The sequence below is a fragment of the Pseudocercospora fijiensis genome (assembly GCF_000340215.1).
Source record: "Pseudocercospora fijiensis CIRAD86 unplaced genomic scaffold MYCFIscaffold_1, whole genome shotgun sequence".
Classification (NCBI taxonomy): domain Eukaryota; kingdom Fungi; phylum Ascomycota; class Dothideomycetes; order Mycosphaerellales; family Mycosphaerellaceae; genus Pseudocercospora; species Pseudocercospora fijiensis.
In genome coordinates this window covers 7079671-7142477 of record NW_006921532.1, presented here as the reverse complement: position 1 = coordinate 7142477, position 62807 = coordinate 7079671, and the positions used below count along the sequence as shown (strand labels likewise).

General features: G+C 42.6%; 3 protein-coding genes across 3 annotated transcripts; 2 read left to right on the top strand and 1 right to left on the bottom strand.

Annotated features, from left to right (window-relative positions):
• Positions 1 to 16956: 16956 nt before the first annotated feature.
• Positions 16957 to 26302, top strand: MYCFIDRAFT_170313 (uncharacterized protein; the record flags this gene model as incomplete). The annotated part of the gene is made up of 2 exons (XM_007923452.1): positions 16957 to 16971; positions 26162 to 26302. 2 exons carry the CDS (start codon positions 16957 to 16959, stop codon positions 26300 to 26302), a joined length of 156 nt encoding a protein of 51 aa, XP_007921643.1.
• Positions 26303 to 26362: 60 nt separating this feature from the next.
• Positions 26363 to 27538, top strand: MYCFIDRAFT_35126 (uncharacterized protein; the record flags this gene model as incomplete). The annotated part of the gene is made up of 1 exon (XM_007921743.1): positions 26363 to 27538. The coding sequence occupies one exon, from the start codon at positions 26363 to 26365 to the stop codon at positions 27536 to 27538; it is 1176 nt and encodes a 391-aa protein (XP_007919934.1).
• Positions 27539 to 27600: 62 nt separating this feature from the next.
• Positions 27601 to 41005, bottom strand: MYCFIDRAFT_170311 (uncharacterized protein; the record flags this gene model as incomplete). Its single annotated transcript, XM_007923451.1, has 20 exons — positions 27601 to 29053; positions 29088 to 29107; positions 29143 to 29213; positions 29248 to 29260; positions 29289 to 29314; positions 29349 to 29583; positions 29627 to 29759; positions 29790 to 29967; positions 29993 to 30056; positions 30101 to 30114; positions 30154 to 30403; positions 30431 to 30510; positions 30541 to 30551; positions 30588 to 30617; positions 30646 to 30984; positions 31014 to 31085; positions 31116 to 31123; positions 31152 to 31206; positions 31267 to 31413; positions 40983 to 41005. The coding sequence occupies 20 exons, from the start codon at positions 41003 to 41005 to the stop codon at positions 27601 to 27603; spliced, it is 3222 nt and encodes a 1073-aa protein (XP_007921642.1).
• Positions 41006 to 62807: the final 21802 nt, after the last annotated feature.

Sequence of the window (62807 nt, the reverse complement as noted above, 5' to 3'; positions counted from 1 at the left end):
TGCCTAAGACACGTAAAAGCCGGCTCGGGCCGTCCCGCCGAGCTATAGCAAACCTTCGATATATTTAGTCGCGCCCTCTCTCGCGCTCTTCTTAGATTCTACGTCGACGTCTTAAATAATAACGTCTCTAATACTATTTACCCGTTATACTACGTCGACCTTTAAAACATTACCTAACGCGTTACGAAGACGCTAATAGTACGCTACGATAGCGCCGACAACAGACAACTAACTAGCGCATTATTGCAGGTGCCGACTAGTATACTTTATAGAAAACACCGACCTAATAGTATAGCGCAAGGCTGCCTATTACTAAGCGACTACGGCGCGTAGCAGAACTAATAGCAGGTCTAGCGACCTCGAAGAAGAAACAGAGATAAGTATCTTAGAATTTTATATATCTTAGTCTCTTAGAAGACAGAAGATATATTAGATACTATAATAGAACTCTCCGACACCTCGAGCGACGCGATAGTTTATAACCGACAATATAGCGCGTAAGTACGGCTCCCGCCCTAGTTTATCGCGATACTCGATCCTTCTAGAGCAACTGTTTAGTAACCGTCGCGAGTCGCAAACACTCGATATATAAACGAACAACTAGTACGAATAGTAAGAGTAAGAGATTGTAGGCAAGTTGCCTAACATTAATAAGAACGCTAAACTTAGCGCTCGCCTTAACCTTATAGAACTAAGTCGGGCGGAAGACATTATAGAAGTAGATAAGACCTACTAGATTAATATGCCGCTCCTAGACGAAGAGACGGATAATAGTACTATAACGGATAAGGAAGTCCGCAGAGTGTATATTAAGTATAACGACTTGCAGAATATAACAGCTAAAGACCTAAAGCAGTAGGTCTAGACAGAGACCTATATAGAGGCTTTATACGCTTTGCTCTATATCTTCGCTTATAACTTTAAGCGGTCCCTTATATAGACGCTAGCCCTAGATAAAGCAAACTTGCTTAACTAGAAGAAACTCGACGATTTGCAGATACTCTATAATACTATTCTCTTAGCTTATAAGAAGTCCCTCGAAGATAGTAAATCTAAAACTAAGACTAAGCTAGTAGATAAGATGCAGAAGAAGCTAACGAGGTATTAGAAATATAATACTAATCTAAAGGATTAGCTATAGGAAGCTAAGTAGAAGGCAGAAGGAGCCTTTAGCTAGGAGGACCTTAATAATCTTAATAAGGTTTATATAGATAAGGTTGCTAACCTTAAAGTATAGCTCGAGGAAGCCTAGCGTAGACGTTTAGACAATCGCGATACTATACCGAAGGGCCGCTTAGCATCTTTACTATCGATAGAACGCCGCCGCAACTAGCGCAACGGCGCGAACGATAAATCGGATAACAAGAAGTTAGATAGTAAGAAGCTAGATAGTAAGAAGTCGGATAATAAGAAAGAGAAGAAGGCGGAAAAGAAGAAGAAGGCTATTATACTCTTAGACGACGATCCGTCCTCCTCCGACGACTCCTCGGACGACTTAGACAGTTCTAGCGATAAGTCGGACGATAAGGCAGAGTCCTTAGATAGTAACTCCGGATCGGATGCTTATAAGAAGTATAAGAAGGCAGATAAGGGCTTAGTTTATTACGATAAGACCCTTAAGTTAAGTTCGAAGTCGTATAGTAGCGGAAAGGACATTAGCGTTAACAAGTTTGCTAATAATAGCAAGATTACCTACGAGCAATAGGAGTTGTAGGTAGAGAACAAACTCGACGCTATAACCTTTAGAGATAAGGACTCCTACTTACGCTATATATACAACTTAACTAGCGGAAAGGTCTAGATTGCCTTAAAGATACGCGTCCCTTCGAAGCTTAAGAAGGAAGCTATTAAGCTATTTTACTCTATCGCTAGTATAATAAAGTTCTTAGGCATTAACTATAGCATTACGAACGAGGATAGCAAGGTATATAACAGCTTCTTTACTCTAAAGTAGTAGGATAACGAGCGCTTCTCGACCTTCTATACTAAATACTAAATAGATCGTGCTTATATTAATATAAAGGAGAAGATAGAAATCCCTCTCTTTATCGCTAAGCTTAATAAAGCATACGCCGATAAGTTTATTACCGGAGATGTTCTAAAGAAGCTCCGTAAGATTGTTAAGAAGTGCTAGGTCTTAGAATAGCAGTTCGACTAGTATAAGGAAACCTATAAGAAGCTAGCTACTCGTATACCGAATGCAACTAACCCGAAGAACTCTACGGCCGCTACTGCTAGTACGAATGCTAGAGCCGCTACTAGAGCCGCAGCTGTTACCGATAGTAAGAAGCTATTCGATTCTCGCCCTAGAAAGTATAAGGACCTACCTAGCCTTACGAAGGACTACTATATCGCCTTGATAAAGGAAGGCAAGTGCTTAAAGTGCTAAGAGAAGGGTTATATAAAGAACAGCTCGGACTGTCTACTAAAGGATTACGCTATGCCGAAGGTGTTAGCAGCTGCTAGCACTATTACCGAAGCCGAGGCGGAAAATGCGCAGTCTACTACTTAAGCGTAATAAGTAGTAGACAAGAAGGGATAACGACATCTATACGATTGTTAGCATTATCTGCAAGTGTGTTGCCTGCACCTAATCCTATACCTAACTCTCTTAAACTCCCTAGAATAGGAGATTATATAGTAATATAGGGCAAAGCAAATAGTATAGATATAGAACTATATTTAGATAATAGATTAATAACAGAATACGTTAATACCTAATATGCGCACTCTTACAATCTCCTAAAGATTAGACTAAAGGCACTAATAGTAGTCGGACTCGCAGACGGTAGTACTTTATCGTTCCTTATTACCGATATAATAGAGTTTGAACTCGATATCGGCGGTTATAAGGAAACAATACGATGCTTTATTGCCGATATCGATTACGACATTACCTTAGGTAGAAGCTAGTATAACAAGTACTAACCGACTAAGTTGTATAAGGAAGGAAAGGTTATCCTTCGAGACCTAAGATATAATAATCATTTCGATAGTAAGAGACTACTAGTAGGACTAACTGTTCCGATAAAGTTAAAGGCTCTACTAAAGAGCCTTATCGGAGATTAGATTATACTAGCGCCTATCGAAGTAGGTATTAAGCCCGATATCGAGATTAAGGAAGTAGGACCGAGAGCGTTCGGCATATATACGCGCTAGAAGGGCGCTATTGTCGATACGATCTATATTAACCCTACCGAAACCTACGCCTCGAAGACACTAGCAGACCCGTTTACAGCCTATATACTACTAGCGCACTCTATAACCGTAAGACCTATACGAAGCAGCTAAGAGGCGTTCGTATACGCTATATATATATATACTTTAGTAGCGAGGCAGGTCGATAACGTTAGAGCTAGTAACTCGATTAAAGCGTATACGATAACCGTAGCCGACAAGGAGAAGTTTATAAAAGGCAAAGACAAGAATTAGGACCCAAAGCAGTTTATACTACTAGAATATTACCGGTAGGAACACGTCTTCTTACGCTACGCTGCCGACGAGCTACCTCCTATACGACCTAGCATTAATTATAAAATCAAAATCCGTATAGGACAGATCCCGCCGAAGAAACGACTATATAATATGTCCGCAAGCGAGAATAAAGTAGTTAAGAGATAGGTTAACGAACAACTCGAGAAAGGCAATATTTAGAAAAGCAACTCTCCTACGGTATCTCTAGTACTAATTGTCTAGAAACTAGGTAGAGGTCTACGTGTATACATCGACTATAGAGCCCTTAATAAGATTACTATCAAATCTAGGTATCCTATCCCGTTAGTATAAGAAACGATAAACAAGATCTCCGGTAAGAAGTAGTTTACGAAACTTAATATAATCGCAGCCTTTAATCGCATTTGTATCGCTTAAGGCGACGAGTAGAAGACTGCTTTTACTACGAGATATAGACAATTCGAATATGTCGTTATGCTATTTAGTCTATACAATGCTCCTAGCACTTTCTAGTCGTATATTAACGACTTATTAAGAGAATTCCTAGACGACTTCGTTTTAGTATATCTAGATAATCTACTTATCTTTAGCGACACGTACGAAGAACATATTTAACACGTACAGAGAGTGTTAGAAAAGCTAAGCACTACAGGCTTGCAGCTAGACATTAACAAGTATAAATTCTACGTTTACGAGACTAAGTACCTAGGTCTTATTATTAGAAGAGACGGTATCAAAATAGATGCCGAGAAGGTGTAAGCAGTACAAGAATAGTAGACTCCTCGTAATGTTAAAGACATCTAGTTATTCTTAGGGTTTGCAAACTTCTATCGGCGATTTATTCGTAACTTCTCGAAGATCGTAGCACTATTAGTGCGCCTAATACGCACAAAGGACCCGACAGTAGTATAGGATTAGACTGCTAATTGCTAGGAAGCTTTTAAAGGTCTAAAGAAAGCATTTATAGAGGCACTAACCCTTGTATACTTTACGCCCGGCTTAGAAACTATTCTTAAAACCGATGCTTCCGATTACGTAACAGTAGCTATACTGTCTTAAAGAGGAACGGATGGAATCCTCCGCCTAGTAGTATTCCTATCGTATAAGATGTCTCTAGCTAAATGCAATTACGATATCTACGACAAGGAGCTTATAGCTATCGTTCGTGCTTTTAAAGAATAGCGACCTAAACTAATAGCAACTAAAGTTAAAGACGAAATAGAACTTGTCGAAGACAAGCCAACGTTAGTATACTTAGACTATAAGAATCTCGAACACTTTATGTCTACGAAGGAGCTAAACAGACGCTAGGCACGTTAGGCCGAGTTCCTTTCTTAGTTTAACTTTAAGGTTATCTACCGACTAGGTATGTAAGGTACTAAGCTAGATGCTTTAACTAGACGTTCTTAAGATCTGCTAAACAACGCAGATAATCTACGCGTCCTTGCGCAACGACAAACTATTCTTAGTCCCGATAAAGTCTTGTATATAATAGCTATATTAGTATAAGAAGCAAAGGAGACTTTAGTAGACGAACAGATCCGAACCCTCTATATAGAAGACCCCGAGGTTATAGAAGCCGTTAAACAACTAGAACAGGTACAACTATATCCTTATCTTCGAAAACACAAGATTAGTCCTTAAGATATAACGACCGCCGGAGGCCTTATCTACGTTAAGAATCGCTACGGCAAGTACTATTTGTTCTTACTTGCTAGTAAAGAGAACAAAGTCCGTACCCGAGTTATCCGATAGATATATAATGCACCTTTAGCTAACTATCTAGGACGTACAAAGACGTTAGACTTGCTTATGCGAGACTATATCTAGCCTAGAATGTTACAATCTGTTCGGAAGTTTATTCGCAATTGTCGTATATATAGACGTACGAAGCCCGACATATCTAAGCACCCTAGACTACTAAGACCTCTACTAGTACCCTTCGAGTTGTAGGATAATATAGCGATAGACTTCGTTATTAAACTGCTACCTAGCACTAGTTACGTAGATAAGCAGATCTATAAGAACATACTTATAGTTACGGACCGACTAGGCAAGCGCAAGCACCTAATCCCGGTACTATCGATAGAAGCTAAATATATCGCATACGTTTACGTACGCTACGTCTATTGCTATTATAGCTTACCTCTCTCTATTACTTCCGACCGAGGGTTATAATAGATCTCCGCTTTCTAGAGAAGATTATGCTAAATCCTAGGGATCGACTAAACGATGTCTTCGGTATATTATCTAGAGACTAATAGTTAGAGCGAAATTACTAATAAAGCAACCGAGTAGTACCTATATACCTATATAAACTATATATAGGACGACTAGGTTAACTAGCTTCCTATAGCTAAGTTTGCGCTTAACGACTATATCTCCGAGATAATAGGCGTCTCTCTATTCTACGTAGAGACAGGTAGAAACCCGAGATCTACGACGGCTAACTTTACGAAGCCTATAAAAATAATGCCCGCTAAGTAGCGCTTAGACGTAGCAAAAGCGGACCGCTTTGCTAAGCAAATAGAAGAATTAAAAGTATAGCTTCGCGATAATATACAACTCGTATAAGCGACCTACGCTAACAACGCTAACGCGTACCGAGACTCTATACTAGCATTCGAAGTCGGCGATATAGTATACATTAGTATAAAGAACTAGAAAACAGAGCGACCTACTAAGAAGCTCGATAATAAATAGGTAGGCTCGTACCCGATATTAGAAGTCCTTCCTACTAATACTTATAAACTCGACTTTAGTAATATAAGCGTATATATCGGCCTAGCGAATGCCTTCTATACCGACCTCTTACGACCTACGGCTACCGATCCTATGCCTAACTAGAACCTTCCTCCGCTACCGCTAATTACGGTTATACGCGAAGATAACGAAGAAGAGGAAGAACACTATAAAGTTAAGAAGGTACTAGATAGTAAGATATAGATACCGCGAGGACGAGCGGTAAAGAATAGTAAGAAAGAGCCGAAGTGCTAGTATAAAGTGAAATAGGTTAGATATAGTATAGACGAAGCAACTTAGGCGCCCGCTAGCAACGTAGTTAATACTGCCGCCGCCTCTATCGTAGACTTCTATTACAACAACCCTACGAAGTGTAAACCGGTCGGCTTCCTTCCTCCTAAGGGTTAGGTACCGAATAAGTATGCGCGTAGACTGCGGTAGCTAGGACTAGGGCTAGAATAGCTATAGTAGATCGAAGAACCTACTGTCCTAATAGACACTTCTTCCGACTATAAGTTAAGATCTATTAATATACCGCTTCGACGGAGCTCTCGCCTTAAAGGACTAATAGCAAGTTCTACGACGGCCCTCGCAACTGTTCCGCTACCGCTATTAACCGCGAACGGTAAAAGCATAGGGCCTATAGCACTGCTCGTAGAGGCAATAAGTTAAGTAATAGCACCTTAGGAAAAGAGAACCTTAGCCTAGTAAAGGACGGAAACTAACACCACTACTACTACTTATAGCAATAGTACAGGCTACCGAGGGTAACATAACCTATAGCAATATAGGCAGCTATGTTTAGCAAGATAGGATGACGAGACTGTCGCTTAGGCTAATAACTAGAGCCCTGCAATATAGGCATTGTAGAAGTGTAACATAAACAATGTACTATACGAGGTTAATAATCTATCTACAATGTAGAAGGAGGCCTCTTATATAGGCTTAAAACTAGCCTATAGGTATAGGGCCGGTTACTAGCTAATATCCCTCCCTTTCTTCGTATCTAACTAGACACGCTTTACATTGCGCGCTCAAAACAAACATATATACATCCTTAGCGTTCTTAGCTAAGGCTATTCTTAGAACTCCGCAATAATACCCCCGGGGTAGCATTGATCCTAGATACTATAATTATATAAAAACAACTTCCTAAGCAACACTATATAGACTTACTATTGCTTTAACGCGCCGTAATCCTTACTAGCAATAACCTTATCTGCTAGTCGGCTCTCGAAATCTCCTCCGTACGCGTTAAAGCTATTAGTACCGAAGTACTATCCCTCGTAGAAAGCTTAATTAACGAGGAGGTTAATAGCCTTTTCCGTCGCAGCTTTCTCCTAATCGTATAGATATTCCTTTAGTCCCTCGTTATTAAGCTAGAGGATCTGTTTAACTTCGTTCTAAACAACGTAACTTAACTAAGGAATCCTACTAACTAGAGCGTCGGAGATATAGCCGAGGCCTTCGACTAAGATAGCCGTAGGGAAAGCGAATAGTACGAAGGAGTTAGAGGCTAGGAGGGCGGTCAGATTGCGGTACGCTTTAGCAACCTAAGAGACTATTAAGTTCTCGTAACCCTCAACCTTAGTGCCGTTAATAACGCGAGAGTAGCCTAGGTTAATTAATATACGGTTGCTCTTAGTCTTTAGATTACTATATAGTAGGTATAGTATCTGAATAGAGACCTCGCACTCCTTTAGAGGGTTGAGAATCTACTTCGCTTTACGCCCCTTACTATTAGGCTAACTATCGAATATGTAGTCGAGGTCGTCGTCGGTAAGGTACTTATTAGTAAGCTTGCCGATCTTAGTTAGTAGGACTAGGCTACGAGCCTTAAGCTTCTTAACCTAGTTCGCAAAGACCTCGGGCTAATATATGCCTTCGACAATAGTAGAGCAGCTAGTCTTATCCTTAGATATAAGGCAGACCTTAATATATAGGTAACTAGCACCCTCGCTAGCTGCGAGCTTAACTATATCTTGTCCGAGACGAGCAGACTCCTTAGAAGGACAGTTTTCGTAAGTACCGCTAACCTTAAAGAACTTAGTAGGCTTAGGGACGGAGATAAGCTTATATACGTAATTAGGTCGAAGGGCGATAGCTAAGAGCTATAGGGTAGGGTGCTAGCGGACGATTTAGTTGCTTATACTATAAGTTTAAAGGGCATTACGGCCTTCCTACTTAGACTTAGGCATCGTACGTATATACTAAAGGTACATTTTAAACTCCTCCTATATTAGGTCGATAAGGAAAGGAAGATGTGCTCTACGAGGCTCTTATAACTAGCTAAAGACTTAAGGGAAGATAGTATTGCTAGTCTAGCGAAAGCGGTCGAAGGAAGTGCCTTAGCTAAGGATGCCGGTAACGAACTTGCTCTAGCGATCCGTTAGCGTAAGGGCGCGAGTAACAGTACTAGTAGGGTTGAACGCGTAGAGTCCTAGAGATATCGGGGCGGCAATAGGGCGTCTAGGAAACTAGTTAGTATAGGCCTAATTAGCTTTAAGGGTAGCGAAGGCGTCTTAATTAGGAACCTTGCGACTAATCTTTAATAGGCGACCGACGAGGACACTCGCTTTAGTACTAGTATAGAGACTACAGACCTTAGCGGCCTTCTTAATATAGTTAATATATATAGAGAACGGCTCTTCTCCTAGCTTACTAAGGTCGTCGAGCTATTAATAGATAGAGAGAGCGGTAGGAGCTTCGCCTATTGCGGCTTTAGGAACTATATCGATCTTAGTAATAAGGTACGTAATAGAGTCGCCCTTATAAGAACTATAGATGTTCTTAATTAATAGGATCGGCGAGAGCCCTCTATCTCTACGCTCGCTAAAGGAGCCTTCGGAGGAGACATCTTCTAGTAGTATATCTAGTATATTAATATCCGAGTTACTATAGTTAGTACTATAGTTAGTACTAGAAGGGGCGCTATACTTCTTAGTAGCCTTGCGGAGGGCCTAGCGAGTATATAATGCCTTCTTACGCGCTGCTTCGGCCTTAGCGCGCTCGTCCTTAACTTCCTAAGGGACCTTACGGTTGCGGGTCGAGCGACGGTCTTAAGCCTGCATCTCCGTAGCGAGCGCGAGACTAGTAGCCGTATCGGCCTCTATTTCTAGGCGAAGAGCCTTACGTTTAAGGATATTAACGATAGGAGCCTCTTAACCTTCGATAATAAAACCTATACTATTAATACGATAGCCCTTCTCTTTTAGTAGATCCTTAGTTGTCTATACGTTAAGATCGACCTAGACAATCGCATCGTAGTACTTCTTCTAGTAGGATGTCGTAAAGTCGTTAAGCGTAAAGGACAAGTTAAGTAACTACTTGCCTACCTTCTTACTAGCGGTAGATATACGATAGATTATAGTGCGGGAAAGGTACTCGGCGCTTTAACGACGGACCTTGTACTTATTAACGAACGAAGAGACCTACTTAGTACGCTCTTATCTACCGTAGGCGAAATTAATAAGGCTCTTAGGAAGACTGCTTAGTCCTCCCTAATATTCGAAGGCCTAGTCGAGGGTCTTAAAGCGCAAGCGAATCTAGGTGCCGGCTATCTCGAGACTATAGACGATAGGAAAGGCTTATTCGATATCTATATCGTTAAGAACCTCGCGCTTAAAGACACGCTTACCGATAGACTAACGCAAGTTGTTTATACCGTACGCAACTAAGACAGCAGCCTTCTTAATGTTCCTATTAATAACGCGTAGCAGGGTGCGAGCGTTCTAGATCTTCTCTTAAGGGTCTTTAAGGGCGGTAACGATCTAGAAGCAGTGCTCGAGGCTAGTTATAGCAGCTAAGGCGCTGTCGGATAGGGCTTCGATCGGGACTAGTGCGCCTAGGTTTAGGGCTAGTAGGTTGCTACTACTGCTAGCGCCTAGCGGATTTAGGGCGCCGGAAGACATCTTAGTCGACCGGAGCGGAAAGGAGTTAGTAACGAGTTTTGCAAAAAAACGTTCGTAGCTTGTTAATAATAATTAAAGGGTTTAGATAGAAGGAGGGGGAGGGGATAGGCGGTAGTAAGTTAGTTAGTATTCGAGTAGAAGAAAGAGCTTAGAAAGCTCGCCTTAAATAGGGTACGAAGGTAGCGTAGTCCGTATATTCCGGTAAAGCAAACGGATAACGATTATATATAGACCCTAAAAAGTGAAGCTATATACGAGACTCCTTTATTAGTAGGGCGGCTAAAGTTTAATAATCGATCTAGCTAATTGCTAGTAGCGACTACGCGCTTTTATTAACCTCTAGCTTTCGTAGATTCCCGCGCACTCGAAATGTAACTAGTTAGTTCGAGTACCTAGTAGTAATCTATAGTAGTAAGGCTAGCGGGACTAATAATACCCCCGGGGTAGTATTAGCTTTTCTCTAGAAATGCTCGGCAACTAAGAGCAAATCGCCTAGGCCTAGCGTAGCTTATATTAGCCTATAGCACTGTCGTTGTAGATACAGTATTACCTTTTACAGCAGTAGGTATATAAACGTAGCTCGTGCGTTCTTCTTTCTTCTAGATACTAAGCTTAGCGGCCTAAGGTCCCCATTCTTAGAGGCTATAGGCCTAGGTTACTGCGTCTATCTAAGAGCTAGGAAGGGAGAGGGATCCTCCCTTTCTTAGTATCCTACGTAGCTAGTGCTAATTAGGGCAGGAACATCCTCTAGTAGAGTATCTTATTATCGTTATTACTTAAGGAAGGTTGCTAGAGTCTAGGAATCTAGAGGGAAGTAGTCCTAGAAGGGTAGAGGGGCTAGGTTCGGCTATCTTCCTAATACTACCCCCGGGGTATTATTAGGAAAATACGCCTCGTATAGTTCTATCTAAGGAAACAAGAGCGAAGGAATAAAGTTATAGCAATATTAATCGAAGGTAAAGGCAAAAGTAAAAGATAATAATAGGATAAACTAAAAGCAACAATCGAGAGCGTAAACATTAGTAGGAATAGATAATAGGTAAGGACTAAAGATATAGGGCGGCACTATATTAATAGCGCGGAGAACGATCGATAAGAGTAAGGAAGCAACGTAGCAGAGGTAGGCAGAGGTAAGGAAGAGTAAGCAATTATTTAGTCTTAGGGTCGTCTAGCTATAATTCTAGGCGGTCTTTATCGCTAGACTAGTTAGGTTCCTCGGAGTTAGAGTTAGATAGCTAGAAGTCTAGTTTACTATTAGAATCGGAATTAATATCGGAAACGCTCTATATATAGTTAATCCTTATATAACCCTCCCTCTATTCTTAAGTTATTCCTAATAGCTTACTAAGGCGAATCTAGGGATAGGCATAGTTCTTAGGCAGAATAGGATCTATAATAGCGGTAGGATCCTCCTCCCGATAGGCATCTAAGGACGGTAGAGGGTCTATAGAGGCACTAACTTCCTCCTCGGTCGGTAGAGGGCGGGTAGGTTCGCGTAACTTAACGATCTTCTTTAGATTAGCCCGAGGGTAAGAGTGCTTTAAAGTGGCACTATCTAGCTCCTAAAGGAGGTATACGGAACCCGAGTAAAGGACCTCCTTTACTCTATAAGGACCCTTCTACTTAAAGGCTAGCTTATAGGAGTAACTGTACTCTAGTTCGGACCGGTATAGAAGGACTATATCGCTAACCTTTAGAGGTTCCTAATTAACAGCATTATAGTTATTAAAATACTACTTAGCTTCCTCCCGAAGGCGACGTTGTCGAGCAAGGCCCTCCTAAGAAGTCGTAGTTATATCCTTAAGAGCCTTAGCCCGTAGGGCAAGAAGATCTGCCCTAGTACGAACAGACCCCTAATCGTAAACGCCGTACGTGCGGTAGGACAATTCAATAGGAAGAACGGCGTCCCTCCTAATTATAAGTTCCGCCGGTATAAGTCTAGTCGTATCGATAATAGTAGTTCGGTCCGCCTAGAGAAGGGCTAGGACGCGGGTAGAAATAGGAACTAATCTATCGCTACTATTAGTTATCTTAGATAGGGCATCAATTAACGACCGATAGCCGCGCTTAATAATAGTATTCGATTAGGGATAGTACGGGGAGATGCGAACGTTTTTCGCCCTATACGAAACAAGTAGCGCTTAAACCTCCTTAGCTATATTGTTCGTAGCGTTGTCTAAGATAACCTCGTAAGGTGTTCCCTAGCGGCAAAACAGATCCTTAAACAGGAAGGTAGCTATATTACGGGCATTAATAGCACCGCAACCTTTGTAGAAATAATAGGCCTCCGGCTATCGAGAAAGACCCTCTCGAATAATATATAGGCTATTATTGCGGCTAAGATAGACCCTATCGCTATACTACCGCTCCCTAACTAACTAGGTAGTAGGGATACGTAGCTCTCCTAGACGCCGGTAGCTATTCCTAAAGTTGCACTTAGGACAGCTCTTATAGTAGCGGGAGATATCGGCCTATACGCCGTCCTACTAGTACCGACGACGAAGGATATCGAAGGTGCCCTCCGCCGCCCGGTAGCCGAGCTTATCGTAAACGGAACGAAGGATTTCTTATCGGGCTGCTAGATCGTTAATAATACGCTAGAGCGGTATATTAACTATAGCCTATTACTAAAGGATACGATCCTTAATAAGGAATCTCCGAGAATAGCGAATAATACGACGGTATTAACTCTTTAATAGACCGGGAGCTCTCTTCGTATAGGTAAGGAAGTAGGCGATATTATAGGAGTCGTCGGAGTAGACCCTATTAAGGATATTATCCCTGCCTAGTTCGCCCGCCTTAGTATCGTCCTAGCCCTCGTCGTTAGCAGTAGGGTCTTCGTTAGGCTAGTTACTAGGTTAGTCGTCGGCAGTAGGCCTAGTAATTACTAGCATAGCATTAATATAGAAGGCAGTAAAGAAGGTACGGTTAATAACCGCGTCGATATCCTCTTCTTCTATTATCTCGGCGATGTCCTCTTCTATAGTAGGCCTTCTAGAAAGGCTATCCGGTCTAGTATACTTCTTGCTAGGAACATAGAAGACGTCGAAATTAAACAAATAGATCTAGGCAACCTACCGAGCTATCGCAGAGTTAGGTAGGTCGGAGGCTATACGGTTAAGTTAATAGACTAGCGTCTAAGCGTCGACTTCTAAGCGAAAGAACACTCTAAAGAGCTAAGGTCGGAACTTCTTAAGAGCCTTATAGATACTAAGGCACTCTCGCTTACTAGCATCGTATCGGGCCTCGATAGGTTTCTATAGACCGGACTCGTACCGGATAGGGTAACGTAAGGAGGGCTCCTTACGATTATACTGCATTAGTATCTCGCCGTAGCCTTCCCCGCTCGAGTCGATAGCAATAATTAGCAGACCTACGCCTTCCGAGTAGTTAATAGAGGTAAGCGTAGGCGCGCTAACAAGTGCTTTAGTAACCTTATCCTTAGCGGCTTAGTAAACGGAGGTCTATTTAAACTCTGTATCCTTCTTAAGCAAGGCGTATAGAGGCTTATATACTAACGCAAAGTTTTCGACCTAGATACGGAAGTAGGAGACTACTCTAAGCTAGATCCGGATATCTTTCTAGTAGGTAGGGTCGGGCTAGGATACAATCTTTAGGACCCGTATATTGTTAGGATAGCGGCCGTTCTTATTAGTTACAAACCCGACAATGTTTATTCGTTTATATAGGAGCTGAAGCTTCTCCCTATATACCGTTAGGTTAGCTCGCTCTAGGTCGTAGAGGACACTATCGAGGTTCTGAATATATTCGAGAAAGAACCTACGGATACTAGGCTCTACTTCTTTATTATCGTACCTAGTTTTAGGGCCCTTAATACTAATGTCGTTAAGGAAAGGCATCGCTATATAGGAGATATAGGCCGCGAGGACTTAGTTTATAATACGAACGAACTAGGCTACGGAGTTGGTTGCCCCTTATAGAAGGGTAGTTTGTCTATATAGCCTAAGAGGTATCTCGAAACTAGTAAGGTCGCAGCTATTAGGATAGAGAGGGATCTAGTCGTAGCCCGAGAAAACATTAACTAGTAAGGCTACAATACAGTTAGCAAAAGCTTCCGAGAACCTATTAGTCTCCGGAGGGAGGTTAGTATCTCTAATCGTAACTGCGTTAAACTTTTATATAGCGTTAATTAGACGGTACTTCTTTAGTTCCCTAGGAGCTGTCTTCTTCTAAACTAGGAAGTATAGGTTGCGATACGAGGCATAGGAAGGCTCTAAGGTACTAGCCTTTACACGCTGCCGTATTATGTCCTTAACTATACCTCTTAGGCTTAGGTTTAGCTTGAACCCTAGGTAAGCCTAAGGCTTATACTCGATCGTTCGGATCCTCTATAGAGGGGCAACCTCCGGGTTAATCCTACCTAGATACGTAAAGTTATATACTAATACGGCTTCGCGGTTGTATAGAAGCTCGTATAGCAAATCTAGTTCGAGATCCGAAAGCTCGATACTAGGTTTGATGTTCGCTAGTCTCTCCGGCGTTAGCCTCGATCCCCTAGGAATAGCGGAGAACTTTTTAGTAATATACCTCTAGTCGTATAGACTATCCCTAGGTATTAACATCGCTTCGCGGTTAAGGCACTTTTGTCGCTAGTTAGGATTTCCGCTAGGATTAGACCTATCGGTTATATATACGCTGCCTTTTACGGGCTTAATCTTGTTAGCTACCCTCTTATATAGGGTATATATACTAACCGCTCGTAATACCCGAGCTCTCTCTCTTTAACGTTAGGCCCGGAGATTAGCGTAATAGAACAGCGCGTAAACTTTATTAGAAGTCTCCTTAAGTCGGTAGGTATACAGCTAGTAATCCTAATTTATAATTCTAGCGAAAACGTTAGATTCCTAATAACACCCCCGGGGTAGCATTAGCTCGGCGTTCTAATTAGTTAGTTCGGATTCGGGTAGATCCGCTTCCGGCGGCGATGCCTACGACAGCATTATTACCGAGATTCGTACACTAGGTAGTCGTTATACTATTATGCTCGCTATCGCTTCGAGCATTCGTCTCCTTAGTATAGAGCCTAGAAACTAGCCTTATCGCACGGAGCGGCGCACCTCTAGATATAACCTATTCGAGCTATATTAACTTATAGCGCAGATTGCCGGTCTTACAACCGCGCTATAGCGTTTCCCGAAGAGCGCTTAGAAGTAGTAAGGATATCCTCGTAGGACTTGTAGCTAGTGTTTCCGATATAACTAGTAAATACGACTCGGTTGCCCTTCTAGTTAGCGATAGTTCCTTCCTAGGAGCTATCGTCGCAGTTGCGCTAGACACCCCGGGTTATGCGAGACTATAGTCGACCTAGAATAATTAGCGTATTCGGGTTAGCGGCAATCTAGAAGGTAAAGGAAAAGCATATACCGAAAGCGTCTACTATAACATTGTAGCAGGCACCTACTAGCGCAACCTCCCTATTCACTCCCTATATACTAAGGGAAATATCTCTATTTATTAGTAGTCGGAGCTGTTTAGCCTAGCGCTTACTTATAATAAGTGACTCTAAACTATTATTAAGCATTGCTAGCAACTGCTAACTATAGCTTCCGATAGTAACTTAGATATAGATAGCGGGAACGACGGTAAAGGAACGGGTAACTGCGGAAAGGTCTATATTATTAGGGATAGAGTAAAGTTCCTTAGGTCGAGGAGGTCTTACTCGACCGATTTATTAGCTAGTAAATCGGACAGCCTTAATAGAAACTGAAACCGAAGCAGGGTCGGCATTATTATTATCCCCTCGGCCTATCTCCTTAATCCCCTCTTCGTTAGTATTATCGATAGTCTCCTAGCTCTCGTAGGTTACTAATTCGCCTTCTACTAACTCCTAGGCCCCTAAAAATTCAGGAAGGAACTATAGGGAAGAGACGTCGATATAGTCCTCTCGCCCCTGTTTACGTCGGAGGGCTATAAGGTCTTTTATAAAGGTAGCATCGTTAGGAATCCGGCTCTAGAATAGGTTAGTAGGCAAACCGTATACTAGAAGCTCTCCTATAGATACGTTAGACTTAAGGTCTAGGAACTATAAAGCTTAGAAGAGAGCATTTACCTTTATATCGTAAGAGTTAGTAGGCCCGGCACTATACTTCTTTATATACCTATTAAAGCGAAAGCTCTTTAGGTCGGCTAACTTTCGTTTGTAGGCCGGCAGGTTAGCTAGACCTAGGGTGCTACTAATATCGGTAGCAACATCCTCTATATCGACCTCTAGAGTCTCTAGGACGACTAGGCTTTCTATAGGTAGGGTGCTAGGTGCGGTGCTAGGTATAGTGCTAGATCGGGCAGCACAGTCTATAGCTGTCTAGAGAGTCTTAGTTTTTGCGGTTAACTCGCGCTATTGCTTAGCCTTATCGGCCGCCTTATTCTTTAGTACCCTAGTAGGGGCTGCCGCACTAGGGCGAGTAGGGTTCTAAGGGTTCTTACCCTTACTTTAGGACTAGGTCTAAGACCGTGTAGCAGCGTAGACATCTATACTGTTCTTAGTAACCGCGTAAATATTAGTAACTGCGTCCGGATCCTAAGACACAAAGTTGACTTTAACAGGCTTAGTAGTACTATTACTACTCCGCTCCTTAACCTGTTTTGCCCTAACCTTCTAAGTTTCTCGTTTAGCAATAGCGGCGAGGGTACTGTTCCTAGTATCCTTAAACTCGATCTTGCTACTATACTTCTTCTCTAGAAGACTCCTAAGTTAAGGCAGCTTCGGAGCTCTACGATCCTACTCGAAGTTAATCTTATCGCCGGTATCGGTATAGTAGAACCGACTATTTACTTGTATAACGAGCTTCCTCTTAAGAAGCTCTTTCTAGATAGGGCAGTCTAATTAAACATGTTTAAAACCGCCGTACATCTAGCACTTGCTATCTAAGTCAGAATAGATCTTTCGTATAGCGTAGACGTTAACTAAAGGGGCCTTAGGGTAGTTAGGATCGGAAATCTAGTAGACCGGTAGTACATCCTTTAGTATACTAGTATTAATAACCTCCCTAACTCGCTATAGTGCTTTCGTATTAAGGTTAAGCTAGGCTAGGGATTTAGCTAAGTCCGTAACGTCCTAAGAATGCTTAGTAACGGTAGGAGTTACGGTACTAGGACCACTTTGCGATTTAGGAAGAAACTTAGGCCCTCTAGTTCCCGAGGCATCGTTTCTTACCTAGGCTAGGTTATTCCGGTCCTCGCCGTAAATGAACTTCTTTGTATCGGCGGAGCTATTAATATCGTCCTTAACAGCCTCTAGGACCTCTTTGTACTTCCTAAAGGTCTTAGGATTAGCTTCGCTAAGCTTATAGCGACGGAAGACACGCTTAGCCGTAGACTACGGCAACCCTTTAAGGAGCAGCCTCGTTCTCTAAGAATTCTCGAGGTCCTGCTAGTCGATACTGTCCGCTAACTTAACAAACTCGCGGACGTACTCCTTTAGGTCGTTATCTTCGGTACGCCTCTCTATATAGAGGTTCTTAAGCTACGTACGACTACCTTTAATACGACGGCTGTCGCGATCCCGATACTCCCTTATAAAGGCCTGCTTAAAGACCTCCTAGTCGGTATTAGACTTGTCGTCCTTTTCTAGGTAGCTAACTAGGGTTCTAAGGGTTCGGTGAAGCTTAGTAATAGTAGTCCTCGTAAGGGACCGGACCTTGTACTAGTCCGACTCCTCTTCGAGTCCGTACTCGGCTAAGTTGTCCTTAAAGCGTTCTACGTACGCCGTAGCGTTCCACCCTTCGAATAAAGGGTTCCTACTGCTTCCTAGCTCTAGTAGGCGACGCCTGTTCTAACGGAGAAGGTTAGTTTGCCCTTAAATTATCTTTATAACGACATTGTAGAGGGCCTCGGGCATAGAAGGCTCGATAGCCCCTAGTTCGACGGCGCTTATAACAACTAGTCGTCGCCTGATTTCTTCGTTAATAGGGTCCGGTAGGTTATTAGATTCCGAAGATTCCGCTAATTCGTAATGCTCGTTTTCGCTAGAGCTAGAGCTTATTCGATTATCGTAAAGTAGTTAAAATAAAATGCTATAGGAAAGTATTTTTAGTGTATATTGTAGGTTTGGTTTGTTTCGATGTTGCTATGCGAGAGAATAGTATGCTAGGCTATTTTATTCTAATATTACCCCCGGGGTAGTATTGGAATTTAGCCTCCTAGGGGTCGCCTATATACCCCTAGGAGCTAAGTTTAGTATTAGACGAAAGCCGCTCGGAGGGAGAGACTGCAATCTCTATTTACACCTAGATCCTAGAAACTAGCTCGTATCTCCTTTAGCTAGGCAGGGGGGGCGGGGACCTTCTTTTTCTAGTAGAAGGCTAAGCACTATCCGAACGAGGTAGCGAATCCCGAAACAATCTACCCGGTTAATAGGGGAACTGTCTAGGCATCCGACCTATAATCTAGAAATTGCTATCGTATAGATAGTCTTAGCAAACTAAGCAAGGCCGATAGGTAATTAGTCTATCTCCTCCTTAGGCGGGCGGTAGCTTATCTCGAGCAAGCGGTACTAAATAGGTCTTCGACCCGGAGCCGAGTCCTTAGAAGCTAGCTATAGTTATAGACTAGGCCCTAAGCTATAATAGTCCTAAGGGTTTGCAGCTTTTCGGGGTTAAAGCGATGCCCTCGTTAAGAGGTTTCTCTGCTTGTCGTAACGGCCCCTTAAGATACTTCGGTATCGTCCGTATCGTAGGCTCTTATCGTGCCCTCGCTTCGGTTATAGCTATTCGTGCCTAGAGACTATCTTTAACATACCCGAACCTATCAGATATAAAGAGATAGCCCTACCTTCGGCTCTAATAAAGGACGGAAACCAATACTACTACTACTACTTGTAGTAATAGTATAGGCTACCGAGGGTAATATAACCTATAGCAATATAGGCAGCTATATTTAGCAAGATAGGATAACGAGACTATCGCTTAGGCTAATAACTAGAGCCCTACAATATAGGCATTGTAGAAGTGTAACATAAACAATGTGCTATACGAGGTTAATGATCTATCTATAATGCAGAAGGAGGCCTCTTATATAGGCTCAAAACTAGCCTATAGGTGTAGGGCCGGTTACTAGCTAATACTAGGCGCTAGCTTCTAAACAGGTAACCGTTAATAGAAGCGCTAACGATAAGCGTTATTATACTAGCCGTTCTAATAATAGTAATACTAATATAGAAGCTAATAACAAAGTTAACGCGACTAAGGCTAAAACAGGCAGTTCCTAGGTGCCGCGGAGTAAAGATAATGCTATAGGCACTAGCTAAGTTACTCCGTAGATAAATAATATAATAGGAGTTTAGAGTCCTATAGGTATATAGAGACTAAAAGATGCTTTATAGAAAGCGACGTTAAGCGCGGTCTATCGTCTCCGAAGCGACGATTTTAGAGAGGGGGTAGTATTATAGGCCGAGACCCTTTACATGCCTAAGACACGTAAAAGCCGGCTCGGGCCGTCCCGCCGAGCTGCGGCAAACCTTCGATGCATTTAGTCGCGCCCTCTCTCGCGCTCTTCTTAGATTCTACGTCGACGTCTTAAATAATAACGTCTCTAATACTGTTTACCTATTACAACCCCTAATCGTTTATCTAGTTCTAGCACTAATTCGAGCGGACCTAGTAGTGCCCTAACTAGATATAAGTGCTTTAATTGTAATAGTACTACTTATTTACTAGGTTAATGTAACAGACCTTAAGACTAGGCCCGAGTCGACTATGCTACCGCTAAGCACCGAAAGCACCTCTTAGTAGCTAACGCTACCTCTATAGGCTAACCTTCGAAAAAAGAACAAGCGCCGTACTAACTATTAGCCTTATATAGCGTAAGACTATCGACATTATACTAGCTATTACGCGTACCTGTCTTATATCCGGGCACGACGCTAACTATAAAGCTAAGGTTATACTAGATCTAGGAAATTTAGTTAGTGCCCTTATTAGCTATCGCCTAGCTAAGCAATTAGACCTTCGACAACTGCCTAGAACTAACCTACTAACCCTTGCTTAGTTTAATAACGCTCGGCACTTAACCTACGGAGCCTACTATATCTATATAGCCCTAAAGGACGACCTCGGTAATAAGCGCCTACTAAACTTTACTACCTACGTAGTAGATATAGACAGCCTCCTATCCGATATTGTTATTAGCAACCCTATTCTTAAGTACTACGCTATAGCTATAGACTTAGGCATTTAGAAGTAGCGATTTGGAATCGCTAGGAAGGAGGACATTAAATACATTAATATTAGCGAGTGCCCTAACGATATTAGGGTCCTATTTATTAGCAACCTAATACTAGCCTCCGCCTTAGCTAATCCTACTACCGACCTACTCGGTAATAATAACGATAAACCTATGCCTCCTAATAGTATAGACCCTAATTAGCTCGCTCGCATACCCTAGACTATTAGGGAGACCTATATCGAGGTGTTTAAACACTACTTAGCATCGACATTGCCTATATTTAAAGAGACTAATTATAAGATTAATATTATAGAGGGTAAGGAGGTCCCCTTTAGGCCCCTCTATAACCTTAGTAAACGAGAGCTTGCTATACTACGTAAGTACCTAGAGGAAAACCTAGCTAATAGCCGCATTCGGTATAGTAATAGCCCTACTAGTATACCTATCCTGTTTGTTCTAAAGAAGGATAGTAGCCTGCGTTTATACGTCGATTACCGTAGACTTAATACTGTTACTATTAAAGACCGCTGTCTACTTCCGCTTATTAATAAGACCCTTAATCGCCTTTCTAGCGCCTATTACTATACTATATTAGACATTAAGGACGCCTATTACCGCATCCGTATTCGCAAGGGCGATAAATAGAAGATAGCCTTTCGCACTCGTTATAGGCATTTCGAGTACTTAGTTATACTATTCGGCTTAGCTAATATCCCTATAACGTTCTAGTCCTATATTAATCGGGCCCTTTCGGGCCTATTAGACTATCTCTATATAGTTTACCTAGATAACATCCTAGTCTATACCTATTCGCCTAACATTATAGAGCACTAGGCTATAGTATGCAAGGTACTCGACCGCCTGCGGGCCTATAGACTGTATTATAAGCCTTCTAAATGCACCTTTGCTACTAAGGAGGTGTCCTTCCTTAGCTTCCTCGTATTAACTAAGGGTATTAAGGCTAATCCTAACCGGATTAAGACTATTACTAAGTAGCTAACGCCTACTAGTATTAAGGAGCTTCAATTATTCCTAGGTTTTACTAACTTCTATCGTCGCTTTATTAAGAGCTATTTACGATACGTAATGCCCCTAACTAAGCTTACTAAAACTAAGGCTAACCCTACTAGAGAATTCAAATAGACTAATAGAGCACAAGCCGCTTTTAACGGTCTAAAGCAACGCTTTACTAAAGTCCCCTTATTATACTACTTCGTACTAGGTAAACTAATCCGTATTAAGACTAACGCTTTATAGTTCGCTATATCGGCTATTATATTACAGCAATTAAATAATAACTATTACTAGCACCTAATTGCCTTCTTCTTAAGGAAGATAATTAATGCTAAGCGTCGTTACGAGACCTACGAGCAAGAGCTCTTAGTAATCGTAGAAGCCTTTAAGTACTAGCGCTACTATCTCGATAGTGCATAGCATACTATTTAGGTCTATACGGACTATAACAACCTCCGTAGAATTACGAAGGTTACTAGGGTTATAGGTCGATAGGCTAGATAGGCCGTCTACCTCGCTAGGTTTGATTTTAATATATTATACCGGCTAGGCGTAAGTAACCCTACCGATAGCCTATCGAGGCGACCTAATTACGACAGCGAGACCTAACACATTAATTCTTTGTTTCTAACCCTATAGTATAAGATTGCTATAGCCCGTATTGTTAATAAGCAAGCGTAGGATAAGCGGCTTACCGGACTCCGCGACGGCTTAAAGCATATTAATGCTCTTACTATATTAATAGTGCGTATTAAGGTAAGGGCTAAGGACACAGATAGGAGAAGTTATAATAACTCCCTAGTCGATATCGCTATATATAGTAATAGCGACTAAAGCACTAATATAGTTAATCCGGCTACTAGTGCTACTAGATACATATAGTACGTACTACGTAAGACACCGAGGGTACTATTAAGCGAACTTGCAGACGGGGATAGCCGAGCGTTTATAGATAAGCTATTACGTGCTTAGCAAAGGGACGCCTTTGCTACGGCTCGTATAGATTAGCTTAGAAGTGGCCGTAAGACTAGATCTAGCAAGAATTAGTCGATTAATGCTAATAGCTATTTGCGCTACAAGGGTAGGCTCTATATCCCTACCGAGCATTCGATCTGATAAGAGCTTCTTAAGCGACACTATAATAGTAAGCTTGCCGGTTACTATAGTATAGAGAGGTCGTACGAGCTACTATCGCGTATATACTACTAGCTAAATAGTAAGCGGGACATAAAGGACTACGTAAATACGTATGCCGTATATTAACGAGTTAAAGCACCTAAGTACTTACTATTCGGGGAGTTGTCTTTACTTCCTGTTCTAAAGAAACTATTTGCAGAGCTTATAATAGACTTTATTATAGGCCTTCCTCCTACTAAGCGTAGAGGTAGTAAGGACGTATACGATGCTATCCTTATTGTAGTAGATCGGTTTACTAAAGGCGCTCGTTATATCCCTACTCGGAAGGATTAGACTTCTATTAATATAGTAGAAGCGCTATAGAACAATATCTTCTATACCTATTAGGGGACCCCTAAGGGGATAGTTTCCGACCGAGGCTCGACATTTATATCTTACTATTAAAGTAAGATATGCCTATAGCTAAGACTTAAGCATCGGCTATCTATAGCCTTCTATCTATAGATAGATAGCTAAACCGAGAGGCAGAATACAACCCTATAGCAGTACCTACGCAGTTATATTAACGAGAACCCTAACGACTAGGTTAACCTCCTATAGCTAGCTAAATTCGTATATAATAATAGTGTCTACTTATTAACTAAGGTGTTACTATATATAGCTATAATAGGCTAGAACGCAGCTATGCTATAAGATCCCCTATCGCTCGAGGCCGAGCGTAAGGAAAGGGAAGCGGGTCAACCTAAGACACTAGCGGCTATTAAGAGGGTTTAAAAGATACGAGAAATCTATACTAAGATAGCTAAGAAGCTAATAAAGGCTTAAGAGTACTAAAAGACCTACTACGATAAGCGTTATATACCGATAACCTTTAAGCAAGGCGATATAGTTATGCTTAGTACAAAGAACCTCCGTATCCGTAAACACCTATTACCCGATAGCAAAACACGCCCTAAACTAGCACTACGGTTTATTGGCCCATTCCGAATCCGAGAACCGAAGGGCAATAGCTAGGCCTATTAGTTATAGCTTCTACCCTATTATACTATCTATAATACCTTCTATGTATCCCTCCTTAAACTATACTACTAGCGCGAAGGCGATAAAGCGCCTACTAAGTTAGAAGAAGTCTTAGCTAATAGCGAAGAGCTGTAGTCTATAGAACGTATCCTATAGCACCGGACTAGGAAAGGCAAGAAGGAGTACCTATTAAGATAGCAAGGCTATTTACCTAAATAGGACTCGTAGGAAGCTAAAGGTTCCTTTAAGGATATAGCTAAGCTATTAGATAAGTATTAGACTAGCGTAAAGAACAAGAAGAAGGCTAAAAGCTCGTAATATTACTAAGGCTTAGGATTAATGCTATCCCCGGGGTACTATTAGCTAACTAATTAGAGGCAAGCAATTGTTAGCAATAAGGGACAATAAGACTACACTACTATAGAATCTACCTCTTTACTAGCGCACCCTGTAGGTCCCTCTCTTATTCCTTCCTTCTAACGAGGCCTCGAGGCCTAGGCGATCGGCGAAGGCGGCGCGCGCGTAAACGGATAGTATTAGTAATAATAATAATGCCGACGACGTTACGCTCGTACTAAATAGCGATACGGCCGGCGCGGCTATGTTAGTAACGGTATTGCGGAGTGTATCGCTAGTTAAAGCGTCGCCGGTCGAAGAAGAAAATTAGAAGTAAGGTAAAGTTAGCGCTAAGACGGTTAGCGCCGCTATTGTTAACATTACTTGCTATTGCCGCTGCGCTATAGGCACAACCTTACCTACACTACGAGCCTAAGGCACTATACTAACTAAGTTAAAAGATTAAGCCTATTAAAGGTTTAATTAAAACTTTAAGGCTAAGTTAAAATATTAAGGCTTAAAAGGATTAAGTAGCTTAATAGACTAACTAACTAAGGGCAAAACTATAGAGCTAAGCTAGCTAGGGTCGATCTTGCGGACAATAGGTTACTCCTCGATCTTTCCGATCCTTTAAGCGAGGCGAACCTCTACTACTATACTTATAATAGCCTTTACTTATAGAAACTAGAAGAACTGAGTTTTTTGAAAAGATATAATTAGTTAATACTTAAAGGCTGCTAAACCTAACTAATTAGGGCTAGCGAAACTACGAATAATAAGAATAATAACCCTCGGAAGCGGACAAACCCTCGGAAGCGGACATTGCTAGGTCTTTTAAGAGTAGACGCAAAGAACTCGGTACGACATTACTCAGAACGGAGGTAGGGCTACAATACCTCGTACGTCTACCTATTATAGTAGGAAAGACGCGCTCGTATTATAATTAGTCGATAGTCCTTAATTCTTATAGTTATATATTACTTTATTATATACAAGGATAGCGTAGTTAGAGTTAGATATTGTATTAAAAGTAAGGTTTAATATAGTTATATAATTAGGTAGTTAAGTGTTTAATTTAGCGCGGCTAAGCAGCTTATTAGACTTGCTAAGTTAGTAGTAACGGAGGTCGAGGTTGGAATATAGAAAGGCTACGAGGGCGCGGCCTTTAGAAGGGAAGCGTATATTAGAGGCTATACGTAATTAGTATATAACTAGCTCGAGTAAAGCTAGGGTCTTAGTGCCTTAGGTAGGGCTTGGCGCTTAGCGTTAGGCTAACTAGCCTGCCTTCCTCCTTCTCCTCCTAGTTCTCTATCGAATACTACCTATACCTACTACTACCCTATCTACCTGCTAATATAACCCTTCTTACAATATACTAGCGGCTATAGGTTAAGCAGTTATCTATTAATAACACCGAGCGCGGGTTTAGATATCGCTATATCTTTAGTAGTATATATAACTAGAGCTATTCTAGGAAGTCCGCTATCTTTATACTACTAGGTTTAATTAACGGGTCCTCGAGATATCCTTTAGAAGTATACGCCGGTAGTAGTAAGAACCGCTTACTATAGTATAGGTACTAGATATCGTACGCCGGCATGCCTAGAGGCGCCTAACCTCTCTTCCGATATACTACTCTATCGCTAACATAGCTCTTATCTATATATACTATTATATCGATACTAAAGGACTATACCTACGCCTCGAATATAGCTCTCGCGACTAGGTCGCGTTACGTAGCCGTTCTAGAGGTTAGTTTAAACGTAAAGTACTTATCTACTAATAACCGCGCAATCGTCTAAGTACTAATCTATTCCGAGTACTTATCTAGTAGATAGTACTATATCTCGTTATACTATAACGACGGTATCTCTAGCATTATTTCTACTATAAGATCCCTTATTTCTAGTATAATAATACGAGGCCTTCCGCCCTTTATTAGTACTACCGATTTAGTCTCCCTCTATCTCTTTATTTATACGTAAACTGCTATCCGAGACCCCCGATTGTTATACTATAATAGCTTCGTAACCTTATCGAATAACTAGCTATCGTCGAGGTAGTATTAGATTAGGTTATTATCTTAAATAGTAAGGGTAGGTATTAGGCGGTCGATAGGCGGGCGGGCGGTCGATAGGTAGGCGCGGCGATAATAATACCTCGGAATAGCCTATACTACTAAAAAGGCGATAATATATACTTAAAATAGTAATATTTAGCATAGAAAGAGCAGTAGGAATAGCAGAGGAATAGCTTCACGATTACTATAGAGATCACTGCGGAATAGTAGTAGACCCTCCTCCGCAATCCCGACCCTTTTGCTCTAGAGAATAGAATACCCGAGGGATTTGTAAGCTGAAATTTAGGTCTATCACAACATCTCACACAATCTCCATCTGCCTATGACATTTTGCTCTTCACGCTACCCTGATACAATAGACTATTCTCTCATTGACACCGATCGGTTCCCAATCACACCAAGAATCACCCTTGATATCAAGAAATAGAGTTTCATCAATCTTGACGTTTACCCAGTAGACATCATGTCTTCGAGCTCAACAACGATCATGGCTCTCGACAAACTCTTCCGACCTCTCCAAGTCGGCCACAATCAACTCCAACACCGCCTGGTAATGGCCCCTCTAACCCGCTTCCGCGCAGACGAACACCACAATCCCAGCCCACACGCCAAAACCTACTACGAACAACGCTCCAGCACGCCAGGAACGCTGATAATCACCGAAGCAACCTTCATCTCCCCCTCCGCAGGCGGCTACAAAAGAATCCCAGGAATCTGGTCCGCCACCCAAATCCAAGCCTGGAAAGAAATCGTCCAAGCCGTCCACAAAGCAGGCTGCACAATCTACCTCCAACTCTGGGCCCTAGGCCGAGTCGCCCAATCTTCCGTCTTGGAGAGTGAAGAAGGAGGTCCCTATGAAGTCAAAGCCCCCAGCGCAATCCCCGTCGATCCCTCCCAAACCAATAACTCCGGCGGCCCCACCACCATCCCCAAAGAACTCACCGAACCCGAAATTTTCCAACTCATACAACACTACGCCCGTGCCGCAAAAACCGCCATCCACGAAGCGAATTTCGACGGCGTAGAAATCCACGGCGCAAACGGCTACCTCATCGATCAATTCTTCCAAGACGTCTCCAACCAACGGACCGACGGCTGGGGCGGCAACATCCCCAACCGCGCCCGATTCGGTTTGGAAGTGACCAAAGCCGTCATCGAAGCCATCGGAGATTCCAAAAAAGTCGGAATCCGATTATCCCCCTGGGGAAAATTCCAAGGCATGGGAATGGAGAATCCGATCCCGCAATTCGAGTATGTGATTGAGGAGTTGAAGAAGTTGGATCTTGCGTATTTGCATTTGATTGAGAGTAGAAAGTCGGGCAGTGCGGCTGATGGGGTGTATTTTGAGAGGGGGACGGAGGAACTCAAGCGGTTTCTTGAGGTTTGGGGGGATGAGGTCCCCATCATTCTTGCGGGGGGTTTTACGGAGGAGAAGGCTGCGTGGGTCGTGAATGAGTTTGCAACCGGGGAGAATGTGGCGGTTGCGTTTGGGAGGTATTTTATTTCGAATCCGGATTTGGTGTTTAGGGTTCGGAACGGGATTGAGTTGAACAGATGGGATCGTGGGAGCTTTTATACGGCGGGACCGGAGGGGTATGTTGATTATGAGTTTTCGAAGGAGTGGGTGGAGGAGAGGAACGTGAAGGGGGAGGCGAGACTTTAGATTTGAGATGGGATTCAAATATTTCCGTCGTGATCGTCCAATTCTCTCTCAGAGACATTGAGTTACACGTATGACCTGGATTTCCTCTTCTTCGATAACAATGGGCTCCGCTCAGAACACTCTGTCTGCTCTTCAAAAATCCCCGACCTACGCCACCACAGACAAGCACCCGCCAAGAGAGTAAGCCAGATCGTAGCGCAAAGAACGCCAAGCTGTAAAAAAGAAATCAGCATACAATCAACAATCGAAAGAAACATATTCAAATCACTTACCAAAGCCGCTCCAGGATCATCATACGAAGCAGCATAGACGAAACAAAAAATCGTCGACCCCATCACTCCCAGATTCATCGCCCACCAAGCATAATACACAGCAGAAGGTAAAACTAACCTCCCCCCTCTCTCCCAAGAAGCAGGTCCAAAATCCTCGAAATCCAACCACGCCTGTACCCACGAGCGCGCATCGATTGCAGTGGCATCGCTCCGTCCTCTCCGATTCTCATTCTCATTCTCCAACTTCGACTTCGATTTCAACCCTCCTTTTCGCATCACATCATACGCAGTCCTAGAATCGCGTTCCCAAATTCTCGATTCCAGCGGATCGCCGGACGTTCTGAATTCGCGCAGCGTGCTCGACGTCGGTCGGAGGCTCTGCTCTACGATGCTTTCGGGAAGGCTGGGGAGGAGTCCACAGCGACTTGGCCTGTACCCGTCTCGGGATTCGATGCGGGACTTGTCTGAAGACCTTCTGGATATGGACCACCATCGGCCAGATTTTTCTTTTGGGGGATGGATGCCGTAGTCGGAGAGTTTAGTGACTCGTGTGTCGTTTCGCGAGTGGCTGTGCTTTGGATCCCGGTGAGGGGGTAATGGAGAGCCTTTGAGCGGTGGGCCGGGTTGGTATACGTTTAGTTTGGGTCTTGATGGTGGCGTGGTATTTGGTGGCATGGAGAATTTTGGACGTCGTTGATTGAGGAAGAGGGTTTCGAGGAGCGGATTCTGTCCTTCGAAGTTTTGGGAATCAGGAGAAACACCCCGCATATCCGTGGGTGAGATGCCTTCATCATAGTTGTCTGGATCTGCAGGATCATACTCGCGAGACCAATACTCAATCTCCACAGAAACCAGCGATGAGCGCCTGTGTTGTCTCGGGACACGGTCCAGACTGTCTTGTCGGGTTTCGATCTCATCTAGCACGTTGGGCTTGCTCTTTGACGTCTCCCACGTTGACAGGACGGCACGGTCCTCTACCTCAGGCGAGGTGTCACTATACGTGCGCAGAGCCTCGGGATCGAAGACTGTCGGAGAGGTGAGTCCTGGCGAGCAATCTGTATCCGAGAATATCGCTTGTCTCTTGTTCGGCGTCCCGCGCTGGTCCGGATGTTCCATGCTGAGCGGAACAGGATCTTTGCAGATGAATGGATTGCGGAGTCCAGGTTGGCCGGGCATCTCGTTTTGCGTCGCCGTGGTTTTTGGGTCTTCTGGATGTTCCGCCGACATTTGCGCGTGTTGTTTGCTCGACGTAGAGCATGCCCGGAGACAAGAGGGACATGGAGCTGGATGTTAGCTTCTGATGTAGCGTGCCATCAATTAAATAGGTGTCACCTTCATTACCCATCCATCCGTCCAGACTTGCTGCTTAGCATTCGAGGTACCAATCTTTGCTAGAGCAGAGGCTTAGGATGAGTTTGCTTTTTGGTTCTGGCCAACTGCCAAGGAAGCACTGAATAAACTGCCATTGCATTTTGTACCTCTACGAACTGCTCGAAAGGCGTGACTCACGCTTCAATCGCTCTCAAGTGCATGATAACGTCCTTGAACGTCTTTGCGATGTATCCCAAGCTGTAGGACGTGGAGATGGCAGACTGTTTCAAGCTTCAGCAAGTGGAGATGTAGCTCTCGAAGAGAATTATTGCTTACCTCTCTCTTTGGCAAACACGACTTCCGCACGTCGCCGGCCGATTGGCCTTCGCACCCACCCAAATTCCAGCTATACCATGACGTGCGTTTTCGAAGCCCCTCGCGGATCGCTTGTGCGGACAGAAGCTTGATATGCCTTGTACAGATGGAATCCGACTAGCAATAACACTGGCCCGATGGCGATGAATAGACAAACAAACGTCATCGCGCCCACGCCTTTGACAGTCATGCCCAGAAGTTTCAAGCAGCGGCTGAAATATGGGAGTCGAGTGCGTAACTCTGGAAAAGGCGAGGCTGCTGGGCTTTCAAGTTCCATGACTGCCGTATAGCACAGTGCGATGGTGAGAGCGGCGCCGAGAGTGCAGAGGAGCAATCGGAAATTTGCAAAGGTGTTGTGGCGGTCGATCGGCGAAGCGAAGACACCGGCGTTCGAGCCCCGGAGGCGGAGATCTGTGTGAGACATGTTGAAGTGAAAGATTACACTGTGCACAGCCTCTGACTGACTTGCCTCTCGTGCAGTGGATTTTATGTGTACGCTGATGAGGATCGCTCGGCATGTCCTCATGTGTCAAGCTGTCAGTTCCAAGATTCAACGCCAGCTATACCATGACGGAGCTTCCTAATATCGCGGCATTGCCATTACAGCGCATATTGCCCCTGTTCATTCGCGTTAGACATGCGCTTTTTTCAGGTGACTCGTAAACATGCCATCTTCCCGGCGCTCGCTCATGGGCGTGGCCATTGTGGTGAACAAACGCTGAACACAAAAAAGGAAAAGCGATGGCAATGAGCGCGACTTGACGAGTCGGATGAGTGAGTGAGTAATGTGGTAGGTAGGTAGAAAAGAAAGGGCAAAAGAAAAACAAAAAAATTGTACATACAGCACGTGATCTTCCCCGGAGGTGACACCTTCGCAATGAACCGACGGTAACATGATTTCATAGCACTGCTATCTGATTGCTTTCACGGTTACAGCAATCGAGCCTCGCAGGACAGCGCGGTTACAGACGAATCTGAGGTTGGACTTGAACTGGGGGGGAGGGAAATCAGCCCCTGGTGGTCATCCACCCGAGTACTAAGCACGCGGTTCAGCGCTCAAATCGCAGGAGCGACCTGCTTGAGTTTACCACCGAACCTGTGGCCGTATGTGATTGGCTGAGCTGGTTCAATTCGTTTATGTATCTTGACGCCTTCCGGCGAGGTTTAGCCGGAACAAATGGCGGGGTAAGAGGAGGAGGAACGGCTACGAAGTTTCCCTGGGCGCGGCTCGTGGGAGCTCGTCGTCGTGAACATGTATCGCGGCCAGGGCGTCCTGCTGCGAGCCTCAGGAGGAGCAGTGCCGCCGAGTGGACATGTCTTGGGGTGGTGACTTGGCTGGCGGCGATCCCGTTCTTGGCTCGTCGATGATCGCATGTCACTGCAAGCTCATGGAGTCGCAGGAGGCCAGGCACATGTGCTTGCTGGAGGTCCTGGTCCCAGCATGTGAGCAGTATGGAAGGAAGCGACTCGGGCGTGCAGCGAACACTCCTGTCCCCCGGCCTTCTCATCCTACTCACTTATCAACCGTGTGCCTGCTCACACCAGCCTCCTCAGACATGTAATCCGCCCATTTATTCATTTGAACATCTCTTGCCCATCAGCTTTCCATCTCTTGGCACGTGTTCTCCTCAGTGAATTCGCTCTTCCTATTTCACAATCCGCAGTCCGTCCTGCACTGTCTCCATCATCCCACACAGCAATCTTTCATGCCTCACATTCACATCAAAGGAGAATAAATGCACATTCGCATAGTGAATATTCTAAAAAGACGCCTCGTGAAAATTAGAGGAGAAGCGTGAAGTCCGCCCTGAGCCGACATCGTCCCACCCTGGCTCCATACTTTTTGCACACCCAATCGCATCGCTTCCGCCCCCAGCTCGCGTTATCAGCATGCAGCCAACTTTGATGGAGGGTAGTCTGTATTCTGCCAACAGATCTGTTTAAGCGAGGTGGGGCAATTACGTCTTTCCCGCCAAGACCCTGTTTTGCTATATTATCTCGCTTAATTTCCGGGCCTCGCGTATAGCCTGTTCTCTACTAATAGTACTACTAATATATATCGTCGATTAGTCGATATATTAATAAAGCTAAAGTTTATATATAGTATAGCCGTTATATTACATTCTAAGGTATTGCTATCTACGCCTGCCTATTACTTATTCTCGCCGCCTCTTCCTCGCTTACTTACTATCGCTATTACTAAATAGCGACTAGTATAGCGACTAATATAGGATTATCTTCTCGAGCGCGTATATATAGATATTATAGCGTAGACCTATTACCCTATTAAACTCGATAACCTATAGATCGAGTGCTTAGTACTAAGGTCGACCTACGCTATAAAATAAGCCTACTAGAAGACCTATTAGAAACAGTAACTCGCTTAGTATTAGCGCCGCTATATCTCGAAAACGAGGTAGTATAGTATAGACAACGTATCTATAAGGCGTGTATTATAGGTCTCGTATTATAGTAGTTGCCTCCTTATTAGACTACTCGCTTATTGCTATTATAGTATCTATTCTATCTCTTACCGCTAGTAGGTTGTCTATATTATTCTTATCTATCGTATTAATATCTTCTATCTCTTCCTCTTCCGCGTATATATCGAAGACTATCTCCGGTATATAGGCTATCTCGTCGGCGGCTTGCTACGGCGGCTATTATTATAGTTATAAGAACTCGTTAACGGATAGAAGTAACGATATTCTTACTGCCTCGGCGGCATAATTAGACAACAGCTAGTTTATAAAGGAACGATATTATAGCGCTAAGAGTCGCGTTCTTACCTCGTCTAACTTCTTATAGAAGTTAAACTTAACGTTCTTAAGAAGCGAGTATAGTTGTAGGTAATTAGTCCGCTCGAGAGCGCCTATATTGTCGCTATTATGCCGAGACGGAAGAAATACCTTATCGTCGTCCTTAATAGCTAGTATAATCGCCTATTACTATTTATAGTAGATACTAGTCGCTTTAAGGCTACCTACCTCTTTAAACCGCCGTACGTAGGTCTTAGCAATATCCTTACTAATAGGGTTGTCTTTAAACTCGGTATTAATCTAGATATACTAGCAAGGTAGATAATAAGTCGCCTAGAAATAGCATACACACTCTACTAGCAGGTCGTGGATCTCGTAACGCTTAAATCGGCTCTATTGTAGTATACCGAGTTTAACGTAAGCTAAAGCCTTCGAGTACTACTTAGCTAGAAGGACCTAGACTAAATATAGTAGTTGCTAGAAGACCTCTATACTGCTAATAGTGCGTCGGAAGAGAGGTAATTACTAGCTCTTATTAGCCGCCTTAATAGCTCTATTATACTACTTCTTATTAGTCTTAATTGCGTAGATAATAATACTAGAGAGCGAGAAGTTAGCCTTAGCTACCTTCTTAACTTTAGCCTTATATTTAGAGTGCTAGCCTTTAACGGGCCCGGTAGTACGGTTCTATACGAAGGTTAGCAACTAGTATACCTATATAGGAAGAAACGGCTAGTTTTACCTATATAAGTAAGGGATTGTCCCGCCTTAAGTAAGTACACTATATGCTAGCGTACTAGAAACCCTATTCCTTCCTTAAATAGCTAGCTAGAGGGTCGTTATTGCCTCCTAGCAAAGCCCTCTCGGCATTAGCAAGCGCTTGAATATACTCTTTATTATTCTTAACGTTATAAAGTGCCCTTAGCAAGCACCTATAGACCTTCTTATATAGTGAATTTAGTAGAAACTTCTTCCGAATAATCTCTAACTAATAGCGCTAATAAAGCCTTAGTTAGACCTCTAGAAATACGGTTGTAATAGCCGCTTGCTCGCTAGCTGAGTCGTTAGTTACTATCTATTATAGTAACTAGCCGCCAATCTCGCTATAACCGGCCTAATAAGCTAGGTATCGAAGACCTATAGCATATATAACACTATACTTGCTTTCTAAGGCTATATAAGCTATAGGTCGCTATTTTAGATAGTCGTTAGGTACTATAAGGTTGCAGAGATAGAAGCTAGTCTTACAGGTGTCGTATATATCGTCTATTAGTATAATACGACTATATTTCCGAAGCAATTTAATGCTAGCTAGCTCGGTAAATACAAAGCCTCTTCGGAGGCTATTAGGAGTTATTATTCCGAAGCTATAGAAGTATAGACCTAGCTTAGTAGCCTTATTATAAGCGGCCTCCAATTAGACTAGAATATTGCCTCTTGTTTACTATATAACTTGTCTCTTATTACGGTTATAGTATAGCGAAGAACGACCTAGGTTGTAGGCGTCTTAGTACGCGTTTTAGCTACTAAATAGTCGCCTACTTCCAAGTTGTCTATTCAAGGCATTACTAACACGGTTAATAACGCGTCTAGCTCTCGGAGAGTTATTTATATTAGTCTTAATTATATTCCGGACGTATTTGTTCAACTTCCGGCTATTAAGAAGGTCTAGGTCGTATATATGTCCGCTATCGAATTAGCCTCTCGTAATATATATAGGTTCTTATCAAACACCTTCTAGCCGATATATTGTTATAATAAAGGACACTTTATAGGGCGCAACTAGCTTGAATTTAGGCTTCTAACGTTATCTAACAAAGGTCTCTTCTTTAGAGGCGCTCTCGTCCTGTTTTTCCTTACTTTTGCCCTTACTATTGCTATTGCGTCGTCGTTTAATATAGCCGAAGTACTGCTTCTTAGTTATCCGGCCTTGTATGTCTAAACCCTTGCCTAAACGCGATATAATCGTACGCGAGTATACATTGCTTAAAATAGCCTATATCGTTTCCTATTACGATAGGGAAAGTTCAAATAGTTTAGTAAGGTTAAAGAACAGTTGCCGAAGTCGTTCTAGCTCCGTAATATCGTCTATTATAGTAGTATATAGTATATTACAAAACGAGAGGTTTAGGATTTCCGCTTACTTAGTATAGGTATACTAAGCTTTATCTCGAAATACGCGAAGCCCGGAAATTAAGCGAGATAATATAGCGAAATAGGGTCTTAGCGGGATCTACGTAATTATACGGGAAGCCCTACCTCGCTAATCGAGGTATTAGCAGAATATAGACTACTAGTGTTTATATAGCTCCGAGTCGAAGAGCTATAAGTAAAGGACGAAGTGCTATAAGTAAAGGCCGAAGAGCTATAAGTAAAGGCTAAGGCGACGAGGGGGGTAGGGTAAGCTAGATTCTAGAAGATTCTACGGCGGCTATAGCCGTACCGCGCTAGGCAACAAGGCGGAAATCGTTACAAATCGCGCTTTATAAATCGCGCGCCTTTCTAATAACAACTTCTTCTACTTACTACTACTTACTACTACTACTACTACTACTACGACTCGTTGCTGCTCCCTTTCTATCTTTACTAAGCTAGATACTATACCTACCCCCTATACTAGCTCTATAGAAACCCCGAGCAAGATCTCGAGCGCTACTAGTAAGTTTAATATTATCGCTAAACCTTTATAACCGCGTCGCTAATAGTATTAGTCGCTTAAGTATTTAAGGGCAAGGAAGTTATCGATCTCGCCGGTACGTCCTCTAACGAGTCTCCCCCTCGCTCTACGAAGCGAGTTCTAGCTAAGAAGACCGGCTCTAAGAGGGTCGCGACTCTAGTAAGTCTCGTTTATAAATATATATTGCTAGATATACTAACCCTTAAAGCTCGTCGTAGGCGAAGTCTTTATACGTTTCGTTAGCGGCGTAGTGCGCTATCTTACGTTTAACTATACCGTTATCCTCTAAGAGGGCGCTAAGACTATCGAGTACTAGTAGTTACTAGGCACCTCTACTATAAACGCTTAATCGTACGCTACTCTTCTAGGATCCGATTTTACCTAGGACTTTAAGGCTAGCTCTCCTTTTGTCTAGATAGGACCTAGGAATCGATTTACTATAGGAATCTATATCGCCGCTACTCGGAAGAACGCGATAATCTAAGAATAGTATACTAATTAAGAAGTTGAAAGTTAGAAAAGGCGAGAGGAAATAAGATAAGATATACTATCTACGCTATAGGGCGCAGACCGATATATATACTCTACGGAGGTTAGTTAGCCCTTTGTAAAAAATAAAATCTATAAAGTAACTTATAATCTTCTTCTTCCTATTTTTATCTCGTCTACCTATATAATAGATATATACTAGGCCTATAATATCGGTTAGCGAAGCTAGTAATGTTTAATCTCACGTTTCTTAGTACGTTACCGCTATTGTTACTATTCGCATTATAGTCGGTTTAAAATATATACCTAATCTAGTTAAGTCCGCTCTACCGCCGCGACGACTTCTATACGAGCTCGCTTACTATCTGTTTTCCGTATATAACCGCTTGTAATCTCGCTAATACTTTCGTAATATATATCTCGAATATGCTACGTCGCAAACGTAGGAGAATTAGAATATAACAATTCCGCTAGAAACTCGAAGAGTTGCTAGAGCTATGCTTCGCTTATACTTCTCCTAAGTTCTTCCGCTTTCTAAGATACTTCCTAAGTAAAGTCGTATTCCTCCTAGTAGCTAGTATCCTTAGTAGAGATAGTCTCTTAATATTCTAGGGTGCCCTCTTCCTATTCGTACTCCGTAGATAGAGGTCGAGTATTCGATTTCGAAGCCCGCCCGCTATCTTCGAATTCTAGTAATACTACTCTCTTCCGGTTATAGTTTATATAGCTAGTATAGCTCCTAGGATCTCCTCTATAAGCGCAATTACTATATAGTAGCTTTAGCGCTAGGTTATAGGAATAACGGCACCCTTCGAAATAACTACGGTTAGATTCGTAAGTTCTATATTTTAAAGGAAAGGGATAGTTTAGTATAGCGCAACTTCTAGCGTCTATACCGAGGATATAGACTAGCGCCGCTCGCCTCGCTCTCTTATCGGTACCCTTCTACGTTACGCCTTCTCCTAGTATACGTATATAGCCCTCTCGAAATACTAGATCTCGCCCTTTACCGCTTACGATTTTCTTTACTAGCGCGTAGTCCGTAGTTCTAGTTTCCTAAATTTCACCTTTTTAATATGCTTCTACTACTGCTTATATGAACTGTTACGCGTAATCCTTTCCTACTTTAGGTATAATATTAAGGCTCGATATTATATTAGCGCTAGGAATATAGTAGAGAACCCGAAGAGAAAGGAGGATAACTAAGAGAACTGCCGGGAACTTAGCTTATATAGACAGGGGATAAGCGGCTAAATAACAAGGTTCTTAGTGCCTCGGAGAAGTAGTAATACGCTAACCGTATTTAGGTAGCTAAACTCTATACCTAAAGAGAAAAAAATGCTAGTATAGATAGAGAAGTTTTATATATATATATTATAGAGAATAACTACTTATTGCAGCCTAAAAGTCTTCTATATCGAAGTCGAGATCTACGTCTTAAAGTATACTAAGGATCTTAGCTTCTTGTTTATATACGATAACTAGAGCCTTTGCCTTAGCAATGTCGCTTAGCCTTAGAGTACGAGGTAGCGTTAGAGCGTATAGTATCGAGGTCGGAGTAGAGACTTAAGTACGGGATATAGGCTTTAAGAGTAATACGGGTTGTCCGGGTAGTCGCTTCCTAGAGAACGAAGGACCTAGAATAGGCGTAGTATCCTTAGAAATCTATTAGATTATACGCGCCGCAGATACGGAACGAGGTATCGGTATAGGTACTAGCGTAGGTAGTATCGACGAGGCCTTAGTTAGATCTACCCGCGCAATCTCCTTCGAAGGTATTATTTTGCCTATAACTTGTATTATCTATTAGGCGTTACTAGGACCTAGGGCTAAGTTCTAGAGGTAGACTAAGGAGTCGTCTAGTTAGTATCTAGGAAGTTCTACGAATAACGGTCGGCGCGAAGTTTTCGCTAGTGCTATAGTTAGCGTAGTTTCTCGCTAGCTTAGCTATCGTCCGACTCTAGTATCGACTAACGTCCTATCTTCGTCGTTACCTAGTACGAATGCCCTAGGACCCCTTTCTACCCTATGCGGAAGGCTACTATCGCTACCTACTTCGCGGTCTAGACCCGCAAAGTTTCGAGTATACTAGTTAGGCTCGTTTTTAGGTTCTATAGCGTCTCGAGTAGAACCGGTAGGCGGTTTAGCGATTTCGGGAACGTACGCTCGAGGTACGTAGTTAAGTATACCCTACGGGCGTCGCGGTTGCTACGCTAGTCCGGTAGAGCTAGTAGGTATAGCGTATATCGCTCCGCGTAATAGGACGTTCGAGGTTATACCTATAAACAGATTTCTATCCTTAAAAATAAAGTCGTAGAGACGCTTAGGTAGATATAATAGAGCCGAGCGAAATACCTTATTTAGGGAGTCGCCGCCCTACGTTAAAGCATACTTTCCGTTAATAAGTACGCGGAGGTTATATACGTCCGTAACGCGTAAGAATGCTATAAAGAGTTAGCCGTAGCTAAATACGGGCCGTCGAAGGTCGATGCCGATATATACTAGGGATTAACCCTAAGATTTGTTTATCGTTATTACGAAACAAGGTTAAAGCGAAAGTTAATATCGCTTAAGGGTAAACGGCAGGCCTTTATTCGAATATATCTAGATTCGCGGTATCTAGTATACTTCCTAATTATCGTCGTCTAGTAGTTTCCGAACTTTAACCCTAAACTAGAGTGTTTTTACGACGATAACCCGCGTTCCGTTTACAAGTCCTACGGTCTTATAGATGTTCCGTATAATTATTATTAGTATACCTACCCGGATCCGTAGGCAAGGAATCTAGAGCTCGGTATTCTAGATAGATTTTAAAAGGCTTAAGATTTCCGGAGGCTAGTCTTTATCGCTAGGCAACTTCTCTATCTTATCCTCGTAGCGATATTCGCGAATTGTACCGTACGGTAGGTCGTCTACGATACGTTCGTTAATCTCGTAGGCGGTATCGTTCGTTATATAAAAGATAGCTCGAGAACGATAGAATACTAGGTCGTACTTAGCCTTAATAATACCCTATCTTAGAAAGACGAAATCGATAAGCTCGCTAAGGTCCTAGACTCTTCCGACGTATATTAGTAGCTTAATAAATCGATCGAATACGTCGTCGTATATAATATAGAGGGTCTAGCGGTAGAAGTCGACATTCCGCGGATTACTATCTATAAGCTATATATTTTACTAGAGATAGAGTACCTTAATCTTATTCTAGATTAGGAAGGCTTTAAATGTAATCGCTATTACGTCTACTTCCTTCGAAGACTTCTTATACTCGGGAAGCACTAGAAGAGTCTATACCTAGTCGCCGCCGAATACGACGGGGACTCCCGCGAAGAATAGTTCGTTGCCCTAGCCGTTACTACCTAATCGTAACTTATAAAAGACTCGATATATAGCTATAATATCGCGTCTATTCTATATCGCGGCTTCGTCCTAAATAACTAGATAAGTCTTTCGGATTAGCTTAGCGTCTATTATATCTTAAGTAATAGGATAGTCCTACTATCCGGTATTACTTAAAGGAAGTTTAAATTGGGAGTACGCTATACGACTACTAGGAAGCAGCTATACGGCGATACCTAAAGACGCGATATATAGCACGATAAGGCTACGTGCTCTATAGGTCGCTACGAGTATACGGTATAGGAACGTCTTCCCGTAGCCTCCCGGACCTTAGATAAAAAAGTGCGCTATTAACGGATTCTAGTCGATATCGTTCGTAATATCGGTAAAGGCTCGCCTTTAACTATTATTAAGAAGGTAGGCGTTTTGTTATACGTAGAGTTTGTTCCCGTCTTCGTTTTCTATATCGACTAGCGCTTCTTCTTAAGCGATAGCGTTATTACTACTACGTATTTTCGCCTACGAAGGATCGGGACTCGGTAGTCTATAGCCCGATACCTTGTATCCGTTAGCAACTAATTCGGTATATAGCTACTACTTACTATAACTTTTAGTAGTAGTATTTATCTTCTTATACCTTCCTATATAGCCTCCGCGCCGCAGTTCGATATATAGATCTTTATATATGTCCCTCTATAGAAGACTCTACTATCGCGTAGAGTCGGCTCCGGATATCGCATCCGTTAGGATAAGTAGTACGAATATAAGACGTAATTATCGGGAGGTGTATATCTTCTCGGCCTCCCGGAACGTATCGAGCTATTTATCTTCCGATCTTATAAGACTAGATACAATCGCCGCCGCTCGAAAGCTCTTATATACGGTACCGCTATATATCCTTAAGTCGCGGAAACATTTAGTACCCCGAACGATATAGAGCAATTTAATTAAGTATAGTATCTCGCCTTTAGGACGTAGGGGCGGGTTAAGACGCGCGATAGAGTATACTACGCGCTTAGAACGTTTCTTCTACGCTTTGTTATATAGCGTATAGTGTTTTAGAAACTTAAGATACGTTAAGCGCCGGCAAGATACGTCGTTGTCTAGTAGTAACGCGTTATACCGAAACTACGCGACGAGCGTAGTACGTTATCGTCTATCGCCGCGTAGGTCCGCTATCGTCGCGTTATAGTTAAATATAATATTACCCCTAGGGCGCGGTAGGTAGACGTCTAGTCGAATAACCGCGGGCTATTCTTTATAGCGCTTGCCTCCTAAGATGTTATATATCGCTATTATAGGACTAATGTATCGTATATTAACGTAGTTAGCGATCTCGTTACCGGGAATCTCGAGGTAGGCAGTCGTACGGTCGGCGCCCTTATAGACGTACTTATTAATATATTTAATCGCCTATAATAAGTAGACCTGCTCGATATTAATATAGGCGTTAAACCGCTTTAGTAGGTATAGATTGTACGGCACGATATAACGATTATCGAAGAGGAACGCGCGATTCCTCCTCTTATTCTATATCCTCCTATTACGGCGTCTACGATATTTCGGAAACGCGATATTAGTTACTACCGTCTCGTCCGAGAACTCTATAGGGAATCCCTTAGAATACGTCCCTTCGGAGTATCGAGGTAACTATATATACGGGACGTATAGAAAGCCCGCGCTATAAGGTCTATAATATATATATTCCTTAACTAAGTTCGTTACGCTACTATCCGGGTCCTCGGCTAGGCTCGGAAGCTTAGCGCGGATAAAGTTGTCGATCTTAGATATAGTATCTAGCGCTTAATCGGGCGCGATCTATAGTAAGAGGTAAAGGTAAGGGAGGCTACGCTTCTAGTATTCGACCGTCTAATATCTCGCGATATAGCGACCGAATACGTTCCTATAGTAGACCTTATATAAAAACTCTCTAGCTTTCTAAATAAAGACCCTTATCGTAATATCCGGGCGGTCTATTGCGTCCTAATAGTCGAACAAATAACGCTTAATCTCCGGCTAGTTAGAGTTAGCCGTAAACGTAATAAAGTACGTAGGGACACCGAAGTAGCCGACGATAGCTATAGAATCTCGGTAGTACTATAAAATCTACCGATCGCCGCCGACGTACGAGGACGGGAGAACTATTTATAAAGCTTATAGGATGCTATCGGATAATAGAGCCCCGTTCGTAGGGACGACTAAACAGTTCCGCTATAGCAAACCGTAACGTACGCTTCCCTCGCATTCCCCGTACTATGCCTTAGTTCGAAGAATATCGTAACGTAGGTTTTCGCTAATCTATCGAGACAACTCTCGTTAGATATCGTATTTATTCTTATTGCCTAATAGTACGCGCGTACTACGCTATTTCGGTTGTTTTAAGTCGTACGTATCTGCCTATACTTCTTTCTAATAGTTGCCTAGGAAAAGCAGGTCGTTTAAGTCTACTACGGTATATACGTCGACGTACAATTGTTATAGGAGCCGGCGATCGTAGAAGATAGTAGGAAATTAGTTTAGTCGATAGTACAAAATATACCTAAAGTAATCCCTAAGCGTAACGTGCCTCCTACTACGCGTACGAAACTAGTTCTCCTACGAAAACCTAGGAGTTCTAGCCGCCTAGAGGAGGACGTAATATATAGGGAAGTAGTATAGATAGTAGCGATTTATACGATATAGAGTAGTAGACACCTCTCCCGTACTTAACCGCTCTACTACTACAAAATCCCTTATTCCGCTAATAGCTTCCGGATCGTAATCCGGATAGAGGGCGGCTACTTCGTTTACGACTAGCTTATTATATCGACGCGCGTCCTATATACCTTCGTAAACTAAACTAAGGTCTATAGCCTTAAGAACGAGGCGCCTAGGTCCTTAGGAGGATATAAACATTTCCCGAGCCGCGGCGAACTTGTAATATAGCGCGTTATATTACGTAATTATCTTATATAACGCGATTATAGTGCCGTAGTCTAGCTACGGCGATAGTATAGATTTCTAGTTCTAGCTAGTATGTCTACGATCGCCGGATTTCTGTATACGCCTCTTAGTAGCATATACGGGGTCGTAAAAGTATAGCTACGCGTATTAGGGATCTTCCGTCGGAGCGAAGAGACCGCCGCCTAAATAATACGCTTCTCCGTAGATCTAGAACGAACTATATCCTAATACCCGTATATTACGCTTAGCTATAAATAAAGTTATTGCGAGGCAGCAATTATAGGCTCGAATGTTCTCCTAGAACGTTCTTGCTTCTATATCTTTAGATAGATCTATAGTAAGTAGTCGCCGTAGCAACGGAGGTAGTTTAGGGATCGGAAATATACCTTTTACCGCGCTACTACCGCAATATATTATAAATACTATACCGTTCTTGTCCGTAGAAGAAGACGGTTTACTATCTACTCGGACGTTCGATACTTTACGGATCTAATGCTTAGCTTAATAGTATTAGTAGGTATATACTATATCGCTAATATTAAGTGTTACTACCTTATATAGCATCGAGATATACGCCTTAGGAAGAGTAGACCTCTCTAGGCGTAAGAGGTCGGCGTTAGTAGCCTACGATCGACCTAGGCTATAGTACGCTTCGGCGACCGCTATAGGGAGGGTATTATAATCGTTTAGACGTTTAAAAGATATCCGCCCTAGAGAAGGCTAACTAGCTCGTACCTAAGGACTAGAACCGCTAGCTCTAGCCCTACTAGTAGGGGTAGTAGTAGTATCCGTCGGTATAGCTCTAGGGATAAAAGGAAGGCTTAGTAGAAGTAGCGGTTAGATAGGCCCTAGCGACGGAGCTCTAGGCGCAATAGAGCTACTATTCTTAATTAAACTCGTAGAGTTAGCGTTATAGGAAGGCTCCGTAAATTCAACGTCTATCGGTCTAGAAGGATCGAGAAGGTCGCCGAAGTCGTAGTAATTATCGAAAGCGTCTAGACCGTATTTATTAGGGGCCTCTATATCTAGTAGCGTCGGACCTTGCCTCTCGGCGTCCTATATAACGCTATCTCTAGGCAAGACAGACTAATCGTCCTAGTTATAGTCGCGACCTATCGGACTTAGTAGAGTATAGATACTAGAAGCGCCGCTTACTAATATAGATATAGAATCGGACCTGCGATTAACGCTCGGAATTGTAACGATAGGTAAACTCTACGCCGAATATAACAAAAGAGATAGTATTAGACGTAACGGGTCGATAGTATATAACTCGTACGTAGGCGGAGTATAGGGACGCTTAGTAGATAAAGATATAAGAAAGGGGGAACGATCGGATAGCGTTTTAGATAAAACACCTTACGTATATAGCGATAATACGCTAGGGAGGTCGCGCGTCGTCCCTAACGCCTCTAATATATCGTTAACGATAGGACTTACTCGACGTAACCTAGGTAATAGTCCGGTAGATGCGTCGTTATACGCTAACTATAGATATATAGTATTAGAATCGTAGTTGCTACGGGCAGAAAGTTAAGCTTTCTATTAAAGTTAGGGAATATTATCGCTCGAATACTAACCTACGCGCTAATATACTACTAGAGTGCAGACCCTATAGAATCGTCCGTTCTTCCTTTAGAAGTTAGACACTAGTTTAACGATCTAATAGAATTTGCATTAACGTAGTTCGACTGCTAGTCTAGAAGCGGGACCGGTAACGGGAATACGGTTATATAGAAACGATAGCCTAGCGGAAGATTAAGAGATACCCGCTCTATACCTCGTCTTTTTATCTCTATATAATATCGTTTAGAATAGATTATCGTCTTATACGACGTTTATTCCTATCGATATTTTAACTAGTAACGGGGAACTAGATCTCTGCTTCGGCTTTAGCTATCGTCGCGAACGCCGCAACTTAGATAGACTGTCGTCCGATATTAGGTTAATCGTAAAGTCGGGCGGTACGAAAGAGCTAAGTATCGCTCGCTTCTTACCTTTCCTCGCGCTCTCTATATCCGGTAGCGTAAGTATCGGGCGCTTAGATTTAGAAGAAGATAGAGTAGATAGAGAAGATATTTTACGTAAGGAAGAGCTAAGCGAGTACGCCGTACTATAGAGTTCGAAGAATCGCGGCCTTTCGTACGAAAAGCGAGGTAATTACGACGTACTATTAGTAGACCGACGATATCGAGGCGTCCTTATATACTACCTCTCGGAGATAGGGACAATTCTAAGAGCGAGCCGTTGTTTTCTCGTAGAGATCGTCGATAATATAAGCGTTAAGGTACGCCTCGGAAATTAGGATCCTAGAGCGGTATAAGGTATACGAATCGTAAAGAGTCGATATTAGGGATCTCGGTTAGGAGGGACCGCGGCTATTAGCCTACCTACCTCTAATGCTTACTAGTCCTAAGTTGTTTATAGATAGAATAGCTAGATGTTCGATATTACGAAAGAAGTCTAAGATCTAGGGAGGACGAATCGCGAAGAATCGATAGCGGAGACCCTAGTTAGGAGAGCCTATACGATTAGTGCTTGCTTACGAATCGTAATAATTCAGAAATTAATACTAGGAAGTTCCTTTAACAGAGCTAGTTAGATTATTAGAATCCGTAGATTAGAAGATTCCTAGATCCTAAGGTAGTATTAGCGGAGTATATAGATTAAATAAAGGTTACCCGGAATGCTACTCCTATACGAGCCCTCGAGATCTAGTTTAGACAAATTATCCCTAACTAGTTAATTAAATCTAGGGTATATAGTTTGCGAGAGTAGTAGGATACTCGCCGGCCGAGATTACGGAGGAGGACTAAGTACGAACAGTAGGTTCGTATAGGATAGTTCGTATAAAGGGGAGAGAGAGAGCGAGAGTACTCGGTAGATAGGCGCCTCTTTAACCGATCCTAAGAAAGCTCTATATTTACCGGCGTAATCTAATCTTACGTAGTATCGATCTCGCAATTTCTCGACGTAGAAAGGCTATAGGCACCCTATAGAGCGCCTAAAGTTAGGAGACTAGTAGGATAGCTACTAGATTCCTTAGGCGTTAAGTAGATTGCTCTATACGGGTCCTACCGGGAGTACTATCCTCTAGTCGCTGATTATTAAAGAGAGATACGTATATAGCTAGGGGCTATTTAGAAAACTAGATCCTACTAGAGCTAGTAGTATTAGTAATAGCCGATTAGAGGTATTAGGCGAGGACGCCTATAACTCGCCTTTAAGCGTCTAAGACATTAGCTCGCTAAACGATAGTCCGGTATATCTAGAGATAATATCGTAGGCGGCGGATATAGAGGATTTTAATATAGAAGAAGGTAAAGAAGCTATAACGGTGCCTACTACGCCTAAAGGAAGGCAGATCGCGGTTAAATATATAGACTAAGCGCCGGTTAAGACTATATATTCTAGGAGGGCAATTTCGGTATTAAAGGCCTAGATTAGCGATATAGCACGTATACGCTAGCTCGGATAGTGTATTCTTCGGCTTGATTTCCCGTACTCGGCGCTCTTAAAGAGCGATATTCGTTCGGGTAGTATCGCGTAATTCTAAAGACCTTTATTTCGAAACCTCCTAGTCCTAAGTGTATCTCGAAGTAATATACGCGCCGCGTATACGTAGCTACCTATTTGTTTGTATACGTAACGCGATCTAGAAGTAATATATTAACGCGATTATTAATACAAACTTAGAGCGCGATACGGATATTAACCGTTATTCTATCGACCGCCGCCCTTCTATATACTTCGCGTAGTCTAGTACGACTATTTCCCCCTCGATTTCCTTCGCCGATACTATTATATTAGCGATTAGAACGCGCGCGATAGCGGACTAGGAGGACGTCGATTTTATAGCTATTTAGTAGTAGGAGCTAAACTTCGCCGCTAAGTCGCTCTATAACGAGAATAACGGCGTTAAGCCGGAGACTAGCCCTATCTTCGATCGCCTAAGGGAGAACCGTAGAATAGGCCGGTAACCGGATATAGCGTACCGCGATAACCGCCGCTACGATATATACGCTAACGAGATCGTAATAGCGGTTAATAGAAGGATAAACGCGAAACTAGATACTAAGTTTATAAGTATTAGCGCCGCGTATAGATATCGAAACTAGAGCTAATAGTAACTAGACGTACTAGTACGAAATAGTAGATAGCGGCGTAGTCGAGCTTACCTTTTAGCCGAAGGACGATAGCTCTCTCTACCCTTTCGATCGTTATAACTTCTTAGAGGCGGATAGTAAGATTCCGGCCCTAAAGAGATTCGTAAGTTAGCCCGTCGGGAAGGATTGCCTATTTTTAATCTCGTACTAACCTCTATAGGCTCGGATAGGTATATTAGGGCGAGCTCCGTTTCCGGACTATCGCCGTAGAAGACTACCCCCTTACCGAATACCCCCTCCCGCTTCTCGTATACCCTATCCTCGACCTACGGTCGCCTTCCTTCGAATTAGTAGGCAAGGTATAGCTATTCTATACCTTCGACCCGAAGTAGCTAAGCTATATCTCGACTAGCGGACCCGGTACTAATCTAACTCTACCTAGCAAATAGGCCTGCTTATTCTATTTTCTAGTAGAAGGCACTCGAGGCCTCTAATACAATATTGCGTTCCGCTCCGTATAAGATAGGGAGAATAAGTATCGGCCCTAAATATTAGAAAAGGCGTAGAATAAGGCTAGCTTTAGATATACGGACTAGCAACCTAAGATATTATAGAAGTAGGGAGTTAGCGACGTATACCTAAAGGCTATTAACGAGCTAGAGTTTAGAGGTAATTAACGGCCGTATCTAAAGATATCGCGATTTCGGTAGTACCTAAATTAGTAGAAATAAAATAAAAATAGTCCTACTCTTACCGTCGCCTATATCTAACTATATATTTTACTCTCCTCTCCTATACTCGCTACCGCCGCGAAAATTATACCGACCGCGTACGCCGCTAATCCTCTATTTACTCCTTACTCTTTCGGCGTCGCGAAATGCTAGTAAGACGTATCGATCTACGCTATCCTAACGGCGAAAAGGGAGTCTCTTTCTTAAACCTCGCCTACTCCTTACGTCGTCTCCGCCGGTCCTCTATTTACTACCTACGCTTTCGTCGTCGCGAAATACTAGTAAGACGTATCGATCCGCGCTATCCTAACGGCGAAAAGGGAGTCCCTCTTCTAAACCTTACCCGCTCCTCGCGTCGTCTCCGCTAATCCTCTATTTACTCTCTACTAATACTATATATACTCTTATAGCGAAGAAAGGCGAGGTCGGATAGGAGCGGCTTTCTAATACGTAACCGGAGCTAAGCGAGCGGGGACGCTTATAGCCGCTACGTAAATAGAGACCTCTAGCTAATTAGGTAGTCCTAAAGGTTATACTCTCGCTAGTTATTTAAAGCTAGCCCTAGTTAGCGAGATGCCGAACTATATTCGCTCGAATATATTAGCCGACCGTACCTTTAAGGGTACGGTAAAATTAGTATAAGGCGATCTACGATCTACTAGATTGTCCGGATAGGGGGTTTAATTCCCTTATTAGCTATAACTTTTTTTTTTTTAATCTATACAATTATCTATATTCTATAACCCTCTAGCTAATTAGATCGGTTTTAGATAGTAAGAGTTATTCGCTCGTAGTCCTTATAGAGATACGGGGTAGCGACTAGCGAGGGTATAACTTTTAGCATTAGAGGTTCGAATCCTCTATTAGCTATTCTTTTACGCTCGCGTAAAGCGGCTAGCTATAGCCGCGAATTCTAGAGTTCCTATACGTAATTTTCCCTATATCCGGGAGCTACCGCACTAAGCGGGAGCGCCCGCGTATTTTAGGGATACTAGAACTTTATATATATAAAAAAAAACCCCTAGCCTTCTAAGGTGCGTACTTTCTTATCTATACTAAGACGAGATAGAGACTAAAACTAAACGTATCGGTCTATCTAGGGCTTCTAACTTGTCCGGTACCGCCGTCTATTTAGAGAGCGTATTATCTTTACGCGTAGTAAGAACGAGATGTAGCTTTAAATGTACCCTACGCGCCGCTACGCTATCGAAGACGTCGCGTAAGGGCAAATTATAGCCTAGAGACGATAATAAGTACGGAAAGTTTATAGACTAAAGGAGATAGATTGCTCTACCTATAATACCGTACTTAGGCTCCTCCGCCTTCTTTCTAAGTTACGATAGCATCTGTCTCTAGAGCGCGAGTACTATACTTATAGTAGTCCTAAGGAAACGTACTACTCTCCCGTTCCTATATATATCTCTAGACGATAAAACTCTCTATTCCTACGCCCTATATCGAGGATTACTATCGCGTCGTTCGTATCGATTTAAGTATAACCGAAATTAGTAGCATTCTATACTAACTATAGCCTCCTTTTTATATCGAAGTCCCTTCCTACCTCTACGTCGAAGAAGTCGTAGTATTTAATATAGCTATCGTTTCGCGGGAAGTTAAAGGGTTAGTTATATTATAGCAAAGCATCGATAGCGCTAGGAAGACAGATTTCCTCTAATAACCGTAGGTCGTACCTAACTAGGACCCTCTATACGAAGGTGCTATCCGTTCGGCTCGTTATAGTAGGATATATGCGTAGAGGAACGACGACGAAGCGATCTATACCGAACGGCTATATAGTAGTAAGCTTTATCTACGCGAATTCGATCTAGAACTAGTTAGCAAAAGCGCTATATTCTTAGGGTACGCGACGGATATACCTAGCGACAATACCGAGGAAATAGCGAGTTAGACTTTTAGAGGTATAGTCTCGGCTCGAACTCGTCGAGTTCGTCGAGCCTATTAGTATTCGTATATAGATTAACGTAGACGATAGACCCTTCTATTTGCTCTTCCCGTTACGCCTAAGTAGTAACAACGTTAAGGTTACTATCTAAGTACTTGTCCTACGACTACTTAGGTATAGAGATCTATAGGAGTTAGCTTTCTACTACTATATACTAGACGATATACAAGAATACGTACTATACATTCTTCGTCCCGAGACTCCGTCCGCTAGTAGATCTTATTTATAACTAGAGATACTAATCTCGATATATACCTAGACGTCCGGTAATCTATAACGCTATAGTACGGAGGTTTAGGAGAGAACCCGTTATTCTTATCTATATTGCGGTTCTCGCGTACGCGGCGTAATACCTCCTTAGTAACTAGCTTATATATATCTTGCAGCGCTTCTTAATATACCGGGGCCCGGCCTATAGCGAGCAGTTAGCGAAGTCGTATAGAAGCGCGGGGGTACTTAATCTCGGCTATAGCGCGATTTAATTTCTAATATTAAAAGGCTCGCTATAGTATACTACGTAGAACGTCTATCTCTATAGCTCGATATTAGCGAAAGTAGCGTATAGCGACCGATACGCTAGAGACTTACTATTAGGGAGGGCTATAGCAGCTAAGACCGTATAGGAGGGGCGCCTTTATCGAGGTCGCTACTAGTAATATCGATAACTAGAAGGAGGTAGATATAGCTACGTAGAAGTAGTCGCTATATTAGTTATTATAGTAGTAATGTTTAGACGACGCGTAACGCCGCAATATTACTATTTATATACGTAACTGTCGCCGCGCACTAAGCCTATACTAGCTAATAGATATAAAGCGATAATATAAAGCGACGATATAAAGCGACCTACGATAATAATAACGGCCTCTTACGACGCGACGACGAACACTCGACCTTACGCTTACTACTCTAGCTTAGATCCTACTACTATAACGTCGGTATCGTCGCTAGGGAGGTATTAATACGAACGAAGTCGTTAAGGACTCGAGTTAAGGCGAAGGAGCGCGTCGTCTACCTCTAGCGGTATAATCTAGTAAGATATATCTTCTAGAGCTATAAATTTATATCGTATCGAGGGATATAAAAAGATATCCGTTAAGTAGATAGTACGCTAAAAATTATAACAAATGTACTAAGATTATCGTAGATTTCCTTCCGTAACTTCCTTAAATACTATATTCTCTCTTACGCTCTATACTACGATTGCCCGCGCCTTAGTTTATTATAACGCTCGACTCGCTACGATATTCCTCTAGCGGGGCGAGACCGAATAATAATAAGGAAGGCTTTCGCCGGATAGGAGCGCTATATATAGTTAAGAGACAACTCCGCGTCGCTACCTAGTCGAAGCCTATACTATTACGGAGGAGCCGGAAATAGTCTAAGAAGTAGGTTATCTTAGCGTACTTATCGCTAAATAGGGCCGGGAGCTATACTATCCGTTCCTAATCGCGAGTAGTACTCTCTAAGAGTAAGGCGACGCTAATGCTATAGCCGGATATCGTATCGAATTAATACTAGATCTCGAGGACCTTTATAGCCGCCTTATCGGCGACGTCGTTATAGAAAAGGCTAGTAGCGATATAAAATATCTTAAGAGGCTTCGCGATAGTCGATCCTTCTACTAGCTATAATTCGAATATCTGCCTAAGGTCTAGCTTCCGAAGGACGATACTAAACGAAGGAAACAAGCCGAACCGCCGTAGATCGAGAATCCTCTATAGCGGGCTAAGTAGTAGCGAGTCTTACTATATCTTCGTAAAGAAAACTACCGACTCTTACGGTAATTTCTACCGAGTACTATAAACCTCCTTATACTAGAATTGTTAGCCGCTATATCGGAGTACGACCGCTACTATACTACTTACTATAGCTTTCTATACCTCGGACCCTTTAAGACTATAATCTTAAGCGTATGTCTTCGCGAGTATTACGGTAGGCCTCGAGAGACTATAATAGGTAGTTAGTAGCGGGCCCTCGTTAGATCTATACCGGTACGACGCGAATAAGTACCTAGCGGCTAGGGGAGTTAGATCGAGGTCGGTTCTAGTAGAGTCTATAATAGTCGATCGCGATATTAGGTTATTATAGTAGCAATTAATAACCGCGCGTCTACTAAAGTTATTATATCTCTAGACGTAGGCGCGTTATACGCAGCTACTATAGTCGTATACGCGACGCGCGCCTTCCTTAGGACTCGCGAGCGAAGGATACCGCAATTTCGTATAGCTTCTCGAAGGCCGTAAAGGTCGATAAAGCTACGATAGCGACTAAGAGGGTCGATAGTATCGCATTTATAAGACCCCGATAGCGGAGCTCGCGATAGTAGGGCCTCGGTACCGGTCGTATATACTAAATTACGCTTCCTATAAGGCTACTAGCGCAATCGAGTATACCGCTTCGAGTAAATACCGCTAAATAAGGTATATACGACGAAGAGGCCCTTTTCGAGACTACTATCGAAGTTATAGCTCGTCGCGGTATATACTACGACGTCTACGCCCTTCCGAATCGCTAAGGTATTAACGTTCCTCGCGTCTACTAATTAGAGGCCGCCGTTAGCCCGTTTTAAGCCGCACTAAGCCTAAAGGGGCCCTAACTTTTATTAAGTTGTTATATTATTAACTAGTGTTTATATAGCTCGAAGAGCTATAAGTAAAGGACGGAGTACTATAAGTAAAGGCTAAAGAGCTATAAGTAAAGGCTAAGGCGACGAGGGGGGTAGGGTAAGCTAGATTCTAGAAGATTCTACGGCGGCTGTAGCCGTGCCGCGCTAGGCAATAAGGCGGAAATCGTTACAAATCGCGCTTTATAAATCGCGCGCCTTTCTAATAATAACTTCTTCTACTTACTACTACTTACTACTACTACTACTACTACGACTCGTTACTACTCCCTTTCTATCTTTACTAAGCTAGATACTATACCTACCCCCTATACTAGCCCTATAGAAACCCCGAGCAAGATCTCGAGCGCTACTAGTAAGTTTAACATTATCGCTAAACCTTTATAACCGCGTCGCTAATAGTATTAGTCGCTTAAGTGTTTAAGGGTAAGGAAGTTATCGATCTCGCCGGTACGTCCTCTAACGAGTCTCCCCCTCGCTCTACGAAGCGAGTTCTAGCTAAGAAGACTAGCTCTAAGAGGGTCGCGACTCTAGTAAGTCTCGTTTATAAATATATATTACTAGATATACTAATCCTTAAAGCTCGTCGTAGGCGAAGTCTTCGTATGTTTCGTTAGTAGCGTAGTACGCTGCCTTACGTTTAACTATACCGTCGTCCTCTAAGAAAGCGCTAAGACTATCGAGTACTAGTAGTTACTAGGCACCTCTACTATAAACGCTTAATCGTACGCTATCCTCCTAGGATCCGATTTTACCCGAGACTTTAGGGCTAGCTCTCCTTTCGTCTAGATAGGACCTAGGAATCGATTTACTATAGGAATCTATATCGCCGCTACTCGGAAGAACGCGATAATCTAAGAATAGTATACTAATTAAGAAGTTAAAAGTTAGAAAAGGCGAGAGGAAATAAGATAAGATATACTATCTACGCTATAGGGCGCGGACCGATATATATACTCTACGGAGGTTAGTTAGCCTTTCGTAAAAAATAAAATCTATAAAGTAACTTATAATCTTCTTCTTCCTATTTTTATCTCGTCTATCTGTATAATAGATATATACTAGGCCTATAATGTCGGTTAGCGAAGCTAGTAATATTTAATCTCGCGTTTCTTAGTACGTTACCGCCGTTATTACTATTCGTATTATAGTCGGTTTGAAATATATACCTAATCTAGTTAAGTCCGCTCTACCGCCGCGACGACTTCTATACGAGCTCGCTTACTATCTGTTTTCCGTATATAACCGCTTATAATCTCGCTAATACTCTCGTAATATATATCTTGAATATGCTACGTCGTAAACGTAGGAGAATTAGAATATAACAATTCCGCTAGAAACTCGAAGAGTTACTAGAGCTATGCTTCGCTTATACTTCTCCTAAGTTCTTCCGCTTTCTAAGATACTTCCTAGGTAAAGTCGTATTCCTCCTAGTAGCTAGTATCCTTAGTAGAGATAGTCTCTTAATGTTCTAGGGTGCCCTCTTCCTATTCGTACTCCGTAGATAGAGGTCGAGTATTCGATTTCGAAGCCCGCCCGCTATCTTCGAATTCTAGTAATACTACTCTCTTCCGGTTATAGTTTATATAGCTAGTATAGCTCCTAGGATCTCCTCTATAAGCGTAATTACTATATAGTAGCTTTAGCGCTAGGTTATAGGAATAACGGCACCCTTCGAAATAACTACGGTTAGATTCGTAAGTTCTATATTTCGAAGGAAAGGGACAGTTTAGTATAGCGTAACTTCTAGCGTCTATACCGAGGATATAGACTAGCGCCGCTCGCCTCGCTCTCTTGTCGGTACCCTTCTACGTTACGCCTTCTCCTAGTATACGTATATAGCCCTCTCGAAATACTAGATCTCGCCCTTTACCGCTTACGATTTTCTTTACTAGCGCGTAGTCCGTAGTTCTAGTTTCCTAAATTTTACCTTTTTAATATGCTTCTACTACTGCTTATACGAACTGTTACGCGTAATCCTTTCCTACTTTAGGTATAATATTAAGGCTCGACATTATATTAGCGCTAGGAATATAGTAGAGAACCCGAAGAGAAAGGAGGATAACTAAGAGAACTGCCGGGAACTTAGCTTATATAGATAGGGGATAAGCGGCTAAATAACAAGGTTCTTAGTGCCTCGGAGAAGTAGTAATACGCTAACCGTATTTAGGTAGCTAAACTCTATACCTAAAGAGAAAAAAATGCTAGTATAGATAGAGAAGTTTTATATATATATATTATAGAGAATAACTACTAATCGTAGCCTAAAAGTCTTCTATATCGAAGTCGAGATCTGCGTCTTAAAGTATACTAAGGATCTTAGCTTCTTGTTTATATACGACAACCGGAGCCTTTACCTTAGCAATATCGCCTAGCCTTAGAGTATAAGGTAGCGTTAGAGCGTATAGTGTCGAGGTCGGAGTAGAGACTTAAGTGCGGGATATAGGCTTCGAGAGTAATACGGGTTATCCGGGTAGTCGCTTCCTAGAGAACGAAGGACCTAGAATAGGCGTAGTATCCTTAGAAATCTATTAGATTATACGCGCCGTAGATGCGGAACGAGGTATCGGTATAGGTACTAGCGTAGGTAGTGTCGACGAGGCCTTAGTTAGATCTACCCGCGTAATCTCCTTCGAAGGTATTATTTTGCCCGTAACTTATATTATCTATTAGGCGTTACTAGGACCTAGGGCTAAGTTCTAAAGGTAGACTAAGGAGTCGTCTAGTTAGTATCTAGGAAGTTCTACGAATAACGGTCGGCGCGAAGTTTTCGCTAGTACTATAGTTAGCGTAGTTTCTCGCTAGCTTAGCTATCGTCCGACTCTAGTATTAACTAACGTCCTATCTTCGTCGTTACCTAGTACGAATGCCCTAGGACCCCTTTCTACCCTACGTAGAAGGCTGCTATTACTACCTGCTTCGCGGTCTAGACCCGTAAAGTTTCGAGTATACTAGTTAGGCTCGTCTTTAGGTTCTATAGCGTCTCGAGTAGAACCGGTAAGCGGTTTAGCGATTTCGGGAACGTGCGCTCGAGGTACGTAGTTAAGTATACCCTACGGGCGTCGCGGTTGCTACGCTAGTCCGGTAGAGCTAGTAGGTATAGCGTATATCGCTCCGCGTAATAGGACGTTCGAGGTTATACCTATAAATAGATTTCTATTCTTAAAAATAAAGTCGTAGAGACGCTTAGGTAGATATAATAGAGCCGAGCGAAACACCTTATTTAGGGAGTCGCTACCCTACGTTAAAGCATACTTTCCGTTAATAAGTACGCGGAGGTTGTATACGTCCGTAACGCGTAAGAATGCTACGAAGAGTTAGCCGTAGCTAAATGCGGGCCGTCGAAGGTCGATGCCGATATATACTAGGGATTAACCCTAAGATTTGTTTATCGTTATTACGAAACAAGGTCGAAGCGGAAGTTGACATCGCTTAAGGGTAAACGGCAGGCCTTTGTTCGAATGTATCTAGATTCGCGGTATCTAGTATACTTCCTAATTATCGTCGTCTAGTAGTTTCTAAACTTTAACCCCGAACTAGAGTATTTTTACGACGACAACCCGCGTTCCGTTTACGAGTTCTACGGTCTTATAGATATTCCGTATAATTATTATTAGTATACCTACCCGGATCCGTAGGTAAGGAATCTAGAGCTCGGTGTTCTAGATAGATTTTAAAAGGCTTAAGATTTCCGGAGGCTAGTCTTTATCGCTAGGCAACTTCTCTATCTTATCCTCGTAGCGATATTCGCGAATTGCACCGTACGGCAGGTCGTCTACGATACGTTCGTTAATCTCGTAGGCGGTATCGTTCGTTATATAAAGGATAGCTCGAGAACGATAGAATACTAGGTCGTACTTAGCCTTAATAATACCCTATCTTAGAAAGACGAAATCGATAAGCTCGCTAAGGTCCTAGACTCTTCCGACGTATATTAGTAGCTTAATAAATCGATCGAATACGTCGTCGTATATAATATAGAGGGTCTAGCGGTAGAAGTCGACGTTCTACGGATTGCTATCTACGAGCCGTATATTTTGCTAGAGATAGAGTACCTTAATCTTATTCTAGATTAGGAAGGCTTTAAATGTAATCGCTATTACGTCTGCTTCCTTCGAAGACTTCTTATACTCGGGAAGCACTAGAAGAGTCTATACCTAGTCGCCGCCGAATACGACGGGGACTCCCGCGAAGAATAGTTCGTTACCCTAGCCGTTACTACCTAATCGTAACTTGTAAAAGAGTCGATATATAGCTATAATATCGCGTCTATTCTATATCGCGGCTTCGTCCTAAATAACTAGATAAGTCTTTCGGATTAGCTTAGCGTCTATTATGTCTTAAGTAATAGGATAGTCCTACTACCCGGTATTACTTAAAGGAAGTTTAAATCGGGAGTACGCTATACGACTACTAGGAAGTAGCTATATAGCGACACCTAAAGACGCGATATATAGCACGATAAGGCTACGTACTCTATAGGTCGCTACGAGTATATAGTATAGGAACGTCTTCCCGTAGCCTCCCGGACCTTAGATAAAAAAGTGCGCCGTTAACGGATTCTAGTCGATATCGTTCGTAATATCGGTAAAGGCTCGCCTTTAACCGTTATTAAGAAGGTAGGCGTTTTGTTATACGTAGAGTTTGTTCCTATCTTCGTTTCCTATATCGACTAGCGCTTCTTCTTAAGCGATAGCGTTATTGCTACTACGCATTTTCGCCTACGAAGGATCGGGACTCGGTAGTCTATAGCCCGATACCTTGTATCCGTTAGTAACCAATTCGGTATATAGCTACTACTTACTATAACTTTTAGTAGTAGCATTTATCTCCTTATACCTTCCTACGTAGCCTCCGCGCCGTAGTTCGATATATAGATCTTTATATATATCCCTCTATAGAAGACTCTACTATCGCGTAGAGTCGGCTCCGGATATCGTATCCGTTAGGATAAGTAGTACGAATATAAGACGCAATTGTCGGGAGATATATATCTTCTCGGCCTCCCGGAACGTATTAAGCTATTTATCTTCCGATTTTATAAGACTAGATACAATCGCCGCCGCTCGAAAGCTCTTATATACGGTGCCGCTATATATCCTTAAGTCGCGGAAACATTTAGTACCCCGAACGATATAGAGCAATTTAATTAAGTATAGTATCTCGCCTTTAGGATATAGGGGCGGGTTAAGACGTGCGATAGAGTGCACTACGCGCTTAGAACGTTTCTTCTACGCTTTATTATATAGCGTATAGTGTTTTAGAAACTTAAGATACGTTAAGCGCCGGTAAGATACGTCGTTATCTAGTAGTAACGCATTATACCGAAACTACGCGACGAGCGTAGTACGTTATCGTCTATCGCCGCGTAGGTCCGCTATCGTCGCATTATAGTTAAATACGATATTACCCCTAGGGCGCGGTAGGTAGACGTCTAGTCGAATAACCGCGGGCTATTCTTTATAGCGCTTGCCTCCTAAGATATTATATATCGCTATCGTAGGACTAATATATCGTATATTAACGTAGTTAGCGATCTCGTTGCTAGGAATCTCGAGGCGGGCAGTCGCACGGTCGGCGCCCTTATAGACGTACTTATTAATATATTTAATCGCCCGTAATAAGCGGACCTACTCGATATTAGTATAGGCGTTAAACCGCTTTAGCAGGTATAGATTATACGGTACGATATAACGATTGTCGAAGAGGAACGCGCGATTCCTCCTCTTATTCTATATCCTCCCGTTACGGCGTCTACGATATTTCGGAAACGCGATATTAGTTACTACCGTCTCGTCCGAGAACTCTATAGAGAATCCCTTAGAATACGTCCCTTCGGAGTATCGAGGTAACTATATATACGGGACGTATAGAAAGCCCGCGCTATAAGGTCTATAATATATATATTCCTTAACTAAATTCGTTACGCTACTATCCGGGTCCTTAGCTAGGCTCGGAAGCTTAGCGCGGATAAAGTTATCGATCTTAGATATAGTATCTAGCGCTTAATCGGGCGCGATCTATAGCAAGAGGTAAAGGTAAGAGAGGCTACGCTTCTAGTATTCGACCGTCTAATATCTCGCGATATAGCGACCGAATACGTTCCTATAGCAGACCTCGTATAAAAACTCCCTAGCTTTCTAAATAAAGACCCTTATCGTAATGTCTAGGCGGTCTATTACGTCCTAATAGTCGAATAAATAACGCTTAATCTCCGGCTAGTTAGGGTTAGCTATAAACGTAATAAAGTACATAGGGACGCCGAAGTAGCCGACGATAGCTATAGAATCTCGGTAGCACTATAAAATCTACCGATCGCCGCCGACGTACGAGGACGGGAGAACTATTCGTAGAGCTTATAGGATGCTATTAGATAATAGAGCCCTGTTCGTAGGGACGACTAAATAGTTCCGCTATAGTAAACCGTAACGTACGCTTTCCTCGCATTCCCCGTACTATGCCTTAGTTCGAAGAATATCGTAACGTAGGTCTTCGCTAATCTGTCGAGACAACTCTCGTTAGATATCGTATTTATTCTTATTACCTAATAGTACGCGCGTACTACGCTGTTTCGGTTGTTTTAAGTCGTATATATCCGCCTATACTTCTTTCTAATAGTTGCCTAGGAAAAGTAGGTCGTTTAAGTCTACTATAGTATATACGTCGACGTATAATTATTATAGGAGCCGGCGACCGTAGAAGATAGTAGGAAATTAGTTTAGTCGATAGTACAAAATATACCTAAAGTAATCCCTAAGCGTAACGTGCCTCCTACTACGCGTACGAAACTAGTTCTCCTACGAAAACCTAGGAGTTCTAGCTGCCTAGAGGAGGACGTAATATATAGGGAAGTAGTATAGATAGTAGCGATTTATACGATATAGAGTAGTAGACACCTCTCCCGTACTTAACCGCTCTGCTACTACAAAATCCCTTATTCCGCTAATAGCTTCCGGATCGTAATCCGGATAGAGGGCGGCTACTTCGTTTACGACCGGCTTATTATATTAACGCGCGTCCTATATACCTTCGTAGACTAAACTAAGGTCTATAGCCTTAAGAACGAGGCGCCTAGGTCCTTAGGAGGATATAAACATTTCCCGAGCTGCGGCGAACTTGTAATATAGCGCGTTATATTACGTAATTATCTTATATAACGCGATTATAGTGCCGTAGTCTAGCTACGGCGATAGTATAGATTTCTAGTTCCGGCTAGCATATCTACGATCGCCGGATTTCTATATATGCCTCTTAGTAGTATATACAGGGTCGTAAAAGTATAGCTACGCGTATTAGGGATCTTCCGTCGGAGCGAAGAGACCGCCGCCTAAATAATACGCTTCCCCGTAGATCTAGAACGAACTATATCCTAATACCCGTATATTACGCTTAGCTATAAATAAAGTTATTGCGAGGCGGCAATTATAGGCTCAAATGTTCTCCTAGAACGTTCTTACTTCTATATCCTTAGATAGATCTATAGTAAGTAGTCGCCGTAGTAACGGAGGTAGTTTAGGGATCGGAAACATACCTTTTACTACGCTACTACCGCAATATATTATAAACACTATACCGTTCTTATCCGTAGAAGAAGACGGTTTGCTATCTACTCGGACGTTCGATGCTTTACGGATCTAATACTTAGCTTAATAGTATTAGTAGGTATATACTATATCGCTAATATTAAGTGTTACTGCCTTGTATAGTATCGAGATATACGCCTTAGGAAGAGTAGACCTCTCTAGGCGTAAGAGGTCGGCGTTAGTAGCCTACGATTAACCTAGGCTACGGTACGCTTCGGCGACTACCGTAGGGAGGGTATTATAATCGTTTAGACGTTTAAAAGATATCTGCCCTAGAGAAGGCTAACTAGCTCGCACCTAAGGACTAGAACCGCTAGCTCTAGCCCTACTAGTAGGGGTAGTAGTAGTGTCCGTCGGTATAGCTCTAGGAATAAAAGGAAGGCTCGGTAGAAGTAGCGGTTAGATAGGCCCTAGCGACGGAGCTCTAGGCGCGATAGAGCTACTATTCTTAATTAAACTCGTAGAGTTAGCGTTATAGGAAGGCTCCGTAAATTCAACGTCTATCGGTCTAGAAGGATCGAGAAGGTCGCCGAAGTCGTAGTAATTATCGAAAGCGTCTAGACTATATTTATTAGGGGCCTCTATATCTAGTAGCGTCGGACCTTACCTCTCGGCGTCCTATATAACGCTGTCTCTAGGCAAGATAGACTAATCGTCCTAGTTATAGTCGCGACCTATCGGACTTAGTAGAGTATAGATACTAGAAGCGCCGCTTGCTAATATAGATATAGAATCGGACCTGCGACTAACGCTCGGAATTGTAATAGTAGGTAAACTCTACGCTAAATACGATAAAGGAGATAGTATTAGACGTAACGGGTCGATAGTATATAACTCGTATATAGGCAGAGTATAGGGACGCTTAGTAGATAAAGATATAAGAAAGAGGGAACGATCGGATAGCGTTTTAGATAAAACACCTTACGTATATAGCGATAATACGCTAGGGAGGTCGCGCGTCGTCCCTAACGCCTCTAACGTATCGTTAACGATAGGACTTGCTCGACGTAACCTAGGTAATAGTCCGGTAGATGCGTCGTCGTACGCTAACTATAGATATATAGTATTAGAATCGTAGTTGCTACGGGCAGAAAGTTAGGCTTTCTATTAAAGTTAGGGAATATTATCGCTCGAATACTAACCTACGCGCTAATATACTACTAGAGTGCAGACCCTATAGAATCGTCCGTTCTTCCTCTAGAAGTTAGATACTAGTTTAACGATCTAATAGAATTTACATTAACGTAGTTCGACTACTAGTCTAGGAGCGGGACCGGTAACGGGAATACGGTTATACGGAAACGATAGCCTAGCGGAAGATTAGGAGATACCCGCTCTATATCTCGTCTCTTTATCTCTATATAATATCGTTTAGAACGGATTATCGTCTTATACGACATTTATCCCCGTCGATATTTTAACTAGTAACGGGGAACTAGATCTCCGCTTCGGCTTCGGCTATCCGATATCGTCGCGAACGCCGCAACTTAGATAGACTATCGTCCGATATTAGGTTAATCGTAAAGTCGGGCGGTGCGAAAGAGCTAAGTATCGCTCGCTTCTTACCTTTCCTCGCACTCTTTATATCCGGTAGCGTAAGTATCGGGCGCTTAGATTTAGAAGAAGATAGAGTAGATAGAGAAGACATTTTGCGTAAGGAAGAGCTAAGCGAGTACGCCGTACTATAGAGTTCGAAAAATCGCGGCCTTTCGTATAAAAAGCGAGGTAATTACGACGTACTATTAGTAGACCGACGATATCGAGGCGTTCTTATATACTACCTCTCGGAGATAGGGACAATTCTAAGAGCGAGCCGTTATTTTCTCGTAGAGATCGTCGATAATATAAGCGTTAAGGTATGCCTCGGAAATTAGGATCCTAGAGCGGTATAAGGTATACGAATCGTAAAGAGTCGATATTAGGGATCTCGGTTAGGAGGGACCGCGGCTATTAGCCTACCTACCTCTAATGCTTACTAGTCCTAAGTTGTTTATAGATAGAATAGCTAGATATTCGATATTACGAAAGAAGTCTAAGATCTAGGGAGGACGAATCGCGAAGAATCGATAGCGGAGACCCTAGTTAGGAGGGCCTATACGATTAGTGCTTGCTTACGAATCGTAATAATTCGGAAATTAATACTAGGAAGTTCCTTTAACGGAGCTAGTTAGATTATTAGAATCCGTAGATTAGAAGATTCCTAGATCCTAAGGTAGTATTAGCGGAGTATATAGATTAAATAAAGGTTACCCGGAATACTACTCCTATACGAGCCCTCGAGATCTAGTTTAGACAAATTATCCCTAACTAGTTAATTAAATCTAGGGTATATAGTTTGCGAGAGTAGTAGGATACTCGCTAGCCGAGATTACGGAGGAGGACTAAGTACGAATAGTAGGTTCGTATAGGGTAGTTCGTATAGAAGGGAGAGAGAGAGCGAGAGTACTCGGTAGATAGGCGCCTCTTTAACCGATCCTAAGAAAGCTCTACGTTTACCGGCGTAATCTAATCTTACGTAGTATCGATCTCGCAATTTCTCGACGCGGAAAGGCTATAGGCACCCTATAGAGCGCCTAAAAGTAGGAGACTAGTAGGATAGCTACTAGATTCCTTATGCGTTAAGTAGATTGCTCTATACGGGTCCTACCGGGAAGTACTATCCTCTAGTCGCCGATTATTAAAGAAAGATACGTATATAGCTAGAGGCTATTTAGAAAACTAGATCCTACTAGAGCTAGTAGTATTAGTAATAGCCGATTAGAGGTATTAGGCGAGGACGCCTATAACTCGCCTTTAAGCGTCTAAGACATTAGCTCGCTAAACGATAGTCCGGTATATCTAGAGACAGTATCGTAGGCGGCGGATATAGAGGATTTTAATATAGAAGAAGGTAAAGAAGCTATAACGGTGCCTACTACGCCTAAAGGAAGGCAGATCGCAGTTAAATATATAGACTAAGCGCCGGTTAAGACTATACATTCTAGGAGGGCAATTTCGGTATTAAAGGCCTAGATTAGCGATATAGTACGTATACGCTAGCTCGGATAGTGTATTCTTCGGCTTAATTTCCCGTACTCGGCGCTCTTAAAGAGCGATATTCGTTCGGGTAGTATCGCGCAATTCTAAAGACCTTTATTTCGAAACCCCCTAGTCCTAAGTATATCTCGAAGTAACGTACGGGCCGCGTATACGTAGCTACCTGTTTGTTTGTATACGTAACGCGATCTAGAAGTAATATATTAACGCGATTATTAATACGAACTTAGAGCGCGATACGGATATTAACCGTTATTCTATCGACTGCCGCCTTTCTATATACTTCGCGTAGTCTAGTACGACTATTTCCCCCTCGATTTCCTTCGCCGATACTATTATATTAGCGATTAGAACGCGCGCGATAGCAGACTAGGAGGACGTCGATTTTATAGCTATTTAGTAGTAGGAGCTAAACTTCGCCGCTAAGTCGCTCTATAACGAGAATAACGGCGTTAAGCCGGAGACTAGCCCTATCTTCGATCGCCTAAGGGAGAACCGTAGAATAGGCCGGTAACTAGATATAGCGTACCGCGATAACCGCCGCTACGATATATATACTAACGAGACCGTAATAGCGGTTAATAGAAGGATAAACGCGAAACTAGATACTAAGTTTATAAGTATTAGCGCTATATATAGATATTAAAACTAGAGCTAATAGTAACTAGACGTACTAGTACGAAATAGTAGATAGCGGCGTAGTCGAGCTTACTTTTTAGCCGAAGGACAATAGCTCTCTCTACCCCTTCGATCGTTATAACTTTTTAGAGGCAGATAGTAAGATTCCGGCCCTAAAGAGATTCGTAAGTTAGCCCGTCGGGAAGGATTGCCTATTTTTAATCTCGTACTAACCTCTATAGGCTCGGATAGGTATATTAGGGCGAGCTCCGTTTCCGGACTATCGCCGTAGAAGACTACCCTCTCGCCGAATACCCCCTCCCGCTTCTTATATACCCTATCCTCGACCCGCGGTCGCCTTCCTTCGAATTAGTAGGTAAGGTATAGCTATTCTATACCTTCGAACCGAGGTAGCTAAGCTATATCTCGACTAGCGGACCC